The sequence below is a fragment of the Rutidosis leptorrhynchoides genome, chromosome 8 (genome assembly GCF_046630445.1).
Source record: "Rutidosis leptorrhynchoides isolate AG116_Rl617_1_P2 chromosome 8, CSIRO_AGI_Rlap_v1, whole genome shotgun sequence".
Taxonomy (NCBI): Eukaryota; Viridiplantae; Streptophyta; class Magnoliopsida; order Asterales; family Asteraceae; genus Rutidosis; species Rutidosis leptorrhynchoides.
In genome coordinates, this window is record NC_092340.1 from 3,256,320 (window position 1) to 3,328,408 (window position 72,089).

Sequence of the window (72,089 nt, forward strand, 5' to 3'; positions counted from 1 at the left end):
AAACGTTCATATTCTTCACGAACAATATTATCTTGAATGTTATTTTTGTCGATCGTTTTCCCGCCTAAATAATAACATTCATCACGAAGTGTCTCTTCTCTTCTAAATGTTCATATTTTCGTGTGATCTTGATGCCGGAAAAAAAAAATTCCAAAAAAACGGAAAAAAAACAAAAATTTGCTTCCCCCCGCTTCCCCCCGCTTGGTTACTTCCCCATTGATCATGCCCATATATATATATATATATATATATATATATATATATATATATATATATATATATATAGGGCAGGTGCAAACGAGAACCACAAAAAAGCAAGAACTGCGAGAATTTTTTAATTTGATAGTTTTTATGCATTTAAATACGACAAATTACATTCAAATGTCAATTAATCTTCATATCATTAACAAACATATGATCACAAATCACTTGTTAAATTGTTAGTTATATAAATTTGTCCACATGTTCAGAAACAAATATTCACATGCGAACGAGAAACTATATATTTGATTATATATGTAAATTATAAGTTTTTTCAAACTAATTTGTGTTTTTTTCTTACTTTCCAACAACATTTATGAGTGATTCAATTTACTTATATGTGAAAATCTTTATAAATATATATATCTATGTATACATATAAAACGGTTTTCATTTATCCGATTTGTCAATCAACCTATGATTTAAGGGCCACATAGGAGAGAGGTTTATCTCACAAAAAACCTATACATATATACTTTTTGTTGCTATTTTTTATACCTCACACCAAATTTATACATATAATACATACACCACATCAGCCATCCACATGGCTTTAATTTATTTAAATTATTTAAATTGTCTAAGTGCATGGGGAAGGTGTCAAGACTTACTTTTTTTTACAGGATATGTCTATCACCATGTGACCAAAAAACATCATTTAAAGTTAACACATTTACTAAAACCTTTTTAATATCTTTTTATTCAAAAAATCACTCAAGTACACACATCTACCAAGAAATTTCAATGTATAAGTGTAGGATTTTAAAATTTGAAATTTGAAATAAAAGATTCTTAATTCTTTCTCTGTAAATATTTGAAAATCAAATGTTTAGATCTACAAACTCAAAAAACTGCTCAATCTCTTTCTCTCTCCCTCTCTTCCTCATCTTCTTTTTTGCTCTCATTTTTTTGCAATCAACTTTTGACTCGATTCTTTACGAAGGTATGATTTTATCATCAATTGAATTTCAAATTTATTGTTACTACTATTATTTTGCGCCTTAATCTTAGGTTTTGCTTTATAACATCTGAAATCAACTCTAAAGAACAAACGACCTAAATGTTTATACAAGGTAATATCTAATTATTTATTTATTTTATACCATGGCTTAGACGCTAATGTTTCTTCAATATTTTCTTCCTCAAACCAATTAGGGTTACATTAACGGGTTTTATGGTCATCAACAAAGCAAAATTAGGGTTCCTAATTTCGATATTCAATCGACCACAAAATCAGCAGCCATTCAATCTCTACTATGTAAAATAACCATCTGAGAATTTGTTAGCTTAATCCATTTAACTTTTGAGGGTTTCTTCTTCTGATTGTGTTAAATTTTTTAAATTTTAGGGTTTTTTTGTTAACTCTGTTAAACACAGCAAATTTCTCAATAAATTATGCTTTAAAGACACAGATTAAACAAATAGAAGCAAGTATGAGACCTCCAAGAGGTGGCGGTTTCGGTGGTCTTTTTGGTGGAAACAGTTATAACGAAGGTCTACCAAAAATCGTCGTAGGTCATTATTATTCATATTTTATATGTATTAGTTTATACATATTCGTTAATTTACATCTCTGCCAACCATGTAATTTCATTGCTTATTTGTTTAGATTGCATATCTGTTTTCAGTATTACATTCACGTATTTGTTGAGCCTGACTTTCAACTTAAATTGCATATTTATTTAATCTGGAAGAATTTGATTGTAAAAATATACTCCACAATTGTGTAATAAAGTTGAGTGATTAACAGTAACGAAAAGTTGTGCTGCTGCTACAGTTCTACACCAGTAGAATATGCGTGGCCTTATAGTGGAAGTATTTACTTGAGTGATTTTTAATGGGGTAAGAAAATATCATGTGTTACTTTCTGACTACAATAAGTTATTTCTTTAAAACGTAAACGAATAGACAGGGTGTTTATAGTTAATTGCGTATAAGTAGTCCGAAAATTGTCGATGACAGCGGTGAAGGATGTCCTACTTCAGACGAGGACTACCACATGATTATCATCTGGTGAGTTTTTACTTTGATTTCATTTCGTTTGTAGCATACGTGTGTATTTGATTCAATATCCGGGGCTCGCTTAAATCTGGAGGTTCATATGAATGTTAGTTTCCCTATTGATTAATCTGGAAGTAACGATTTTACTGATAATGAGGTAATTTGTTTTGAAACTTCAGTTTATCATTGTCAAGATATGATAACTTTGTGTCCGAAATCTGTTACATTGTATTCCTTTAATTATACATGAAAACAGTTATTCCACGTTATTTATTTAATTATGATAACTTTATGTGTATAATTAGTTACTTCCTAAAACTAGCCCTTTCGTGCTTTTCTGTTAACATATATCATTGATCACATATTTTTGGAAACTGATCATTGATATGCTATGTTATGGTTTTGACAGATGAAGTGCATGTCTTAAAGGTTTTAGAGTGTCAGGGTATGACAATTTTTAAAAGAATGTTGTTATGTATAACTGATTCAAACCATTTCCATGTTCATAACCATTATTGTTGTATCTTCTTCTACAGGTATGTTTTATTAACTTTAAGAAACAGTGCTAACCAACTGTTTAATGAAGTGACTGAGCGTAAATTAGTTAAATACTGATATAATGTTTTAACTAAAGATCAAATTACATTCTACATGTGTAATAAATGGTTCAACGTTTATATGTATACATGTGTGTTCTTAACGGCATTTTGATTTTCTATATAGATTCTTTGTTTGCCATTGAAGCCGCAAATTTGGAGTTTCATATTAGTTAGTGCTCATTACTCATCCGTAGGTTATTTAAGAATGCTTGCAGAAGTTGATTTAGTATAAGATGTGGGCTTGGGAAATGTATAAGCGAAGTAAATCTGCCATATGTATCATAAATTTTGTAACAACGTGTGTTTGATAATCCTATTTTTTTTCCACATATCTAGGGTGAGAAGCAAGAGAAGTCTATGGCCTGACCATAAAGAAATGTGTTAGTTGATTTCAAGATATTGAGAGATATAGTGTTTCAACATCAAATGAGAATCTAAAACTTTGTATTTAAAGGTTAACATTCTCCAAGTACGTTATTGTTTAAATATAAATAGTTTTGTGGTTTTAATCAACTATATTCTTCATAGTTTTGTGGTTTTTATTTGAGGAGTGCAAAGGGCTTCAAAAACGACTGTGAAGTCACTTGATGAATTGCCGATATTAGTACATGTTCAAATGCCTTAACTTTGTTATCTATTTTTAATTTTTTTTTTTTTTTTTGATATGCAGTTCTTGAACAAGTAAAGATTAAATTAACATTTTGTTTAATATAGTCTGAAAGTAGCTTGACCCATTAGGAAAAAAAAAATTCATGTCCATTGCTCACCAATGTACTATATGTAAGATGTAAGATGATGACCTCAAAAGATGGAACTGAATGTTAATTTTAAGGTTCTTTTTTTACTATGAAATATCGAAAGCTACATTGTAATTGTATTAATTTGTAATGTTTACAGTACTAATCATTTCAATACATTTACTTTCATTATAAATGTTATTAATACTTAATAGTTACTTAATTATAAATGTATACTACAGCTACACGGTCTCAAAATAAGCGTTCAGAATGCTATTTTTAGAGCTGTTGTGCTCTTATGTTTTAAACATGTTTTAAACAATTTTTATTTGTATAATATCTATGAACTATAATGTATGTTTAATGTTATTTTTATTAAAAAGTTGAACTATGTTTCATTATTATGAGATCTATCAACTATAATCTCTTTTTTAAATATGTTTCATTCTTATGAGATATATGAACTATAATATATATTTTAATGTTATGTTGTTAATATTATACATACGCAATTTGGGAATAATATTAAAATCATCGTGCAACGCACGGGCTCCATACATAGTATTATATATATATATATATATAAATATATATATATATATATATATATATATATATATATATATATATATATATATATATATATATATATATATATATATATATATATATATATATATATAGATAGGGGAGGTTCAATATAAAACTAAAAAGCTACAGAACTAACTAATTTGTACAGATTTACAATTGTGCACAAAATGATGACTATGTGTATATATATATATATATATATATATATATATATATATATATATATATATATATATATAGGGGCAGGATCAATGGGGAAGTAACCAATCGGGGAAAACCGGGGGGAAGCAAAAATTTTTTTTTTTCGTTTTTTTTGAATTTTTTTTTCCGGCATCAAGATCACACGAAAATATGAACATTTAGAAGAGACAATTAGTGATGAATGTTATTATTTAGGCGAAAAAACGATCGACAAAAATAACATTCAAGATAATATTGTTCGTGAAGAATATGAACGCTTTTTTTCTTCATGTTTTGTGAAGTAAAATTTAGCCCGATTTAGAGTTTAGGGTTTGGTGTTTTGGGTTTATTCCATAAACCCAAAACACCAAACCCTAAACCCTAAACTGTTCGTGTTAAAAACTCAATCTAAATCCTAAATCTAAACCCTAAATCTAAACTCTAAACCCTAAATTTCTAAACTCTAATATCTAAACCCTAATATCTAAACCCTAATATCTAAACCCCAATAGCTAAAACCTCAAAATACGCTCGAAAAACACGATAATTGTTATATATTACTTCTTCGAGCGTTTTTCCGCCAAAATAAAAATATTTATCACAAAGTGTCTCTACTAAATGTTCATATTTTCATCTCATCTATAATGTTCGTGAACAAAGTTTTTTTAAAAAACGAAAAAAAAAGGTTTTGCTTCCCCCCGCTTCCCCTCGAATGGTTACTTCCCTCTTGATCCTACCACTATATATATATATATATATATATATATATATATATATATATATATATATATACTCCACAATTTATTTATAAAAACGTAGAGTAAAGATTTTGTTTTAAATAATTTTGTAAAGTGGTTTTAAAAAGGGAAACAAAGAAAAAAGGAAATGGTAAATTTTTTAGAAAATTTCTAATGACAGCCCTAAGGGCTGTCTTTAAGCCATTCAGACATGCATTAAACAATTGTACACTCAATATAACTACCCACTTCCTGCAGAAAACTACCTCCATATACTACTTATTTATGCATATAATTATTTCTTAATGACAACCCTTAGGGTTGTCATTAGAAAAGAAAAATATAAAATGATGATTTTATATTTGTTAGTGAATAATAGCAACTAGTGTTATATATGGCTTAAACGACAAATCACAAAAGATTATTTTTATAACATCTACAGTATTTTTTTCGTAAGTAATGCTTAATTGTCCCATTTACAAGTTTAGTCGTTTATTAAAGCATGCAAATACAAATTACTTTGAAACTTCCTTCTTCTTTGGTGCTTGTTTACGGGGTTGCTTTAACATTTTCTCATTTGTTGCTTTTCAAATGTTAAATTTACAAACAAATTTCTTTTTGTCCTATACCTTATATATATAAACAAAAAGAAAAAAATATATTGCCAATCTCACTTGTTGAGCAAATCGTAATTATTAATTGAAGTTAATTCAGAACACGTAGGTATTATGTGTTTTTATTAGTTCGTTGATATCCATAATCCGGAAGATAGATTCCATATGTAATGCGATGCTCGTACAATATAAATCAATCATAATTAACTAACCAAACTTTACAGTAGATCAAGATTAATTAGTGACAATAAACCATGATTAGGTAATCAATAAAAGAAGAATGATTAATAGACAACGTTAACTAATGCCCATTTAGCCCATACTTAAACCGAATACAAAGGACAACCACTACGCTATACATACACAATTAGCCACATAAACTTCCCACTATATTAGATTAAAATAGTGAGACTATAATCGAATTAGTGGGAGTCAACTGGTCTGTTCCCCAATAAATAAGTGTTGATTAGAAAAATAAAATAAGCAGAATTAAATTATGGGCAAAATTAAAAAGAATTGATCGAAGCTGATTTTCATGGACCATGTTTTCACCTCTTGCTACTACACTTCTAAGCACGATCCAAGGCTTTTTAATACAGCTTTCTAAGATCTTCACATTACTGTACGGCCGACACCTGTTTTTATACTCCGTATTTATTAGAATATTGCTCCGTATAATAAAATATAAATATAAATATAAATTATACAGTAATATATTGGGAAATGATTAATAGTAGCAGATTAAGTATAATAAATACTAATATTAGTGAATTAGTGAAATAACTCGTGAAACTACGAGTTTGTTTAAACGAAACAGTTTAATAATATGCTTTAGGTATTATGTGAACGTAAATGTTAAAATCATTTAGTTTAATGACTCGTGGAACCACTCCGATTAAAAAACTTGCCGTTTTTACAAACATATTGATATACTTGACTTGTTCAGAATAAATGAACTACATTTATTCTCTCACAACTTTCTTTCAATTTTCATCACAATTATTATTTTTTCTTGTCATAAAATTACAACATTTTATTATGACATGTATTGTGCATATATATGTAACGTAATTAATCTCGTAAAGAAAACCTATATTTGAATAATAATAATATAATAAAAATAAAGTTTGCTTTAAAGTTGAATATTTATATTATTAATAATAATAATTAATAATAACAAATGCCTCTTAATTTTTTTAAACTAAAATACAATTATTATATTAAGGTTGTACAATATGTTTCAAAATTTGTGCATGTGTTCATTGAGTGTTTTATAAAAGATTGTATATATGGTCATGTGGGTGTTTTATCACAAGGTTGTATATAATGTTTCAAATCATGTGGGTGTTTTATCATAAGGTTGTATATAATGTTTCAAATACGGTACATATGATCATGGGGTGTTTTACCATAAGGTTGTATATAATGCTTAAAATATTGTACATATGGTCATATGAAGGTATTTTATCATAAAGTATAATGCTTTATATATTATACAATAACATGTTAATTTTTTTTATTAAAAATAATTAATTATTTTAATGACATCATCATGAGGGGCTTAGAAATTTTTTCTTTATTATCGAATTTTTTTAAGTTTGGATAATCTTTATTTATGACATCATCATTTTAAAGATTTATATGATACTACAGATAACTTGACAGTATCTTTCAAGTATATATATATATATATATATATATATATATATATATATATATATATATATATATATATATTAGTTTTTTAGCCCGTGTGTAAAAAAATCGTGCAAAAATTATAATTTTTAGTTCATATTAATATGTAAATAGCGATACTAAAAAAATAAAAAAAGTATAAAAATTATTTAAGAGCACGTGGTGTTGACATATTTTAAAAATTCTTTTGAGTTTAAGAGCCCGTGGTGATGACATATTTTAAAAATTCTTTTTGTGTTTAAGAGACCGTGGTGTTGACGAATTTTAAAGTTCTTTTGAGTTTAAGAGCCCTTGATGTTGACAAATTTTAAAAGTGGTTTTGGGTGGTGTTAGTAACTTAATGTCTATAATTTTTTTAAATTGTAGACATTGAGTTTAAGAGCTCGTGGTGTTGACGAAGTTTAAAAGTTTTTTTGAGTTTATGACTCCGTGGTGTTAACAAATTTTAGAAGTGGTTTTGGATGGTGTTATTAACTTAATGTCTACAATTTTTTACACCATTAATATCTTTTTAATATATAAATTATATACTGCGTAATTTTAGAGTACATTGAAAATTTGTCATGGAACGTAAGATTAGTAAAGTATAAGTTATATTATTTTAGAATTACAATTATTTTTTGAATAAAAGTGTAACCCGCGAGTTTATATTTTTTTCGAGGAATGAAACCAATAAATTGAATATACGGTATATATAAACTACGAATTATATGAATTTTAGTTATAAACTTAAACATAGTTTATCTTAGTAACACCCTTTTATCCCCACTCTTAATTCATAATTTATATATTATTATGGACTACTTAGTAATTATTTGTTCTGAAAAGCAAAACTTTTATTTATATATTTCTATTTTACAGCAATGGTATAATAAATGATACATCATAGCATGAGACTATGCATAAATGAAGACATGCTATATATAACAGAACCCGAGAACAATTACAATCTCGTCATTATGTATAGTTTAGATTTTATATTTATTTTATATAATAATAATAATAATAATAATAATAATAATAATAATAATAATAATTGTAATATATATATATATATATATATATATATATATATATATATATATATAATTAGCATTTAAGTATTTAATAATAATAATAATAATAATAGTAATAATAATAATAATAATAATAATAATAATAATAATAATAATAATAATAATAATAATAATAATAATAATAATAATAATAATAGAAAAAAGACTCACACTTTGTTAATCTTGAAGTTTAAAATAAAAAAAATTATACTTACAAACAAGCACTTAAAAGATGACATCATATTATAATTTAACTCATCAATTTAATGTATTTTTTCTTTCTTACATCATTTCCTTCACATGTGTGACGCCCCGTACAAAACCATCGTGTACGATTCGTCAACAACAGGATCTTTACACGGTCAAATACTACATGCTGTTTGAAAACCAGTTTTGCATTCATAAAAAGATAGCGTTTACAAAAGATAACGTGCCACAGAGGTCATTACAAAGTCATTATTTGAAAATAACATAAGTTACGAATGCAAGATAAAAGTTTTATGATTGAGACATCTCTAAGTAATGCAGCGGAAATCTAACACAACAGGTCCATAACAGCAAGTCTATAACACCAAGACAGCAAGTCTAACAGCGAAAGCAACATCGTCTAAGCACCTGAGAAATACACGCTTAAAAGTCAACACGAATGTTGGTGAGCTATAGTTTGTAAACAGTAAAGTAATGTAGACCACGAGTTATCGTATTCAAAACAGTATGAAAAGTATATGCTTATCCGTGGGCACCCGGTAACTAACTTAACGTAATAGTAATACCCCCTAAAAAGTACACTTGGCGAGTGCGTATGTCCTCGAAGTATCAAACACCCGTTAAATGTCAGCGCGACTAGCCCGAGTGGGAATGTCAAACCCTATGGATCCATATCTAATATTCGCGTTCATCGGTTCAAAAACCAATGATTAAATGTTACCGTGCTAAGGGGAAAGTTTATGTCGTTATATAACCCACACATATGTAAAGTTTAAGTACTCGTGTCAAGTAAGTAAAACATAAAAAGCGCATGTATTCTCAGTCCCAAAAATAGTTAAAGTAAAAGGGAAGCTATAACTCACAGTGATAAAAGCGGTAAAGTCGATAATGAAAGTATGCAAGTAGTAAGTCGGTCCGAAAGGTCGTCAACCTAAGTCAAAGGTCACTAGGTCAGTATATTTTTCCCAAAGGTTTAAAAGTGAATAAATTAAGTTAAAGTGTCATCATCATATCATCATTATCATCATCATTCATCAATAATAAGGTAAGTTTAACAAGAATAGAGATCGAAACAAAAGGCTGACTTCGGACAGCTGTTACGACCTCTATACAAATCGAAAAGACGCGTAGTCAGTGGCTATGGCTCCGTATGTGAGTCCTCTAACCGCTGACAATTTTTTAGAACCTAAACCGTCTTCATTTGACCGTGGCAATGGTTTAAGTGCGAGTAGGTCAGAAATTTCAGCACAACGTTACAAAGGCGTAGTGACTTTCGGAAGGCCATAAATCCTAAACCGTATATCGGATTAAGATGAGGCCTAAACGAAAAGTCATCTACTCGAAACGAACTATCTGAAAATCAATTTTCCAGAAGTCCAGGAATCTGATCAGATCCCGAAAAACAGTAAACAAGTGCTCCGGTGGGGTTCTTGGTGCTTGATGCTCATCACGGTTCTCATCCTTGATGCTTGTAGCTTCAAGTGTACAACTCATTGATGGGTTAGCATCACCTTGACCAAGATTCAACCATCAACACACAATATGTTAAGATCAAGTAAGAACACAACTCATTTAAGAGTCTTAGATGGATGATGAACCAAGGTTACATCATATCCTTAGTCTTAGCACAAATACAAGTTCTATTTACAACTAAAGCTACAAAATTTACTTCAATCAAACAAGTATGAACACAATCTTAATCAAATAAAGCAATGGAATCCTAAGCTAGAGAGCTTGGATCCTTTTCACACAAGTTATGAGATTACAAAGATAGAAAGCTTGAATCTTTGGTGTCCTTGAAGACCTTGAAGCATAAAGCTTAGATCTTCAAGTTACATGAAGACCACAAACACAAGTTTTGATCTTTATAACATAATAATGAGATCATAAGTTAGAAAACTTAGATCCAACAAAAGAAATGAAGATTCAAAGCTAGAAAGCTTGAATCTTGGTTGTTCTTGAAGATCTTGAAGCATAAAGCTTGGATCTTTAAGTTACATGAAGATTACAAACACAAGTTTGAATCTTTATAACAAAATAACAAGATTAAAGCTAAAAGATTTAGATCTACAAATAGGTGAAGATTCAAAGCTTGAAAGCTTGAATCTTCCGTGTTCTTGAAGGATTTAAATCCATGTTTGAATCTACAAGATGTAATCAAGATCAAAAGCTAAAAAGCTAGACCCTTGATGATGATAATGAATTCGTGAAATAGAAGAGAAGAAGAGGAAGAAAAATCAAATACTTACACTTTTTAGAGAGAGAAAGACTAGAGAAGAATTAGAGAGTAAGTGTGTGTAAAATGCAAATGAGAGCAAGTATAAAATGGATGGAATAAGGCTTGTATTTATAGGTGGTGAGGTGAGGGTGGGGGTGTGGTGGAGGTGGGTTTCAAGGGGGGATAAGGGGGACACTTTTTTGCTTTTTGGTTAATGGTTGTCTAAAGTTGGTGCTTATGTTAGGATCCAATGCAACATTAAGGATAATACTTAACAAAAATGAAATGTCCCGTTCATATCGATTATAAACGTTCCATATTAATTGATTTTGTTGCGAGGTTTTGACCTCTATATGAGACGTTTTTCAAAGACTGCATTCGTTTTTAAAACAAACCATAACCTTTATTTTATCGACAAGGTTAAAAAGACACCACCTAGATTATCCAGAAATGATAATTTAAAAATATCACACTTACACACTACCAATACATATTGGTTTACAATATTAATATGTTATAACAAAATAAATCTCGAATGCAGTTTTAAACAATATTATACAAGCATGCTGACACCAAATCTTGTCCACATATTAGCATGCAACAGCAGAAACTCTTAATAATCACCAGAGAATAAACATGCTTTAAACGTCAACAAAAATGTTGATGAGTTATAGGTTTAACCTATATATTTATCAAATTGTAATAATAGACCACAAGATTTCATATTTCAATATACATCCCATACATAGAGATAAAAATCATTCATATGGTGAACACCTGGTAACCGACATTAACAAGATGCATATAAGAATATCCCCTATCATTTCGAGAAATCCATCGGACATGATAAAACAACATCGAAGTACTAAAGCATCCGCAACCATGGATGGGGTTCGTTAGGCCCAATAGATCTATCTTTAGGATTCGCGTCAATTAGTAGATCGGTTTACTAATTCTTAGGTTACCAAGCAAAAAGGGGCATATTCGGCTTCGATCATTCACCCATATAATGTAGTTTCATTTACTTGTGTCTATTTCATAAAACATTTATAAAACTGCATGTATTCTCATCCCAAAATATTAGATTTTAAAAGTGGGACTATAACTCACTTTCACAGATTTTTACTTCGTCAGGAAGTAAGACTTGGCCACTGGTCGATTCACGAACCTATAACAAATATGTACATATATATCAAAGTATGTTCAAAATATATTTACAATATTTTTAATACGTTTATGTTTTAAGTTTATTAAGTCAGCTGTCCTCGTTAGTAACCTACAACTAGTTGTCCACAATTAGATGTACAGAAATAAATCGATATATATTATCTTGAATCAATCCACGATCCATTGTATACATATCTTAGGCTAGATCACAACTCAAAGTATATATATTTTTGGAATCAACCTCAACCCTGTATAGCTAACTCAAACATTACTGCATATAGAGTGTCTATGGTTGTTCCAAATAATATATATACATGGGTCGATATGATATGTCAAAACATTTGCATACGTGTCTATGATATCCCAAGATTACATAATATATTAGAATACATGTATAATACAATATAAGTTAGCTAGGATATGATTTGTATAGAATTGTTACAATATTTCCCGTAGCTAAAACAATCAAAAAATATCCAATCTTGTTTTACCCATAACTTCTTCGTTTTAAATCCGTTTTGAGTGAATCAAATTGATATGGTTTCATATTGAACTCTATTTTATGAATTTAAACAGAAAAAGTATAGGTTTATAGTCAGAAATATAAGTTACAAGTCGTTTTTGTAAGAGGTAGTCATTTCAGTCGAAAGAACGACGTCTTGATGACCATTTTGAAAAACATACTTCCACTTTGAGTTTAACCATGATTTTTGAATATAGTTTCATGTTCATAAGAAAAATTATTTTCCCAGAAGAACAACTTTTAGATCAAAGTTTATCATAGTTTTTAATTATCAAACCCAAAACAGCCCGCAGTGTTACTACGACGGCGTATATCCGGTTTTACGGTATTTTTTCGTGTTTTCAGGTTTTAAATCATTAAGTTATCATATCATATAGATATAGAACATGTGTTTAGTTGATTTTAAAAGTCAGGTTAGAAAGATTAACTTTTGTTTGCGAACAAGTTTAGAATTAACTAAACTATGTTATAGTGATTACAAGTTTAAACCTTCGAATAAGGTAGTTTTATATATATGAATCGAATGATGTTATGAACATCATTACTACCTTAATTTTAGTAGGTAAACCTACTGGAAATGATGAAAAAATAACTTGTGCTTCAAAGGATCTTTGGATGGCTTGAAAGTTCTTGAAGCAGAATCATGACACGAAAACAAGTTCAAGTAAGATTTCCACTCGAAATAAGATTGTTATAGTTATAGAAATTGAATCAACTTTTGAATATGAGTATTACCTTGTATTAGAAAGATATCTTACTGTAAATAAGAAAGATTTCTTGAGGTTAGATGATCACTTTACAAGATTGGAAGTAAGCTAGCAAACTTGGAAGTATTCTTGATTTTATGAAACTAGAACTTATAGAATTATGAAGAACACTTAAAACTTGAAGATAGAACTTGAGAGAGATCAATTAGATGAAGAAAATTGAAGAATGAAAGTGTTTGTAGGTGTTTTTGGTCGTTGGTATATGGATTAGATATAAAGGATGTGTAATTTTGTTTACATGTAAATAAGTCATGAATGATTACTAATGTTTTTGTAATTTTATGAGATATTTCATGCTAGTTGCCAAATGATGATTCCCACATGTGTTAGGTGACTCACATTGGCTGCTAAGAGCTGATCATTGGAGTGTATATACCAATAGTACATACATCTAAAAGTTGTGTATTGTACGAGTACGAATACGGGTGCATACGAGTAGAATTGTTGATGAAACTGAACGAGGATGTAATTGTAAGCATTTTTGTTAAGTAGAAGTATTTTGATAAGTGTATTGAAGTCTTTCAAAAGTGTATGAATACATATTAAAACACTACATGTATATACATTTTAACTGAGTCGTTAAATCATCGTTAGTCGTTACATGTAAATGTTGTTTTGAAACCTTTAGGTTAACGATCTTGTTAAATGTTGTTAACCTATTGTTTATTATATCTAAAGAGATGTTAAATTATTACATTATCATGATATTATGATATATTAATATATCTTAGTATGATATATATACAGTTAAATGTTGTTACAACGATAATCGTTACATATATGTCTCGTTTCGAAATCATTAAGTTAGTAGTCTTGTTTTTACATATGTAGTTCATTGTTAATACACTTAATGACATGTTTACTTATCATTTATCATGATTAGACATAGTGTATCAATATCTTAATATGATTCATATGTATTTAGTAAGACGTTGTTATATATATCGTTTCGAGTTTCTTAATTCAATAAACTCAATTTTATGTATATAAATCATTGTTAAAATACCTAATGAGATACTTACTTATCATAATATCATGTTAACTATATTTATAATCATATATATGTCATCATATAGTTTTTACAAGTTTTAACGTTCGTGAATCACCCGTCAACTTGGGTGGTCAATTGTCTACATGAAACTCATTTCAAATAATCAAGTCTTAACAAGTTTGATTGCTTAATATATTGGAAACATTTAATCATGCAAATATAGTTTTCAATTAATATATAATCATGGAAAAGTTCGGGTCACTACAGTACCTACCCGTTAAATAAATTTCGTCCCGAAATTAAGCTGTTGACGCATCTTCTGGAAATAGGTGAGGGTATTTCAACTTCATATGATCTTCACGCTCCCAAGTAAATTCGGGTCCTCTACGAGCATTCCATCGAACCTTAACAATTGGTATCTTGTTTTGTTTAAGTCTTTTAACCTCACGATCCATTATTTCGACGGGTTCTTCAATGAATTGTAGTTTTTCGTTAATTGTAATCTCGTCTAATGGAATGGTGAGATCTTCTTTAGCAAAACATTTATTCAAATTCGAGACATGAAAAGTATTATGTACCCCGGCGAGTTGTTGCGGTAAGTCAAGTCGGTAAACTACTGGTCCGACACGATCTATAATCTTGAATGGTCCAATGTACCTTGGATTTAGTTTCCCTCGTTTACCAAATCGAACAATGCCTTTCCAAGGTGAAACCTTAAGCAAGACCATCTCTCCAATCTCAAATTCTATATCTTTTCTTTTAATGTCCGCATAGCTCTTTTGTCGACTTTGGGCAGTTTTCAATCGTTGTTGAATTTGGATGATCTTCTCGGTAGTTTCTTGAATTATCTCCGGACCTGTAATCTGTCGATCCCCCACTTCACTCCAACAAATCGGAGACCTGCACATTCTACCATAAAGTACTTCAAACGGCGCCATCTCAATACTCGAATGGTAACTGTTGTTGTAGGAAAATTCTGCTAACGGTAGGTGTCGATCCCAACTATTTTCGAAATCGATAACACATGCTCGTAGCATGTCTTCAAGGGTCTGTATCGTCCTTTCACTTTGCCTATCAGTTTGTGGATGATAAGCAGTACTTATGTCTAGACGAGTCCCCAATGCTTGTTGCAATGTCTGCCAAAATCTTGAAACAAATCTGCCATCCCTATCTGAGATAATAGAGACTGGTATTCCATGTTTGGAGACAACTTCCTTCAAGTATAATCGCGCCAACTTCTCTATTTTATCATCTTCTCTCATTGGCAGAAAGTGTGCTGACTTGGTAAGACGATCGAGTATTACCCAAATTGTATCATAACCACTTGCAGTCCTTGGCAATTTAGTAATGAAATCCATGGTAATATTTTCCCATTTCCATTCCGGGATTTTAGATTGTTGAAGTAGACCTGATGGTTTCTGATGTTCAGCTTTGACCTTATAACACGTCAAACATTCTCCTACGTATTTAGCAATATCGGCTTTCATACCCGGCCACCAAAAGTGTTTCTTGAGATCTTTGTACGTCTTCCCCGCTCCGGGATGTATTGAATATCTGGTTTTATGTGCTTCCTTAAGTACTTTTTCTCTCACATTTCCAAACTTTGGTACCCAAATTCTTTCAGTCCTATAGCGGGTTCTGTCTTCCCGAATATTAAGATGTTTCTTCGATCCTTTGGGTATTTCATTCTTCAACTTTTCTTCTTTTACAACTCCCTGCTGCGCCTCCTTTATTTGAGTAGTAAGGTTAGTACGAATAATTATATTCATAGCTTTTACTCGAATGGGTTCTCTGTCCTTTCTACTCAAGGCGTCGGCTACCACATTTGCCTTCCCCAGGTGGTAACGAATCTCAAAGTCGTAATCATTCAACAATTCAATCCACCTGCGCTGCCTCATGTTCAGTTATTTCTGATTAAATATGTGTTGAAGACTTTTGTGGTCGGTATATATATAATACTTTTGACCCCATATAAGTAGTGCCTCCAAGTGAAACAACCCAACCCGTACTCCGTACGATAATTTTTTTTTTATAATAATACACATTTACGCGCCACTTAAATATGTAACCCATTCCACACGTTTCGTCAAAACATACTACGAGTTTAATGTTTATAAAGAGGCACAAAGGCCATTAACGAATGTGATACAAGTTTGACCAACTACAAATGATAGTTTATAATCCAAACGACCCCTTGAGCATGGTTTGGGACTAAACTACCCAAAACGTAGGCCAACTTCCAAAAGCTTCAACATAACATCTACAAGGGACACCTAGTGCCCAACAACCCCCTTGCCTTTATCCGCACCTGCATCTAAAAATATGAACAACGGGAGGGGTAAGCTAACGCTTAGTGAGTGCAATAATTATATGTTTACATATACAACCTACTTACTTGCAATCAGCTACACATTCCCGCATACATGCTAGCAATATAATTAATCATACCATCTCATGTATAATACTAAACCTCCAACAACATAAGCTAGCATAACAATAGCATATACTCTAAACAATATAATATGCTATGCCACACGCAACCATGGTTAACCAATCGAACAAGGGAACGGTGTTTAAGGACCGTCAGAGTTCATAACAACCATTAGTGCACTTAACACCTCGTACACTAACCCCACGGGTGGCATCTTAACACTTCGATAATTCACCCCGAGTGGCATCTTAACACCTCGATGCTTCACCCATCTATTCTACGGAGTGGTGTCTTAACACCTCGACACTTCGCCCCTAGGTGGCATCTTAACACCTCGATGCTTCACCCCGAGTGGCATCTTAACACCTCGATGCTTCACCCATCACATGAGAAGTGGTGTCTTAACACCTCGACATTTCACAACTCATACTACACAAATAAATACATCATATATGCACGCACATAATTATCCCACTCACCTTAGCACTTCGGTGGTGATTATGCACTTCCGAGCTTCAAAGCAAAGTACCTAATACATTAAGTACAATTTCAATACACAACTAGTGGAATTAACCACATTACACCTACTTGAGCATTTAATGACCCAATTCGCATTAAATGACTCAAACACACCACAACCGCCCTTAAATGGCCAAGACTCGACTTAGTCACTTAAAGCTAGTGAATTAAAGTCTACTAACTTCAACTAACACCAACTTGGGGTAATTTATACCCATTTCTCCCAAACTAGGTCAACTTGCCCATTTTGGATCCATTTAACACTTTCACTACCAAACTTGTCAAACATGACCCAAATAACATCTCTTTCAACTTTAACAAGCGTGTTAGTGACTAAAAACGTCATTTAACATTTATAACCCCAAATCATAAGACCAAACCCTAGGTTATGGCCATTTGGGTTTACTTTCACCAATCTAACCCAAAACCCACCCCTTAAACCCTCAAATGGGTCATACAAGATCTTCATTAGCAAAACCCTAGCTTACAACCAATTTAAACTCAAAACTTAGAGTTAGAACTTACCGAGACTATCAACGCGTAGCTAGAGACACAAGGAACAACCTTAATTCTTGCTCCAAAGATCAACCCTCAATTCTTCCCTCTCAAATCTCACTTTTAATCTAAATGGGTGTTGAGTTTTTGGGAGAGAAAATGAAAGAAAAGATAAAAGAAAATAAATGAAATGGATGAGTGGTTGGGATTTAATGCTCCCATCAGATTTATACGCAAAATTACCAATTTGCCCCTTGAAGTCATTTAATTTGAGCTAAAACCGGCACCAGTTCAGCAGAACTGTCGCGGCGCGATATTAATCGTCGCGGCGCGACATACAACGGGAAATTCTACCCTCTTTAACTCATGTTCTGATCCTGGTTTGCTTAATATGCCGCGGCGCGGACCATAAGGTCGCGGCGCGGCCTAAGGCACTGTCTGGCCATTTCGACCATCTTAAACGAATTTCGACAATAATTAATTTTGTACGTCCCAAACCCGCTTCCTATTCTCACCTAACCTTCAACCATAGCTTCGCAAGACTTAACGCTACCAAAACCACATATAATCTTGGTTATGCACACATTATCAAGTATACACATACTTGTATATATATCTATGCATATATTCATACATCAACGCGTAAGCTAGCGAGTTATAAATGTACAAATGATTAAGTATGTACCTTTCGATACGTACGAGAAAAACGGGATGTTACAACTCTCCCCCACTTGAATCGGAGCGCGTCCTCGCGATCCAAGCCGCATGACAAGCCGGAAGATAGACCAAGACAAACTCTTCGGATTCCCATGTAAACTCGAAACCCTTTCGATGTCGCCATTGCACCTTGAAAGTTCTAATTTCCTTGTTCCGAAACATCTTAACCTTCTCATCAAGGATTGTAACTGGTTCTTCCGCATACTCTAGCTTGTTATTCAACGTAATCTCATCTAAAGGCACCCAAGTCGAGTCATCCATAAGACACTTACGAAGATGGGAAACATGAAATGTGTTATGAATTCCCGCAAGTTCTTCGGGTAACTCTAGTCAATAAGCAACCTCACCAACACGTACCAACACCTTGAAAGGACCAATAAACCGAGGAGCTAACTTTCCTCGTTTCCGAAACCGGATAACACCCTTCCATGGAGAAACCTTAAGCATCACCATGTCACCTTCTGTGACGATCGTTCCAAATCCGTATGGACAATACGTCATTCATTGATTTCATTGCGAGGTATTTGACCTCTATATGATACGTTTTGTAAACATTGCATTCTTTTGAAAAGGCACACCATAAATGAATATTTAAATCAAAGGTTTTCGACATCTGATGATTTCTACATATAGACAATCACCGTAAATAATAGTTTACAATAGTACTTCCGTTGACAATGCAGTCAAAATAAGATACATGGTGATAATTTGGTGAATGCAACGTTTCCTTGAAAAGTATGTCATGTAAGACTCCATGCACATAGCTTATCTAACATATAAGCAACAGCGGAAGACTTCTAGGAAACCTGAGAATAAACATGCTAACAAGTGTCAACACAAAGGTTGGTGAGTTCATAGTTTTAATGTTTCGCATAATCTGTGTATAAAGGTGGATCACAAGATTTCAGTTGTTTCATCCAGAAACGTTTATCAAAATATTCTACAAGATTGAGCACCCTGGTAACTAAACTTAACGTATATATAATTTGTACCCTTTGTATAATCATCTTAATAATACACGCAAATCAACGTGTACGCTTCTCAAATAGCATACGTTCGTTAAAAGGCTAGTGCTCTAGCTCGGACGGGGATATCAAGCCCTATGGATCCATATACTACTACTCGCGCCCACCAGTTCTTATAAGTGGCAGTTAACAGTTACCAAAGCTAAGGGATTTTCGGTTCAAACTCAGTGTAGAATTTAGTATATACTTGTATCCATTGCGTTTAAAATAAAGTGCATGTATTCTCAGCCCAAAAATATATATTGCAAAAGCAATTAAAAAGGGATCAATGAAACTCACCTTAGCAGCACATAAAGTTGTTCACCAAAACGTGACCGAAACTCGGAATATCAAATAACCGTAGATCTCAACCTAGAGAACATATGTTGGTCAATAAATGTCTATCAAGCTAGGTCAGGTCATAGTGTATAACAATCCTAATGCTCGAGATCGACATACAAAAGTTATCCAAAGTCGTTTCAAAAAGTCAATTTTGACAATAGTTCAACAAAACGAGACATACCTTATATAAGGATTCATTTACTCGGTTGGTAATATTCAAAAATCCAATTTATCAATCTCGTAAACAAGTTGTTTAAATCTTAATTGTAGATTCAAAAGCAATTTCAATTAACGTTAATCATAATTCAGTTGATCATATCTTTTAATCCGTTCATCGAAATTATTCGATATCTAAATGAAAAGTTATTGATTTCTCGCCAGCTTTCCAAAAACATGTATCATATACCTTTTACCAGTAATATATGTATTTACTTCGTGATTCATCATAACTGTTTAACGACAAAATTTAGCATACAAGCATGCATAAATATATATACTCGAGCACTAGACATGGATACACAATTAATGTATAAAAGATAAAATATGAGTGCTTACGTATCAATATTGAGATTCAATATTGTAGGAAAGTACGTAGACACAACAGAGATGATAAACACTAGATTTGATTCACAAATATACCCTCGAACATTACCATAACCTCCTTAACAATAACCCATAATTTTCTTAGCCCTATCCCGCTCAAAAACCCATTTTGAAGGTGACACGCTCATAACCTCGTCGTAGTATTTTAGGTATATATACTACTAATAATAATATTATAATAAGATTAATAATAATAATATTAATCTTAATAATAATAACAATAATATAAAAAAATAATAATACAGAGGAATGAATCGAGCTTTTATAGTATGTGGCCTGCTACAATACCTCATGCGATCGCATGAGTTTTCAGTATTTTTGCCATGCGATCGCATGGCCGCCTTATCCTGTTTTTGTTTGCTAGTTCGTCGACATCAAATAGTATTTACTGTAGCAAATAGTATTTTACTGTAGCAAATAGTGTTTTACTGTAGCAAATAGTGTTTTACTGTAGCAAATAGTGTTTCGCATAATCTGTGTATAAAGGTGGATCACAAGATTTCAGTTATTTCATCCAGAAACGTTTATCAAAATATTCTACAAGATTGAGCACCCTGGTAACTAAACTTAACGTATATATAATTTGTACCCTTTGTATAATCATCTTAATAATACACGCAAACCAACGTGCACGCTTCTCAAATAGCATACGTCCGTTAAAAGGCTAGTGCTCTAGCTCGGACGGGTATATCAAGCCCTATGGATCCATATACTACTACACGCGCCCACCAGTTCTTATAACTGGCAGTTAACAGTTACCAAAGCTAAGGGATTTTCGGTTCAAACTCAGTGTAGAATTTAGTATGTACTTGTATCCATTGCGTTTAAAATAAAGTGCATGTATTCTCAGCCCAAAAATATATATTGCAAAAGCAATTAAAAAGGGATCAATGAAACTCACCTTAGCAGCACATAAAGTTGTTCACCAAAACGTGACCGAAACTCGGAATATCAAATAACCGTAGATCTCAACCTAGAGAACATATGTTGGTCAATAAATGTCTATCAAGCTAGGTCAGGTCATAGTGTATAACAATCCTAATGCTCGAGATCGACATACAAAAGTTATCTAAAGTCGTTTCAAAAAGTCAATTTTGACAATAGTTCAACAAAACGGGACATACCTTATATAAGGATTCATTTACTCGGTTGGTAATATTCAAAAATCCAATTTATCAATCTCGTAAACAAGTTGTTTAAATCTTAATTGTAGATTCAAAAGCAATTTCAATTAACGTTAATCATAATTCAGTTGATCATATCTCTTAATCCGTTCATCGAAATTATTCGATATCTAAATGAAAAGTTATTGATTTCTCGCCAGCTTTCCAAAAACATGTATATCATATACCTTTTACCAGTAATATATGTATTTACTTCGTGATTCATCATAATTGTTTAACGTCAAAATTTAGCATACAAGCATGCATAAATATATATACTCGAGCACTAGACATAGATACACAATTAATGTATAAAAGATAAAATATGAGTGCTTACGTATCAATATTGAGATTCAATATTGTAGGAAAGTACGTAGACGCAACAGAGATGATAAACACTAGATTTGATTCACAAATATACCCTCGAACATTACCATAACCTCCTTAACAATAACCCATAATTATCTTAGCTCTATCCCGCTCAAAAACCCATTTTGAAGGTGACACGCTGATAACCTCGTCGTAGTATTTTAGGTATATATACTACTAATAATAATATTATAATAAGATTAATAATAATAATATTAATCTTAATAATAATAATAATAATAATATAAAAAAATAATAATACAGAGGAATGAATCGAGCTTTTATAGTATGTGGCCTGCTACAGTACCTCATGCGATCGCATGAGTTTCCAGTGTTTTTGCCATGCGATCGCATGACCGCCTTATCCTGTTTTTGTTTGCTAGTTCGTCAACATCAAATAGTGTTACTGTAGCAAATAGTGTTTTACTGTAGCAAACAGTGTTTTACTGTAGCAAATAGTGTTTTACTGTAGCAAATAGTGTTTTACTGTAGCAAATAGTGTTTCGCATAATCTGTGTATAAAGGTGGATCACAAGATTTCAGTTGTTTCATCCAGAAACGTTTATCAAAATATTCTACAAGATTGAGCACCCTGGTAACTAAACTTAACGTATATATAATTTGTACCCTTTGTATAATCATCTTAATAATATACGCAAACCAACGTGTACGCTTCTCAAATAGCATACGTCCGTTAAAAGGCTAGTGCTCTAGCTCGGACGGGGATATCAAGCCCTATGGATCCATATACTACTACTCGCGCCCACCAATTCTTATAACTGGCAGTTAACAGTTACCAAAGCTAAGGGATTTTCGGTTCAAACTCAGTGTAGAATTTAGTATGTACTTGTATCCATTGCGTTTAAAATAAAGTGCATGTATTCTCAGCCCAAAAATATATATTGCAAAAGCAATTAAAAAGGGATCAATGAAACTCACCTTAGCAGCACATAAAGTTGTTCACCAAAACGTCACCGAAACTCGGAATATCAAATAACCGTAGATCTCAACCTAGAGAACATATGTTGGTCAATAAATGTCTATCAAGCTAGGTCAGGTCATAGTGTATAAAAATCCTAATGCTCGAGATCGACATACAAAAGTTATTCAAAGTCGTTTCAAAAAGTCAATTTTGACAATAGTTCAACAAAATGAGACATACCTTATATAAGGATTCATTTACTCGGTTGGTAATATTCAAAAATCCAATTTATCAATCTCGTAAACAAGTTGTTTAAATCTTAATTGTAGATTCAAAAGCAATTTCAATTAACGTTAATCATAATTCAGTTGATCATATCTTTTAATCCGTTCATCGAAATTATTCGATATCTAAATGAAAAGTTATTGATTTCTCGCCAGCTTTCCAAAAACATGTATATCATATACCTTTTACCAGTAATATATGTATTTACTTCGTGATTCATCATAATTGTTTAACGTCAAAATTTAGCATACAAGCATGCATAAATATATATACTCGAGCACTAGACATGGATACACAATTAATGTATAAAAGATAAAATATGAGTGCTTACGTATCAATATTGAGATTCAATATTGTAGGAAAGTACGTAGACGCAACAGAGATGATAAACACTAGATTTGATTCACAAATATACCCTCGAACATTACCATAACCTCCTTAACAATAACCCATAATTATCTTAGCTCTATCCCGCTCAAAAACCCATTTTGAAGGTGACACGCTCATAACCTCGTCGTAGTATTTTAGGTATATATACTACTAATAATAATATTATAATAAGATTAATAATAATAATATTAATCTTAATAATAATAATAATAATAATAATAATAATATAAAAAAATAATAATACAGAGGAATGAATCGAGCTTTTATAGTATGTGGCCTGCTACAGTACCTCATGCGATCGCATGAGTTTTCAGTGTTTTTGCCATGCGATCGCATGGCCACCTTATCCCGTTTTTGTTTGCTAGTTCGTCGACATCAAATAGTGTTTACTGTAGCATATAGTGTTTACTGTAGCAAATAGTGTTTTACTGTAGCAAATAGTGTTTTACTGTAGCAAATAGTGTTTACTGTAGCAAATAGTGTTTTACTGTAGCAAATAGTGTTTCGCATAATCTGTGTATAAAGGTGGATCACAAGATTTCAGTTTTTTCATCCAGAAACGTTTATCAAAATATTCTACAAGATTGAGCACCCTGGTAACTAAACTTAACGTATATATAATTTGTACCCTTTGTATAATCATCTTAATAATACACGCAAACCAACGTGTACGCTTCTCAAATAGCATACGTCCATTAAAAGGCTAAGCCTTATGGATCCATATACTACTACTCGCGCCCACCAGTTCTTATAACTGGCAGTTAACAGTTACCAAAGCTAAGGGATTTTCGGTTCAAACTCAGTGTAGAATTTAGTATGTACTTGTATCCATTGCGTTTAAAATAAAGTGCATGTATTCTCAGCCCAAAAATATATATTGCAAAAGCAATTAAAAAGGGATCAATGAAACTCACCTTAGCAGCACATAAAGTTGTTCACCAAAACGTGACCGAAACTCGGAATATCAAATAACCGTAGATCTCAACCTAGAGAACATATGTTGGTCAATAAATGTCTATCAAGCTAGGTCAGGTCATAGTGTATAACAATCCTAATGCTCGAGATCGACATACAAAAGTTATCCAAAGTCATTTCAAAAAGTCAATTTTGACAATAGTTCAACAAAACGAGACATACCTTATATAAGGATTCATTTACTCGGTTGGTAATATTCAAAAATCCAATTTATCAATCTCGTAAACAAGTTGTTTAAATCTTAATTGTAGATTCAAAAGCAATATCAATTAACGTTAATCATAATTCAGTTGATCATATCTTTTAATCCGTTCATCGAAATTATTCGATATCTAAATGAAAAGTTATTGATTTCTCGCCAGCTTTCCAAAAACATGTATATCATATACCTTTTACCAGTAATATATGTATTCACTTCGTGATTCATCATAACTGTTTAACGACAAAATTTAGCATACAAGCATGCATAAATATATATACTCGAGCACTAGACATGGATACACAATTAATGTATAAAAGATAAAATATGAGTGCTTACGTATCAATATTGAGATTCAATATTGTAGGAAAGTACGTAGACGCAACAGAGATGATAAACACTAGATTTGATTCACAAATATACCCTCGAACATTACCCATAACCTACTTAACAATAACCCATAATTTTCTTAGCTCTATCCCGCTCAAAAACCCATTTCGAAGGTGACACGCTCATAACCTCGTCGTAGTATTTTAGGTATATATACTACTAATAATAATATTATAATAAGATAAATAATAATAATATTAATCTTAATAATAATAATAATAATAATAATATAAAAAAAAATAATACAGAGGAATGAATCGAGCTTTTATAGTATGTGGCCTGCTACAGTACCTCATGCGATCGCATGAGTTTTCAGTGTTTTTGCCATGTGATCGCATGGCCGCCTTATCCTGTTTTTGTTTGCTAGTTCGTCGACATCAAATAGTGTTTACTGTAGCAAATAGTATTTTACTGTAGCAAATAGTGTTTTACTGTAGCAAATAGTGTTTTACTGTAGCAAACATTACTGCATATAGAGTGTCTATGGTTGTTCCAAATAATATATATACATGAGTCGATATGATATGTCAAAACATTTGCATACGTGTCTATGGTATCCCAAGATTACATAATATATTAGAATACATGTATAATACAATATAAGTTAGCTAGGATATGATTTGTATAGAATTGTTACAATATTTCCCGTTGCTAAAACAATAAAAAAATATCCAATCTTGTTTTACCTATAACTTCTTCGTTTTAAATCCGTTTTGAGTGAATAAATTTGCTATGGTTTCATATTGAACTCTATTTTATGAATTTAAACAGAAAAAGTATAGGTTTATAGTCAGAAATATAAGTTACAAGTCGTTTTTGTAAGAGGTAGTCATTTCAGTCGAAAGAACGACGTCTTGATGACCATTTTGAAAAACATACTTCCACTTTGAGTTTAACCATGATTTTTGAATATAGTTTCATGTTCATAAGAAAAATCATTTTCCCAGAAGAACAACTTTTAGATCAAAGTTTATCATAGTTTTTAATTATCAAACCCAAAACAGCCCGCAGTGTTACTACGACGGTGTATATCCGGTTTTACGGTATTTTTTCGTGTTTTCAGGTTTTAAATCATTAAGTTAGCATATCATATAGATATAGAACATGTGTTTAGTTGATTTTAAAAGTCAAATTAGAAAGATTAACTTTTGTTTGCGAACAAGTTTAGAATTAACTAAACTATGTTCTAGTGATTACAAGTTTAAACCTTCGAATAAGGTAGTTTTATATATATGAATCGAATGATGTTATGAACATCATTACTACCTCAATTTTAGTAGGTAAACCTACTGGAAATGATGAAAAAATAACTTGAGCTTCAAAGGATCTTTGGATGGCTTGAAAGTTCTTGAAGCAGAATCATGACACGAAAACAAGTTCAAGTAAGATTTCCACTCGAAATAAGATTGTTATAGTTATAGAAATTGAATCAAATTTTGAATATGAGTATTACCTTGTATTAGAAAGATATCTTACTGTAAATAAGAAAGATTTCTTTAGGTTAGATGATCACTTTACAAGATTGGAAGTAAGCTAGCAAACTTGGAAGTATTCTTGGTTTTATGAAACTAGAACTTATAGAATTATGAAAAACACTTAAAACTTGAAGATAGAACTTGAGAGAGATCAATTAGATGAAGAAAATTGAAGAATGAAAATGTTTGTAGGTGTTTTTGGTCGTTGGTATATGGATTAGATATAAAGGATGTGTAATTTTGTTTACATGTAAATAAGTCATGAATGATTACTAATGTTTTTGTAATTTTATGAGATATTTCATGCTAGTTGCCAAATGATGATTCCCACATGTGTTAGGTGACTCACATGGGCTGCTAAGAGCTGATCATTGGAGTGTATATACCAATAGTACATACATCTAAAAGCTGTGTATTGTATGAGTACGAATACTGGTGCATACGAGTAGAATTGTTGATGAAACTGAACGAGGATGTAATTGTAAGCATTTTTGTTAAGTAGAAGTATTTTGATAAGTGTATTGAAGTCTTTCAAAAGTGTATGAATACATATTAAAACACTACATGTATATACATTTTAACTGAGTCGTTAAATCATCGTTAGTCGTTACATGTAAATGTTGTTTTGAAACCTTTAGGTTAACGATCTTATTAAATGTTGTTAACCTATTGTTTATTATATCTAAAGAGATGTTAAATTATTACATTATCATAATATTATGATATATTAATATATCTTAGTATGATATATATACAGTTAAATGTTGTTACAACGATAATCGTTACATATATGTCTCGTTTCGAAATCATTAAGTTAGTAGTCTTGTTTTTACATATGTAGTTCATTGTTAATACACTTAATGACATGTTTACTTATCATTTATCATGATTAAACATAGTGTATCAATATCTTAATATGATTCATATGTATTTAGTAAGACGTTGTTATAACGATAATCGTTATATATATCGTTTCGAGTTTCTTAATTCAATAAACTCAATTTTATGTATATAACTCATTGTTAAAATACCTAATGAGATACTTACTTATCATAATATCATTTTAACTATATTTATAATCATATATATGTCATCATATAGTTTATACAAGTTTTAACGTTCGTGAATCACCCGTCAACTTGGGTGGTCAATTGTCTACATGAAACTCATTTCAAATAATCAAGTCTTAACAAGTTTGATTGCTTAACATATTAGAAAAATTTAATCATGCAAATATAGTTTTCAATTAATATATAATCATGGAAAAGTTTGGGTCACTACAGTACCTACCCGTTAAATAAATTTCGTCCCGAAATTAAGCTGTTGAAGGTGTTGACGCATCTTCTGGAAATAGGTGAGGGTATTTCAACTTCATCTGATCTTCACGCTCCCAAGTGAATTCGGGTCCTCTACGAGCATTCCATCGAACCTTAACAATTGGTATCTTGTTTTGCTTAAGTCTTTTAACCTCACGATCCATTATTTCGACGTGTTCTTCAATTAATTGTAGTTTTTCATTAATTGTAATCTCGTCTAATGGAATGGTGAGATCTTCTTTAGCAAAACATTTATTCAAATTCGAGACATGAAAAGTATTATGTACCCCGGCGAGTTGTTGCGGTAAGTCAAGTCGGTAAACTACTGGTCCGACACAATCTATAATCTTGAATGGTCCAATGTACCTTGGATTTAGTTTCCCTCGTTTACCAAATCGAACAACGCCTTTCCAAGGTGAAACCTTAAGCAAGACCATCTCTCCAATCTCAAATTCTATATCTTTTCTTTTAATGTTCGCATAGCTCTTTTGTCGACTTTGGGCAGTTTTCAATCGTTGTTGAATTTGGATGATCTTCTCGGTAGTTTCTTGAATTATCTCCAGACCTGTAATCTGTCGATCCCCCACTTCACTCCAACAAATCGGAGACCTGCACATTCTACCATAAAGTGCTTCAAACGGCGCCATCTCAATACTCGAATGGTAACTGTTGTTGCAGGAAAATTCTGCTAACGGTAGGTGTCGATCCCAACTATTTTCGAAATCGATAACACATGCTCGTAGCATGTCTTCAAGGGTCTGTATCGTCCTTTCACTTTGCCTATCAGTTTGTGGATGATAAGCAGTACTTATGTCTAGACGAGTCCCCAATGCTTGTTGCAATGTCTGCCAAAATCTTGAAACAAATCTGCCATCCCTATCTGAGATAATAGAGACTGGTATTCCATGTTTGGAGACAACTTCCTTCAAGTATAATCGTGCCAACTTCTCTATTTTATCATCTTCTCTCATTGGCAGAAAGTGTGCTGACTTGGTAAGACGATCGAGTATTACCCAAATTGTATCATAACCACTTGCAGTCCTTGGCAATTTAGTAATGAAATCCATGGTAATATTTTCCCATTTCCATTCCGGGATTTCAGATTGTTGAAGTAGACCTGATGGTTTCTGATGTTCAGCTTTGACCTTATAACACATCAAACATTCTCCTACGTATTTAGCAATATCGGCTTTCATACCCGGCCACCAAAAGTGTTTCTTGAGATCTTTGTACGTCTTCCCCGCTCCGGGATGTATTGAATATCTGGTTTTATGTGCTTCCTTAAGTACTTTTTCTCTCACATCTCCAAACTTTGGTACCCAAATTCTTTCAGCCCTATACCGGGTTCCGTCTTCCCGAATATTAAGATGTTTCTCCGATCCTTTGGGTATTTCATTCTTCAACTTTTCTTCTTTTACAACTCCCTGCTGTGCCTCCTTTATTTGAGTAGTAAGGTTAGTACGAATAATTATATTCATAGCTTTTACTCCAATGGGTTCTCTGTCCTTTCTGCTCAAGGCGTCGGCTACCACATTTGCCTTCCCCGGGTGGTAACGAATCTCAAAGTCGTAATCATTCAACAATTCAATCCACCTGCGCTGCCTCACGTTTAGTTATTTCTGATTAAATATGTGTTGAAGAGTTTTGTGGTCGGTATATATAATACTTTTGACCCCATATAAGTAGTGCCTCCAAGTGAAACAACCCAACCCGTACTCCGTACGATAATTTTTTTTATTTATAATAATACACATTTACGCGCCACTTAAATATGTAACCCATTCCACACGTTTCGTCAAAACATACTACGAGTTTAATGTTTACAAAGAGGCACAAAGGCCATTAACGAATGTGATACAAGTTTGACCAGCTACAAATGATAGTTTATAATCCAAACGACCCCTTGAGCATGGTTTGGGACTAAACTACCCAAAACGTAGGCCAACTTCCAAAAGCATCAACATAACATCTACAAGGGACACATAGTGCCCAACAACCCCCTTGCCTTTATCCGCACCTGCATCTAAAAATATGAACAACGAGAGGGGTAAGCTAACGCTAAGTGAGTGCAATAATTATATGTTTACATATACAACCTACTTACTTGCAATCACTTACACATTCCCGCATACATGCTAGCAATATAATTAATCATACCATCTCAAGTATAATACTAAACCTCCAACAACATAAGCTAGCATAACAATAGCATATACTCTAAACAATATAATATGCTACGCCACACGCAACCATGGTTAACCAATCGAACAAGGGAACGGTGTTTAAGGACCGTCAGAGTTCATAACAACCATTAGTGCACTTAACACCTCGTACACTAACCCCACGGGTGGCATCTTAACACTTCGATACTTCACCCCGAGTGGCATCTTAACACCTCGATGCTTCACCCATCTATTCTACGGAGTGGTGTCTTAACACCTCGACACTTCGCCCCTAGGTGGCATCTTAACACCTCGATGCTTCACCCCGAGTGACATCTTAACACCTCGATGCTTCACCCATCACACGAGAAGTGGTGTCTTAACACCTCGACATTTCACAACTCATACTACACAAATAAATACATCATATATGCACACACATAATTATCCCACTCACCTTAGCACTTCGGTGGTGATTATGCACTTCCGAGCTTCAAAGCAAAGTACCTAATACATTAAGTACAATTTCAATACACAACTAGTGGAATTAACCACATTACACCTACTTGAGCATTTAATGACCCAATTCGCATTAAATGACTCAATCACACCACAACCGCCCTTAAATGGCCAAGACTCGACTTAGTCACTTAAAGCTAGTGAATTAAAGTCTACTAACTTCAACTAACACCAACTTGGGGTAATTTATACCCATTTCGCCCAAACTAGGTCAACTTGCCCATTTTGGATCCATTTAACACTTTCACTACCAAACTTGTCAAACATGACCCAAATAACATCTCTTTCAACTTTAACAAGCGTGTTAGTGACTAAAAACGCCATTTAACATTTATAACCCCAAATCATAAGACCAAACCCTAGGTTATGGCCATTTGGGTTTACTGATAATGCTAAAAACGAACATATATTTCATAGCATTATTCCTCAAGAAAGACAAGCTTTTAGTTGAAATTGTCCTATTTACAAGTGATATTCGTTTAAATAATAAAAGGTGAAGACAAAAGACAGATTCGACGAATTGAAGACGCAAACGACCAAAAAGCTCAAAAGTACAAAATACAATCAATGAGGTTCCAATTATTGATAAGAAACGTCTCAAAATTACAAGAGTACAAGATTCAAAACGAAAAGTACAAGATATTAAATTGTACGCAAGGACGTTCGAAAATCCGGAACCGGGACCAGAATCAACTCTCAACGCTCGACGCAACGGACTAAAAATTACAAGTCAACTATGCATATGAATATAATATAATATATAATTAATTCTTAAAATTAATATATATATTATATTATATTTAAATAAATGTCGGCAGAAGAAAACAACCAAAAGTGGCTCTCCCCAGCTGGCCATGCGATCGCATGGCCTGGAAGGCATAAATCCATGCGATCGCATAAGCCCCTTTTCCAAATCACAGGCCTATAAAAATCGAGCTTTGGTGCACCATTTTTCAATATATAATATCAATCTCTCTATCTATATACGTAGGATATATTTATATTTATATTTTAATTTTAATTTTAATTTTAATTTTAATTCTAATAATAAGGGTATGTTAGCGAATGTTGTAAGGGTGTAAGTCGAAATTCTGTCCGTGTAACGCTACGCTATTTTTAATCATTGTAAGTTATGTTCAACCTTTTTAATTTAATGTCTAGTAGCTAAGTTATTATTATGCTTATTTAATCTGAAGTAATCATGATGTTGGGCTAAAAATATTAAAATTGGGTAATTGGGCTTTGTACCATAATTGGGGTTTGGACAAAAGAACGACACTTGTGGAAATTAGACTATGGGCTATTAATGACCTTTATATTTGTTTAACTAAATGATAGTTTGTTAATGTTAATATAAAGATTTACAATTGAACGTCCCTATAAATAACCATATACACTCGATCGGACACGATGGGCGGGGTATTTATATGTACGAATAATAGTTCATTTAACCGGACACGGGAATCGATTAATAGCCACTAGAAATATTATAACAGGGGTGAAATTATGTACAAGGACACTTGGCATAATTGATAACAAAGTATTAAAACCTTGGGTTACACTCAGTCAACATCTTGGTGTAATTATTAAACAAAGTATTAAAATCTTGTTACAGTTTAAGTCCCCAATTAGTTGGAATATTTAAACTTCGGGTATAAGGATAATTTGACGAGGACACTCGCACTTTATATTTATGACTGATGGACTGTTATGGACAAAAACCAGACGGACATATTAAATAATCCAGGACAAAGGACAATTAACCCATGGGCATAAAACTAAAATCAACACGTCAAACATCATGATTACGGAAAGTTTAAATAAGCATAATTCTTTTATTTCATATTTAATTTCCTTTATTTTATAGTTAATTGCACTTCTAATTATCGCACTTTTATTTATTGTTATTATATTTAATTGCAATTTTAATTATCGTACTTTTTAATTATCGCAAGTTTATTTTATCGCACTTTTATTTATCGCAATTTCATTATCGTTATTTACTTTACGCTTTAAATTAAGTCTTTTATTTATTTAATATTTTACATTTTGTTTTAACTGCGACTAAAGTTTTAAAATCGACAAACCGGTCATTAAACGGTAAAAACCCCCTTTAAAATAATAATATTACTTATATATATATATATATTCGTATTTTTATAAATTAAACTAATATAGTGTTAAGCTTTGATTAAAAGATTTTCCCTGTGGAACGAACCAGACTTACTAAAAACTATACTACTGTACGATTAGGTACACTGCCTATAAGTGTTGTAGCAAGGTTTAAGTATATCCATTCTATAATAAATATCTTGTGTAAAATTGTATCGTATTTAATAATATTTCATGCTAAAATTTAAGCTATTTTATATACACCTCGCATAACATCAAGTATTTTTGGCGCCGCTGCCGGGGAACCATCTAGCTTAAAAGCCGGAAGCGCAACGCTAATATAAAAAAAAAATTTACGCTTTTGTAAAAATACGTTTTAATATATTCGAAAATATAAAAAGAAAACAAAAATATAAATATTTTTAAGAGTTTGTTAAATATTTAAGTTCTATAAAAGTTTATTTATCTTTATTTTATAAAAATATAAGTTTTATTTAATTTATATAAATATATTACATAAATATATAAAACAGAAAATTCAACACAGCAAAAAAAAAAAATAAAAAATAAAAATAAAAACACTCGAGTCCAGTACTGTAGCAGCCCACACTGTGGCCCTAAGCCCTAGCCCATGCGATCGCATGGCTGGATAACTTAGGACTCATGCGATCGCATGAGCCCGTCTGACACGCCACAGTTGACTGAGTACTGCATTAATTACGGTTTATAATAATTATTATTATATTTAAACCCTAATTAGGTTAGATTAGTTAAATATTTAATTTAGTTATTTATTTAATTTGTATTTTTAAGTTTAATTAGTTTTATAAAATATAAAATTAATAGTTTTATAAAATAAATAATATAAAAATAATATTTTTATAAAAATTGTACTTTTTACAACTTTTAGTATATTTTTATATTTTATCCCTTTTAATTGTTTTAGCGTAACTTTTGTAATTTTTGCTCGTATTTATTTTTAATTCATAGTTTTTGCCATGGTTATTTTTATTTCTAGATTTTTAGGCTTTGCCGTAAAATCCCTTAAGTGCTTTTTCTTTAGACTAAGATTTAAGTGCTTTAGAATTCTGCGACGTTTTTTTTTACGTTTTAATACCTTTTTGAGATATTGCCATTTGGGATATAGTTTTTCCTGTAAGCTTTAATATTTTTAGACACCTTTTACCTATGTATCAATTATCATTCCAATTAGTAATCTCAATTTGCGATTATAATTTTAAGTTAGTGATAGTAATAAGGTTGGGTTAGTCGAGTTTTTTTTTAAGTTTTAGAGTCATTTTTTTTTCTTTCTTATTTTTCGACGCCTTTTATTTTTTGATCTTTTCTTTTTCGACCTTTTTCGACGCGCTCTTTTTCTTTCTTATTTCTCGTCATTCTAGTTTTTAGGACTTAGAATTTTTTCTACTTCTTATCTATACTTCTTAAAATTACGAAAATTTATTTTAAGTGGTTAAATTGATAGACATCAAAATTTTCTGGTTCGTAGTAATAGTTGGATTTGTACGTGGACCGGGTTATTGGAGCCAAACAGTCCTCAATTATATTAAGACCAAACGAATCCTGCCCCTCTGCTGCATCTTTTGGCTCTTCGAAACGTGGGCAAAATCAGAAAAGTCTATTAATTGGATAACTTATATAATTTTTTCGTTCCTTTTAAAAACTAATAGGATATTCAGTGAATGCACCGAGCAAGACGTTCACCACCTTTTGTACGTTCACCACCTGTAACTCGATCAAGACATCTTGCAAATATTATCGCCGTTGATTTTCCTTTAGAATCATCATCCAGTCGACCAAGTACTCCAATTCAAATTTCCGATAATCCATTTTTTGAACCTGACCTCACAATTGAGAATCTGGATAATATTTAGGGACAATTCATAGATCATGAACCATTAAATTTTCCTCCGGAACCACCAATCATTCAAACAGAGATTGTTGAGGAACGAACCATTAAATCAGAATCCTCTAGTGATTCGGATTCAACAAATTCAATCATGGAAAATCTGGAACCTTTAAATATGAAAGACCGAATGAGAGCTAAACGCACTGGCCAAGGTCACGCAATTACTCATCCAGACATTAATGCGCCAGATTATGAAATCAAAGGACAAATTCTACATATGGTGACTAATCAATGCCAATTTAGTGGTGCGCCGAAGGAAGATCCAAATGAACATCTTCGTACCTTTAATAGGATCTGCACACTATTTAAAATAAGAGAAGTTGAGGATGAACAGATATATCTCATGTTATTTCCCTGGACTTTAAAGGGAGAAGCCAAAGATTGATTGGAATCGTTACCTGAAGGGGCGATCGATACATGGGATGTTTTAGTTGAAAAATTTCTTAAACAATTCTTTCCGGCATCTAAAGCCGTAAGACTTCAAGGAGAAATTGTTACGTTCACACAGAAGCCAAATGAAACTCTATATGAGGCGTGGACAAGATTTGGAAAGTTATTAAGAGGATGTCCGCAACATGGTTTAGATACCTGTCAAATAGTACAAATATTCTACCAAGGATGCGACATCACTACAAGGAAAGACATAGATATTGCAGCTGGTGGTTCCATTATGAAGAAAACCGAAACTAATGCTTACAAAATTATTGATAACACTGCTTCCCACTCACATGAGTGGCACCAAGAAAAAGATATCGTTAGATCATCTAAAGCAGCTAGAGCCGATTCTAGCCATGACTTAGATTCCATTTCCGCAAAGATAGATGCTGTCGAGAGACGAATGGAAAAGATGACTAAGGATATCCACTCAATACAAATTAGTTGTGAGCAGTGTGGAGGACCACATTTGAAAAAGGATTGTCTTAGTATTGAATTAACAATGGAACAAAGAGAGAATATTTCATACATAAACCAAAGGCCTGGAAATAATTATCAGAATAATTATCAACCGCCAAGACCGATTTACAATCAAAATCAGAATTATAACCTAAATATTCCAGACAACAACCAACAAGGTCCTAGCAATCAACAAGTATCCAATAATACTTACAACCAGCAAAGACCTAATTTTCAAAACAAACCACCACAAACCGATGATAAAAAGCCGAATTTAGAAGATATGATGACGAAGCTAGTTGAAACTCAAATGCAGTTTTTCACATCTCAGAAACAAACTAATGAACAAAATGCTCAAGCATTTAGAAATCAACAAGCTTCTATTCAAAATTTGAAACAAGAAGTAAGTAACCTAGCAAGGTTAATAGGTGAAAGAAAACCGAAAAGTTTACCTAGTGATACAAATGCTAACCCCCCGGAATGAAACAGCTAAAGCCATTACCACAAGAAGTGGTACAACACTTAAACCACCTGAAATACCTGTAACTTCTGATGAAGCTATTCCTACTCCACAAGAACCACAACCTGAACAAGATAAGGAAAAAGAACCGGTAGTTGAAAAGGTTAATGAAGATAACACAGTTAAGGATAAACCTTATGTTAAACCATACCAACCACCACTTCCTTACCCGAGTAAAATGAAGAAAGAGAAACTTGAAGCCGAGCAATCCAAATTCTTGGATATGATTAAACAGATAAATGTAAATCTTCCTTTCATTGATGTGATTTCAGGAATGCCTAGATATGCTAAATTCTTGAAAGATCTAATCTCAAATAGAAAGAAAATGGAAGAACTCTCGGCTGTTACTATGAATGCTAATTGTTCAGCAGTGCTGTTGAATAAGATACCAGAAAAACTATCTGATCCAGGAAGTTTCACAATTCCATATTTTCTGGGTAGTCTTAGTTCAATAGAAGCATTGACAGACTTAGGTGCTAGTATAAATTTAATGCCGTTTTCACTTTACACTAAACTAGACCTTGGAGAATTGAAACCAACAAGAATAAGCATACAACTAGATGATCGATCAATAAAATATCGTAGAGGGATAATGGAGAATATGCTAGTTAAAGTTGGTACTTTAGTATTTCCAGTAGATTTTGTTGTTCTGGACATGGAAGAAGATTCTCAAGTTCCTCTCATATTAGGAAGACCATTCTTAAACACTGCTAAAGCAATGATAGACGTGTTCGGTAAGAAATTGACCCTAAGTATAGAGGACGAGAGTGTTACCTTTTCAGTTGATAGAGTAATGCAACAACCGCAATCTGCAGATGATACATGTTATTATATTCAAACTATAGATTCATATGCAGAATTGTTAGAAGAATTTCCAGAATTACAAGGAACAGGAGAATGTTCTTTAGAAGAAGGAACTGAACAAATTGATGAAGCTGAAATGTTAGCTACACTTATAGCTAATGGATATGAACCAACAACAGAAGAAATTCAAATGCTAAAAGAAGAAGACAGATATCGATATAAATCATCGATAGAAGAACCTCCGAAATTAGAGTTAAAGCCACTTCCAAACCATTTAGAATACGCTTATTTACATGGTGAATCTGAATTACTTGTAATAATATCGTCTTCTCTTACTGAAAATGAGAAATCACAACTCATTTCTGTGTTGAAAGCTCATAAACCAGCCATTGCATGGAAGATTCATGATATTAAAGGAATAAGTCCTTCGTATTGCACACATAAAATCCTTATGGAAGAAGGTCATAAAACGTATGTGCAACGCCAACGAAGACTAAATCCGAATATGCAAGATGTAGTTAAAAAAGAAATTATTAAACTGCTAGATGCAGGTTTAATTTATCCAATCTCTGATAGTCTATGGGTAAGCCCAGTTCAATGCGTGCCTAAGAAGGGTGGCATGACTGTCATTACAAATGAAAAAATGAGCTTATTCCTACAAGGACTGTAACAGGATGGCGTGTATGTATTGATTATAGAAAATTAAATGACGCCACCAGAAAAGATCACTTTCCCTTACCTTTCATTGATCAAATGTAGGAAAGATTAGCCGGAAATAGTTATTATTGTTTTCTTGATGGATTTTCCGGATACTTTCAAATTCCAATAGCACCCGAAGATCAAGAGAAAACCACATTCACGTGCCCTTATGGTACTTTTGCTTACAAACGCATGCCATTTGGACTTTGCAACGCCCCTTCAACCTTTCAAAGGTGCATGATGGCGATTTTTCACGACATGATAGAAGAATGCATGGAAGTTTTCATGGATGACTTTTCAGTCTTCGGTGATACATTTGAATCATGTCTAGTTAATCTGGAACGAATGCTTATTAGATGCGAACAATCAAATCTAGTACTTAATTGGGAGAAATGCCATTTCATGGTTAAAGAAGGCATCGTTCTTGGACATAAAATTTCAAAAGAAGGAATTGAAGTGGATAGAGCTAAAGTAGATGTAATTGCTAAACTTCCACATCCCACCAATGTTAGAGGAGTTAGGAGTTTTCTAGGGCATGCCGGTTTTTACCGACGTTTCATAAAAGATTTTTCTAAAATTGCCACTCCTATGAATAAACTCCTAGAAAAGGATGCTCCATTCATCTTTTCAGATGAGTGTATCAAATCTTTTAATATTCTTAAAGAGAAACTCACTAATGCGCCGATCATGATAACACCAAATTGGAATCTACCGTTTGAACTAATGTGCGATGCAAGTGATTTTGCAATGGGAGCCGTTTTAGGACAAAGGATTGAAAAACGATTTCAACCTATATATTATGCTAGTAAGACGTTACAAGGAGCACAAACAAATTATACAACTACTGAAAAAGAACTCCTTGCTATTGTCTTTGCTTTTGACAAATTTCGTTCATATCTCGTTCTAGCAAAAACGGTGGTCTATACCGACCATTCTGCTCTTAGATACCTATTTTCGAAACAAGATGCCAAACCAAGATTAATCCGTTAGATCTTACTCTTACAAGAATTCGATATTGAAATCCGAGATAAAAGAGGAGCAGAAAATCTCGCCGCTGATCATCTTTCTCGTCTTGAAAATCTGAATTAGAAGTTCTAAATGAATCGGCCATACAAGACAACTTTCCTGATGAATATCTATTGAAGATAGATTATAATGAAATACCATAGTTTGCAGACTATGCAAACTACTTAGTATGTGGATTCCTTGAAAAAGGATTATCGTACCAAAAACGAAAAAAATTCTTCAGTGATATAAAACACTATTTTTGGGAAGATCCACATCTGTTTAAAAGCTGTTCCGATGGAATAATACGCCGATGTGTAGTCGGAGATGAAGCTAGTAAAATTTTAAACCATTGTCACACATGACCAACAGGAGGGCACTATGGGCCTCAACTAACAGCAAGAAAAGTTTATGATGCTGGATTCTATTGGCCTACAATTTACAAAGACGCACACCTTCTTTGCAAATCCTGTGATGCTTGTCAAAGGGCCGGAAAAATAAGTCAACGTGATGAAATGCCACAAAATGTCATCCAAGTATGTGAAGTATTTGACATTTGGGGTATTGACTTTATGGGTCCATTTCCAAAATCTCATAATAATCTCTATATTCTCGTAGCCATTGATTATGTATCTAAATGGGCGGAAGCACAAGCTCTCCCAACTAACGATGCACGAGTTGTAGTTAACTTTTTAAAACGTCTTTTTGCAAGGTTTGGAACACCGAAAGCTTTAAAAAGTGATCGGGGTACTCATTTCTGTAATAATCAATTTGAGAAAGTTCTCAAAAGATATGGAGTAACTCATAAAATCTCCACTGCTTATCATCCACAAACAAGTGGACAAGTTGAAAATATCAACCGAGCTTTAAAACGTATTCTAGAGAAAACCGTAGGATCAAATCCGAAGGAATGGTCCATTAAGTTGGAGGATGCACTCTGGGCTTTTAGAACAGCCTACAAAACTCCAATTGGAACCACACCTTTTAAACTCGTCTACGGAAAAGCATGTGATCTTCCAGTAGAAATTGAACACAAAGCATTTTGGGCTTTGAAGACATGTAATCTTGATTTACATGAAGCTGGACGTCTACGATTAAGTCAACTAAACGAATTAGAAGAATTAAGACATGAAGCATACGAAAATTCGTTAATCTATAAAGAAAGAACGAACAAATGGCATGATAAAAGAATCAAAAGTTCAAAAGAATTTAAAGAAGGAGACAGAGTTCTTCTTTTAAATTCACGATTCATGCTATTTCCTGGAAAATTGAAATCAAGATGGTCTGGACCATTCATAGTCAAAAGAGTTTTCCCCTACGGAACGATAGAATTAATAAATTCAAATGGAATTGAGTTTAAAGTTAATGGTCACAGAGTTAAACATTACATAGATAGTCTGATGGAAGTCGACAACGAAGTTAATCACAATTTCGATACCACAGCTAACTAAGTGTGAGGAGAATCAAGTCTTTTAAGGATTTTATGTATTTCTGTTAGAGTTAGATTGTCTGTTTTCGTGTAGTTCTCGAAAATGGAACCCGAATGGTCTTTTCCTAGCAGACCCTAAAGAACTAGTCTTCTCCCCCATTCTGAATTTTTATTTTTTTTAGGAAATGAAGATTGCCTGTGAACTAAACCATGGTCTAATGCTACACGCTTTGATCACTAAACGTAATAATGACACACTTCTGAGTGAAATAGTATCAGTAATCAGAGAAAGATTGGACGGAGTAAGAAAAGAATCCAGATGCGAAGATAATAAGTTACAATTTGGTAAAGGAAAATCAAAATCCGCAGCGAAAAGAAGAGCACGACACCTTGAAAGATGTCACAAATGCGGAAAATGGTCACATGGAGGTAAATGTTCAAATAATCAAACCTATTCAAATACCGAATTTGTTACTTTATGCAGAGACGGACAGTTCATATGTTTAGAAGAAAAAACACTGAATGCTCGAGGTTACGCCTATGTAGCTATGGAAAACCAATTAAACCGACTATCTTATGAATGGGATAGATCATATAACTAAGAATACTATCTCACAGGTAAGTCTGTACAGTTTTTATTTTTTTATTTTATTTTTAACCTTTTGATAATAAACGCTAATTTGCTCGCTATAAAGTATTAAACTGGTATTGAATAAAATTAGGTTTGGCGACCGAAATTATTGATATCATACAAAAATTTATTACATCACTGCGAAATTTAACGTTTATTCTTAAGGTATAAATATCTTTAATCAATCAACCCAAAATATTTCAAAAATTCGTCATGAGATAAATTAGGTCATGGAACCGAAATTACTTTACCGAAAAGGGGGGCGCATATTTTTGATAATATTTGATTGATTAAAGTGGGATAAAAGACCAAAAAGATTTTTAATTTTATTTTTACCATGTTTTTAAAATTAATATATAAATCTTAAATTAATATTGTAAACTTTTTATATTAATATATTTAAAATTGTAAATATTTGAAAAATTAATCTTTTTAATATAATTTTGTATGTATAAAAACAAAAATATAATATAAGTTTGGTGTGAATTTATAATATGAATTTTTATTTAAGTTTGGTGTGAATTTTTAATTTTATGCATATTTTAAATTTAAGTTTGGTGTGAATTTAAAAACAAAAATTTACTTTATTTCGCTAAGTTAAAAATATGATTTATAAAATTCGTCGTGAGTTGAAGACTAGGTCGTTGAACCGAAATTGCTTTACCCGAGGGAGGGACGAAAACTTTTATTATCATTATTTTTAATCTTATTGAATTAAAGTATGCCAAAAACATTAAAAATCCAAAAATCTTTACTTTTAAAACCACGCTTTGATTTGACAAATTTTAAAAATTTTGTCGAGGGACAGACTAGGACATCGATCCGAAACGCCCTCATCCTAAAAAGAAATAAATTTTTAAAATTTTATTAATTTTATGTTTTATTAAGAATAAGGTTTTATATAAAAAAAAAAAAACCTGAAAGTACCGTACCCGGAACCCCATGCGATCGCATGGGGTTTACTCTTCAACCTCATGCGATCGCATGAGGCTGGATTCCAGGCCAGTTTGATAAAAAGAACAGCTCGCTGTTCTGCACAAAAAACACACACACAAACACGAACCAACCCCAAAATCACCTCTAAAATTCGCAATTTTCCACCGTAATTCGTCATTTTTCTTGCTCTAATCATGCCTAGATTCTCATTCTTCAGCAAAATGGTAAATATTACACTCCTAAACTCATAAATTTGCTAGTTTTTGTGATAAATTCCAATTTTTTACCTAATGCAATTTTGTTAATTTCTAGTATAATTAGTGTTAAATTGTTAGTATTTTATGCATGTATAACTTAGATTGATGCTATTTAACATGATTTGAAGCCAAAAACTTCAAAATTTTTAGAAATCTAGGGTTTGTGTTCTTGAGCAATTTGGGACTTTTTGATATAAACAAGTTATGGCCAATTTTTGTCATGAATTATTGCTAAATTGAGTAGTGTAACATATTTAGATAGTTAAATGATCCAAACATTGATCCTAAACAGGATTTTTGGAGATTAAAGTGGACTTTTTAAGTCCAAAATTCATGAACTTGATTAATTTGATATATTTGCCATTTGAGACTTGTTTAATTATTAGTAATGAATATTTTGACATGTTATTTGAGTTAAAAGCTTATGAACTTTGTATACATTCTCATATTTGCTTATTTGAAAAGTGTAGAATTGTGAAAAAATTGTGAAAATGTGTATAAGTTTAATTTTGATTTAACATGTTATAGTGATTGTTTTAAGTTGTTATTTTGCTAACACTAATGCATATTTGGATGCACAAATTTTGTGTTTAATGTGTTTTGCAGAAAGCCGATACTGGAGGTTCAGGAGCATCATCATCTAGACGACTAGCACCAGAACCAGAAATGCAACACAAACAAGAACCACAACAGGAACAACAACAACAGCCTGATCAGCACGTACCTTATTATGATCTGGTACAGTTTGTTGATGAATTCATAGTATTCCCAATGAGGCCGCCAGTAGAATTCCCAACGATTCCTGAGCACACTCTGCATCCTAATCTGAGATTTGATAGGAGATGGAGAGATTACGAGACATATCAAAGGAACAAATCCAAATTGGTAACAAAAAATGTAGAGGTGCCAAGGGTAATCGATTGGGCCCCTTTGGAAACGGTCCATCTAGCTGACCGTGTTAGACAGCTTTTAGTTCAAAGGTATGACAGTTCTTCTTTTACAGATTGGGAACGTCTTTTCACTATTCGTAGACCTGTATATAAGGAATGGTGTGTTGAGTTGATGAGTACTGTATCACTTGATACAAATATAGTTAGAATAGATGATAGAAGATTTCTTAGGTTTATCCTTGGCGGTAGGATGTACAGAATGTCCATGCTGGACATGGCCAGGGCCTTACAGATATATACTCCTGGTGAGTTGCTATTACCCGATTGTACAAATTTGATTCATTTTGGTGAAAGGGTAGATAGTAACTTTGACGCTGACGCCATTTGGAGGCGTATGTCACATTTTGATATTTTTACACGAGCAGGAGGACACTCCTATACACATATTGACAGAGCCGAGCTTCGTATTATTCATAGATTTTTGGCTAACTCGATTACACAGAGAGGTCATAAAAAAGAAAAAATTACCTTACATGATTTATTCTACCTAAAGTGTATTCGGGATCCTAGAAGCTTTGTCAATATCCCTGACTGTGTTGCTTTTTATTTATCTAAAATAGTAGAGGGAATGCAGGACGGGAGTATAATAGGAGGAGGTATTTTTGTTACTCTCATTGGAGAGTATTTAGGTGTTGATAGGAACCAAGGGAGTCCATTACAGCTTTGTAGAGAACAGGTTGAGCCCTTAGGATTGAAAGTTTATGTGGGTGCTAAGGTATTGAAAAGTAGACGTAACCAGGCAGTACCCTATGAGGGATCTCATCCTCAGGTAGAGAGAGGCTCAGACGAGGAAATGGAGGAGGCGGAAGACATTAGAGATGTCTTTCGAGATGCTATTCTTGATGTCCACGTTCGTATAGATGAGGAAGCAATGACGAACGCGGCCAGACATAGTATGTATGAGCAGTGGAACTCCGAGCGAGTATACGAGGATTATAGGTGACACCAACATGATAGCTGGTTAGTTCATCAGCACCAAATCATGAGCCAGCTATCATATCAGGTACCAAATAATTACGTACCTACTCGACCTGCTCATTTTCCGCCACACAGCCCCGATATCCGACCACCCTTTAACCGGTATGACTATAATCAAGCCTATCAGAACACCTATAACCAACAATTGAACCCACCTGACGAGATGAACTGGAACCCATATCCAGACTGATTTAGTTCCATTTGGTTATTTATATGATTTTTATGTTTTTATCTTTTTACTTATTCATGTTTAAACTTATGTTATTGAATATACTTATGTAATCTTTATCATTTTTATTATTATTGTGTACTAATATTTCACATTTAGGATTTGAAAGTGGTATATTAAGTCCCATTTCAAATTGCCATGCAATGGTAAATTGTACAAAACAGGGTAAAACAACACATTTTCAAAGACTGGCATTAAGTTCAGCAAAAGCTACTAATTTTGACGACAAGATAAATGTGATGTAACAACAGACGGAATGGACAAATGATATGTACCGTTTATCATTCAGCAAACAAACGCCAATATGTTTGGAAACTTTGGTAAAATTTAATCATTTCTACGCTAATCACCCTCAATAATTTAAATTGTTACTGATTTCTTGCAAATGAGGGCATTGCAAGATCTTAAGTGTGGGAAGGGGTTAAATTCTTTCGGATTTTTTAAATTTTTTACTTTAAACACTTGGTTACCATTAGAAATACTAGTAAAGCAGTAGTTGTATTAGAATCTAGTGCTCTCTGATAATAAAGAACAGCCCTAGTCTTATATACTGACTACCCAATTCTAGTAAAATTTTTCAAAATTTTCAATTAAATGAACTCAAAATCATGTTTATACATATTTATGAACGATAAAACTAGGTGTTAACACCGAAATTATTGTTACCTCGGAAAGGACATAAATTGAGAAACAAATCAAAATGTTAAAATTCATTTAAAATGGAATAGAGGACAATAAAAAGGCAAATAAAAGCCAAGTGTGGGAAATTTTAACCGAGTTATTCAAAATACATATCACATATTTTTGTACAAATAATTGAAAATACTTTTGTTTTGGACGATAATTAACTGTTTTACTCGATGAAAGAAAAGAAGAGATGGATCTACACGATGAATCAATTCCATCGTTAAAAGGAAGTAAAGTCTTCCGAAAAAGAAACGCGCTTCTTGATTTAGGTCAAGAAGTTGTCGTCCAGACCAGCTGTAGGTTGACGAAAAATTTAGAAAAGTCATCTCTAAAATCAGCAGGAAATCCACGGACCTCAGCATCAAACAGGGTCGCCAAGTGGTCAGATTTATCCTAACCATGAGAAGGATTTATCTCGTACAATGGGGGGCACCGTGCAAATTAGCTTGATAAGACTAATAAATCAGATCCCCAGAAAGGATAATCTCCTTAAAAGATCAAAAATTAGCTTTTAAGCCTGATATTACTCAATCCTAGAGATTGACCTTAAAGATTGAGAATTCAAACTCATGGAATTCAATGATATCTAAACTCGAGCATGAACGAGAAAATATTTTGATCAAAATTACAAGCCGATTTGTTTTCTGAAAACCCATTTTCAATGCGTTCATTACCATTGAACGTAAAATCCTAAGAATTCACCTAGAATCCATTAGGTCACCTGAACCAAATCGGGTGTCAACCGTAAGAACGGTGGTTGCATAGCATGGTCGAAGATAGGACCTTGTACCAGACCGAAAAATCATAAGGGTGAACTTTACTATTGCTCCTACAAAGGATAGTAATTGCGTCCGACACGTTATAGACCATAATTAAAAGCATGTCAGGGGACATTGCCTTAACAATTGCTTGTTCAACGCTTTCCTTTATAATCGGACAGTAGTTTACCGAAAGGTAATATACGGAGCAAGTATACTAGATGTGTTGCTTTCCTAATACAAGGTTAGCAAGTGGGTGACACAAAACCACAAGTTTTGAGCTAAAATTTTCAAATCTGAAACCCACCAAGCCCACAAAAATATTTTGCAAACACCGGTGAAGGGTTATTCCGGAAAACTTATCTAGGGTAAAAACTAGATTTAATTTTCAAAAGATCAAATGTTTTCATAAAGATCCAATTTCCTTAATGGATCTAAATTTTATAGTCATGTGGGACTGTAAACCACATCGTTACTACCATTGTTTATACCGCCATAAAGAAATCACTGATGTACAAAGTGTGAAGAATAAAGAAGTGATTCTAGTATTTCAAGACTATATTGCTTGAGGACAAGCAACGCTCAAGTGTGGGAATATTTGATAATGCTAAAAACGAACATATATTTCATAGCATTATTCCTCAAGAAAGACAAGCTTTTAGTTGCAATTGTCCTATTTACAAGTGATATTCGTTTAAATAATAAAAGGTGAAGACAAAAGACAGATTCGACGAATTGAAGACGCAAACGACCAAAAAGCTCAAAAGTACAAAATACAATCAATGAGGTTCCAATTATTGATAAGAAACGTCTCAAAATTACAAGAGTACAAGATTCAAAACGAAAAGTACAAGATATTAAATTGTACGCAAGGACGTTCGAAAATCCGGAACCGGGACCAGAGTCAACTCTCAACGCTCGATGCAACGGACTAAAAATTACAAGTCAACTATGCATATGAATATAATATAATATATAATTAATTCTTAAAATTAATATATATATTATATTATATTTAAATAAACATCGGCAGAAGAAAACAACCAAAAGTGGCTCTCCCCAGCTGGCCATGCGATCGCATGGCCTGGAAGGCATAAATCCATGCGATCGCATGAGCCCCTTTTCCAGATCACAGGCCTATAAAAATCGAGCTTTGGTGCACCATTTTTCAATATATAATATCAATCTCTCTATCTATATACGTAGTATATATTTATATTTATATTTTAATTTTAATTCTAATAATAAAGGTATGTTAGCGAATGTTGTAAGGGTGTAAGTCGAAATTCTGTCCGTGTAACGCTACGCTATTTTTAATCATTGTAAGTTATGTTCAACCTTTTTAATTTAATGTCTCGTAGCTAAGTTATTATTATGCTTATTTAATCCGAAGTAATCATGATGTTGGGCTAAAAATATTAAAATTGGGTAATTGGGCTTTGTACCATAATTGGGGTTTGGACAAAAGAACGACACTTGTGAAAATTAGACTATGGGCTATTAATGGGCTTTATATTTGTTTAACTAAATGATAGTTTGTTAATTTTAATATAAAGATTTACAATTGGACGTCCCTATAAATAACCATATACACTCGATCGGACACGATGGGCGGGGTATTTATATGTACGAATAATCGTTCATTTAACTGGATACGGGAATGGATTAATAGCCACTAGAAATATTAAAACAGGGGTGAAATTATGTACAAGGACACTTGGCATAATTGATAACAAAGTATTAAAACCTTGGGTTACACTCAGTCAACATCTTGGTGTAATTATTAAACAAAGTATTAAAATCTTGTTACAGTTTAAGTCCCCAATTAGTTGGAATATTTAAACTTCGGGTATAAGGATAATTTGACGAGGACACTCGCACTTTATATTTATGACTAATGGACTGTTATGGACAAAAACCAGACGGACATATTAAATAATTCAGGACAAAGGACAATTAACCCATGGGCATAAAACTAAAATCAACACGTCAAACATCATGATTACGGAAAGTTTAAATAAGCATAATTCTTTTATTTCATATTTAATTTCCTTTATTTTATAGTTAATTTCACTTCTAATTATCGCACTTTTATTTATTGTTATTATATTTAATTGCAATTTTAATTATCGTACTTTTTAATTATCGCAAGTTTATTTTATCGCACTTTTATTTATCGCAATTTCATTATCGTATTTACTTTACGCTTTAAATTAAGTCTTTTATTTATTTAATATTTTACATTTTGTTTTAACTGCGACTAAAGTTTTAAAATCGACAAACCGGTCATTAAACGGTAAAACCCCCCCTTTAAAATAATAATATTACTTATATATATATATTCGTATTTTTATAAATTAAACTAATATAGCGTTAAGCTTTGATTAAAAGATTTTCCCTGTGGAACGAATCGGACTTACTAAAAACTACACTACTGTACGATTAGGTACACTACCTATAAGTGTTGTAGCAAGGTTTAAGTATATCCATTCTATAAATAAATAAATATCTTGTGTAAAATTGTATCGTATTTAATAATATTTCCTGCTAAAATTTAAGCTATTTTATATACACCTCGCATAACATCATTTACTTTCACCAATCTAACCCAAAACCCACCCCTTAAACCCTCAAATGGGTCATACAAGATCTTCATTAGCAAAACCCTAGCTTACAACCAATTAAAACTCAAAACTTAGAGTTAGAACTTACCGAGACTATCAACGCGTAGCTAGAGACACAAGGAACAACCTTAAATCTTGCTCCAAAGATCAACCCTAATTCTTGCTCCAAAGATCAACCCTCAATTCTTCCCTCTCAAATCTCACTTTTAATCTAAATGGGTATTGAGTTTTTGGGAGAGAAAATGAAAGAAAAGATAAAAGAAATGAAATGAAATGGATGAGTGGTTAGGATTTAATGCTCCCATCAGATTTATACACGAAATTACCAATTTGCTCCTTGAAGTCATTTAATTTGAGCTAAAACCGGCACCAGTTCAGCAGAACTGTCGCAGTGCGACATTAATCGTCGCGGCGCGACATACAACGGGAAATTCTACCCTCTTTAACTCATGTTCTGATCCTGGTTTGCTTAATATGCCGCGGCGCGGACCATAAGGTCGCAGCGCGGCCTAAGGCACTGTCTGGCCATTTCGACCATCTTAAACGAATTTCGACAATAATTAATTTTGTACGTCCCAAACCCGCTTCCTATTCTCACCTAACCTTCAACTATAGCTTCGTAAGACTTAACGCTACCAAAACCACATATAATCTTGCTTATGCGCACATTATCAAGTATACACATACTTGTATATATATCTATGCATATATTCATACATCAACGCGTAAGCTAGCGATTTATAAACGTACAAATGATTAAGTATGTACCTTTCGATACGTACGAGAAAAACGGGATGTTACACCATGTCTTTAATGCAAAAACAACCGCGCCTAATTTCAAATCATGCGTCGTATAATTCTGCTCGTGAATCTTCAATTGTCTAGACGTATAAGCAATTACTTTCGTTCGTTGCATTAATACACAACCGAGACCTTGCTTTGAGGCGTCACAATATATCACAAAATCATCATTCCCTTCAGGTAATGACAATATAGGTACCGTAGTTAACTTTTTCTTCAATAATTGAAACGCTTTCTCTTGTTCATCCTTCCATTCAAATTTCTTCCCTTTATGCGTTAATGCACTCAAGGTTTTGCTATTTTGGAAAAATCTTGGATGAATCTCCTGTAATAACCAGCCAGTCCTAAAAATTGGCGTATATGCTTCGGAGTTTTCGGGGTTTCCTACTTTTTAACGGTTTCAATCTTTGCCGGATCCACTTGAATACCTTCTTTGTTCATTATGTAACCGAAGAATTGAACTTCTTCCAACCAAAATGCACACTTTGAAAACTTAGCGTACAATTTTTCTTTCCTCAATAACTCTAGCACTTTTCTCAAATGTTCTTCATGCTTTTGATCATTCTTTGAGTAAATAAGTATGTCATCGATGAAAACAATGACAAACTTGTCAAGGTATGGTCCACACACTCGATTCATGAGGTCCATGAACACAGCTGGTGTGTTAGTCAACCCAAACGACATAACCATAAACTCGTAATGACCGTAATGCGTCCTGAAAGCAGTCTTCGGAATATCATCCTCCTTCACCCGCATTTAATGATACCCGGAACGTAAATCGATCTTCGAATAAACCGACGAGCCTTGTAGTTGATCAAATAAGTCGTCGATTCTCTGTAGTGGGTAACAATTCTTGATGAAAAGTTTGATCAACTCTCGGTAGTCGATACACAACCTGAATGTACCATCATTCTTTTTGACAAACAAAACAGGAGCTCCCCATGGTGATGTACTTGGTCGTATAAAACCACGCTCTAAAAGTTCTTGTAATTGTCTTTGGAGTTCCTTCATTTCACTGGGTGCAAGTCTGTATGGCGCACGAGCAATTGGTGCAGCTCCTGGTACGAGATCTATTTGAAATTCAACAGATCGGTGTGGAGGCAGTCCCGATAATTCTTTCGGAAATACATCGGAAAATTCTTTTGCGACGGGAACATCATTGAAAGGACCCGTTCATATACATTATAAATGATTCACATTAGTTGATTACATCGCGAGGTATTTGACCTCTATATGATACATTTTACAAACATTGCATTCGTTTTTAAAAGACAAACTTTCTTTACATCAAAAATTGACGGCATGCATACCATTTCATATTACATCTGTAACGACCCGGATTTTTTCAATCGTTTTATACTTATGAGATTAATATTTACATAAATTAAACCTTACCAACATGATAAGCAATCCAAATTGTTGAGACTTGTGTTTTTGAAAAGAGTTTTACACAACGTTTGACCGTCCAATTTGACCGATGATATCACAAACTATATAACATACGATAATTATACGTTTGTGTATATATATGTATTTATATATATTTAACATGATCTAAGGATGGTTTAACATCTCATTGTGTACTAATGACAATGAGTTATAAGTATATTTTGAAACTACTAACTTAAGTTTTCAAAACGATAACTATACGTAACATTCTTTGATATATATACTTATAACCTATAATGCTGATACATGTATCGTATATATAATATATTTAATCACTTTTTAAGGACTTAAATACATAAAACAATATAAGTATATTCGCAAAAGATGGCTATATTTGAATTCCCATTCCGTTTCCTCAAGATTTCTATACGTATATCTAGGGTATATGTACCCGTATCATACCCAGCTTCTATATGTATTTACTATTGGTATATACACATCAAATCAACATTCTAATCAACATTATTACTGCCCTAGATATGAGGTAACTATGAGGTAACTAGGATTACTGCCCATAATTTCCTTAGCTCTATCCCGTTTGAAAACTTATTTTGAAATCGTCTGAATATAACTCCGTCGTAGTATTTTATGTATACTAATAATATCTTGAAATAATACTAAGTAAATATATATATGTAATTCGATTGAGAGAGTTTAGAGAAATATATTTTCAAGTTTCTATGAAATAATGAAACCTATTGAATTCTATTTATAATAGATTTTGGAATTATTAAAGTGAATTATTAAAGTATGAATTATTAAAGTGAATTATTAAAGTGAATTATTAAAGTATGAATTATTAAAATGAATTATTAAAGTATGAATTATTAAAGTGAATTATTAAAGTGAATTATTAAAGTATGAATTATTAAAGTGAATTATTAAAGTATGAATTATTAAAGTTAAAGTAAAGTAAAAGTAAAGTAAAGGTAAAGTTAAAGTATAGTAAAAGTATAAAACTATATACGTATAATACGCGTATAAATATGTATAATAATAATTTAAATCGTTATATATGTTTAATAAAATAAAATATAATTATCGTTATCTTTATCATACTGGTTAAGTAATGAGTTATCAAAAGTGGTTTGATGTGGGAGCAGAGTAGTATATAAAATAGCTTATATTTTTACAGGAAATACTATTAAATACGATACAATTTTACACAAGATATTTATTTATTTAGAGAATGGATATACTTAAACCTTGCTACAACACTTATAGGCAGTGTACCTAATCGTACAGTAGTGTAGTTTTTAGTAAGTCCGGTTCGTTCCACAGGGAATCTTTTTAAACAAAGCTTAACGCTATATTAGTTTACTTTTATTAAAATACAAATATATATATATATAAGTAATATTATTATTATAAAGGGGGGTTTTTACCGTTTAATGACCGGTTTGTCGATTTTAAAACTTTAGTCGCAGTTAAAACCAAATGTAAAATATTAAAAATAAATACAAGACTTAAATTAAAGCGTAAAGTAAATAACGATAATGAAATTGCGAATAATAAAAGTGCGATAAAATAAACTTGCGATAATTAAAAAGTACGATAATTAAAAGTGCAATTAAATACAATAATAATAAAAATGCGATAATTAGAAGTGCAATTAAATATAAAATAAAGGAAATTAAATATGAAATAAAAGAATTATGCTTATTTAAACTTCCGTAATCATGATGTTTGACGTGTTGATTTTAGTTTTATGCCCATGGGTTAATTGTCCTTTGTCCTGGATTATTTAATATGTCCGTTTGGTTTTTGTCCATAACAGTCCATCAGTCATAAATATAAAGTGCGAGTGTCCTCGTCAAATTATCCTTATACCCGAAGTTAAATATTCCAACTAATTGGGGACTTAAACTGTAACAAGATTTTAATACTTTGTTTAATAATTACACCAGGATGTCGACTGAGTGTAACCCAAGGTTTTAATATTTTATTATCAATTATACCAAGTGTCCTTGTACATAATTTCACCCCTATTTTAATTATTCTAGTGGCTATTAATCCATTCCCGTGTCCGGTTAAATGAATGATTATTCGTACATATAAATACCCCGCCCATCGTGTCCGATCGAGTGTATATGGTAATTTATAGGGACGCCCAATTGTAAATCTTTATATTAACATTAACAAACTATCATTTAGTTAAACAAATATAAAGCCCATTAATAGCCCATAGTCTAATTTCCATAAGTGTCGTTCTTTTATCCAAACCCCAATTATGGTACAAAGCCCAATTACCCAATTTTAGTAATTAGCCCAACATCATGATTACTTCGGATTAAATAAGCATAATAATAACTTAGCTACGAGACATTAAATTAAAAAGGTTGAACATAACTTACAATGATTAAAAATAGCATAGCGTTACACGGACAGAATTTCGACTTACACCCTTACAACATTCGCTAACATACCCTTATTATTAGGATTTAAAATTAAAATTAAAATTAAAATATAAATTATATATATATATTTACATATATGAGAGAAGAGAAAGATAGATTATGTGGTGCACCAAAGCTCGATTTTTATAGGCATGTGGGTTGGAACTGGGGCTCATGCGATCGCATGGATTTATGCCTTCCAGGCCATGCGATCGCATGGCCAGCTGGGGAGGCTCATATTTGGTTGTTTTCTTCTGCCGACGGTTTTATAAATAAATATAATATATTAAATAATTATAAGAATTATTTAAATATTATATTATATTTATGTGCATAGTTGACTTGTAATTTTTAGTCCGGTGCGTCGAGCGTTGAGAGTTGACTCTGGTCCCGGTTCCGGATTTTCGAACGTCCTTGCGTACAATTTAATATCTTGTACTTTGCGTTTTGAATCTTGCACTCTTGTAATTTCGAGACGTTTCTTATCAATAATTGGAACCTCTTGGATTGTATTTTGTACTTTTCAGCTTTTTGGTCGTTTGCTTCTTCAATTCGTCGAATCTGTCTTTTGTCTTCACCTTTTATTATTTAAACGAATATCACTTGTAAATAGAACAATTGTAACTAAAAGCTTGTCATTCTTGAGGAATAATGCTATGAAATATATGTTTGTTTTTAGCATTATCAAATATTCCCACACTTGAGCATTGCTTGTCCTCAAGCAATATCGTCTTGAAATACTAGAATCACTTCTTTATTCTTCACACTTTGTATATCAGTGATTTCTATATGGCGGTATAAACAATGGTAGTAACGATATGGTTTACAGTCCCACATGACTATAAAAATTTAGATCCATTAAGGAAATTGGATCTTTATGAAAACATTTGATCATTTGAAAATTAAATCTAGTTTTTACCCTAGATAAATTTTCCGGAATAACCCTTCACCGGTGTTTGCAAAATATTTTTGTGGGTTTGGTGGGTTTCAGATTTGAAAATTTTAGCTCAAAACTTGCGGTTTTGTGTCACCCACTTGCTAACCTTGTATTAGGAAAGCAACACGTCCAGTTTACTTGTCCCATATATTACCTTTCGATAAACTACCGTCCGGTTGTAAAAGAAAGCGTTGAACAAGCAACTGCTAAGGCAATGTGCCCTGACATGCTTTTAATTATGGTCTATAACGCGTCGGACGCAATTACTATCCTTGGTAGGAGCAATAGTAAAGCTCACCCTTATGATTTTTCGGTCTGGTACAAGGTCCTTTCTTTGACCACTATGCAACCACCGTTCTTACGGTTGACACCCGATTTAGTTCAGGTGACCTAATGAATTCCAGGTGAATTCCTAGGATTTTACGTTCAATGGTAATGAACGCATTGAAAATAGGGTTTTCAGAAAACAAATAAGTTTGTAATTTTGATCAAAATATTTTCTCGTTCAAGCTCGAGTTTAGATATCATTGAATTCCATGAGTTTGTAATTCTCAATCTTTAAGGTCAATCTCAAGGATTGAGTAATATCAGGCTTAAAAGCTGATTTTTGATCTTTTAAGGAGATTATCCTTTCTGGGGATCTGATTCATTAGTCTTATCAAGCTAATTTGCATGGTGCCCCCCATTGTACGAGATAAATCCTTCTCATGGTTAGGATAAATCTGACCACTTGGCGACCCTGTTTAATGCTGAGGTCCGTGGATTTCCTGCTGATTTTAGTGATGATTTTTCTAGATTTTTCGTCAACCTACAGCTGGTCTGGACGACAACTTCTTGACCTAAATCAAGAAGCGCGTGTCTTTTTCGGAAGACTTTACTTCCTTTTAATGATGGAATTGATTCATCATGTAGATCCATCTCTTCTTTTCTTTCATCGGGTAAAATAGTTTAGTTTAGTCCAAAGCAAAAGTATTTTCAGTTTATTTGTTACAGAAATATGTGACATATGTTTAAGATAACTTGGTAAATTTTCCCACACTTGGCTTTTATTTTCCTTTTTATTGTCCTCTATTCCATTTTAAATGGATTTTAACATTTTGGTTTGTTTCTCAATTTATGTCCTTTCCTAGGTTACAATAATTTCGGTGTTAAAACCTAGTTTTATCGTTCATAAATATGTATAAACATGATTTTGAGTTCATTTAATTGAAAATTTTGAAAAATTTTACTAGAATTGGGTAGTCAGTATATAAGACTAGGGTTGTTCTTTATTATCAGAGAGCACTAGATTCTAATACAACTACTACGCTACTAGTTTTTTTAATGGTAACCAAGTGTATAAAGATAAAAATTTTAAAAATCCGAAAGAATTTAACCCCTTCCCACACTTAAGATCTTGCAATGCCCTCATTTGCAAGAAATCAGTACAATTTAAATTATTGAGGGTGATTAGCGTAGAAATGATTAAATTTTACCAAAGTTTCCAAACATATTGGCGGTTGTTTGCTGAATGATAAATGGTGCATATCATTTGTTCATTTCGTCTTTTGTTACATCACATTTATTTGTCATCTTGTCGTCAATATTAGTAGCTTTTGCTGAACTTAATGCCAGTCTTTGAAAATGCGCTGTTTTACCCTGTTTTGTACAATCGACAATATACATACATACAAATATAATCATGCATGGCAATTTGAAATGGGACTTAATATCCCACTTTCAAATTCTAAATATGAAATATTAGTACACAATAATAATAAAATAATAAAAATTACACAAATATATCCAATAACATAAGTTTAAACATGAAAAAGTCAAAAGATAAAAACATAAAAATCATAAAAATAACCAAATAGAACTAAATTAGTCTGGATAGGGGTTCCAGTTCATCTCATCGGGTGGGTTCCATTGTTGGTTATAGGTGTTCTGATAGGCTTGGTTATAGTCATACCGGTTAAAGGGTGGTCGGATATCGGGGCTATGTGGCGGAAAATGAGTAGGTCGAGTAGGTACATAGTTATTTGGAACCTGATATGATAGCTGGCTCATGATTTGGTGCTGATGAACTAACCAGCTATCGTGTTGGCGTCGTCTATAATCCTCGTATACTCGCTCGGAGTTCCACTGCTCATACATACTATGTCTTGCCGCGTTCGTCATTGCTTCCTCATCTATACGAACGTGGACGTCAAGAATAGCATCTCGAAAGACATCCCTAATGTCTTCCGCCTCCTCCATTTCCTCGTCTGAGCCTCTCTCTACCTGAGGATGAGATCCCTCATAGGGTACTGCCTGGTTACGTCTACTTTTCAATACCTTAGCACCCACATAAACTTTCAATCCTAAGGGCTCAACCTGTTCTCTACAAATCTGTAATGGATCCCCTTGGTTCCTATCAACACCTAAATACTCTCCAATGAGAGTAACAAAAATACCTCTTCCTATTATACTCCCGTCCTGCATTCCCTCTACCATTTTAGATAAATAAAAAGCAACACAGTAAGGGATATTGACAAAGCTTCTAGGATCCCGAATACACTTTAGGTAGAATAAATCATATAAGGTAATTTTTTCTTTATTATGACCTCTTTGTGTAATCGAGTTAGCCAAAAATCTATGAATAATACGAAGCTCGGCTCTGTCAATATGTGTATAGGAGTGTCCTCCTGCCTGTGTAAAAACATCAAAATGTGACATACGCCTCCAAATGGCGTCAGCGTCAAAGTTACTATCTACCCGGTCACCATAATGAATCAAGTTTGTACAATCGGATAATAGTAACTCACCAGGAGTATATATCTGTAAGGCCCTGGCCATGTCCAGCATGGACATTCTGTACATCCTACCGCCAAGGATAAACCTAAGAAATCTTCTATCATCTATTCTAACTATATTTGTATCAAGTGATACAGTACTCATCAACTCAATACACCATTCCTTATATACAGGTCTACGAATGGTGAAAAGACGTTCCCAATCTGTAAAAGAAGAACTGCCATACCTTTGAACTAAAAGCTGTCTAACACGGTCAGCTAGATGGACCGTTTCCAAAGGGGCCCAATCGATTACCCTTGGCAAATCTACATTTTTTGTTACCAATTTGAATTTGTTCCTTTGATATGTCTCGTAATCTCTCCATCTTCTATCAAATCTCAGATTAGGATGTAGAGTGTGCTCAGGAATCGTTGGGAATTCTACTGGCGGCCTCATTGGGAATACTATGAATTCATCAAAAAACTGTACCGGATCATAATAAGGTATGTGCTGATCAGGCTGTTGTTGTTGTTCCTGTTGTGGTTCTTGTTCGTGTTGCATTTCTGGTTCTGGTTCTGGTGCTGGTGTTGGTCGTCTAGATGATGATGCTCCTGAACCTCCAGTATCGGCTCTCTGTAAAACACATTAAACACAAAATTTGTGCATCCAAATATGCATTAGTGTTAGCAAAATAACAACTTAAAACAATCACTATAACATGTTAAATCAAAATTAAACTTATACACATTTTCACAATTTTTCACAATTCTACACTTTTCAAATAAGCACATATGAAAATGTATACAAAATTCATAAGCATTTAACTCAAATAACATGTCAAAATATTCATTACTAATAATTAAACAAGTCTCAAATGGCAAATATATCAAATTAATCAAGTTCATGAATTTTGGACTTAAAAAGTCCACTTTAATCTCCAAAAATCATGTTTAGGATCATTGTTTGGATCATTTAACTATCTAAACATGTTACACTACTCAATTTAGCAATAATTCATGAAAAAAATCGGCCATAACCTGTTTATATCAAAAAGCCCCAAATTGCTCAAGAACACAAACCCTAGATTTCTAAAAATTTTGAAGTTTTTGGCTTCAAATCATGTTAAATAGCATCAATCTAGGTTATACATGCATAAAATACTAACAATTTAACACTAATTACACTAGAAATTAACAAAATTGCATTAGGTAAAAAATTGGTAATTATCACAAAAACTAGGAATTTATAGAGTTTAGGGGTGTAATTTTTACCAATTTGCTGAAGAATGAGAATCTAGGCATGATTAGAGCAAGAAATTTGATGAATTACGGTGGAAAAATGGCGAAAATTGGTGAATTTTTGAGAGTTTTTTCGGGTGTATGTGTGTGTTTTGTGTGAAGAACAGACCCGCTGGACTTCTTGTATCTGGCCTGGATTTCAGCTCCATGCGATCGCATGGAGTTGAAGTGTAAAACCCATGCTATCGCATGGGGGTCCGGGTACAGTGTTTTCACCTTTTTTTTTTTTTTTTTTTTTTTAACTTATAAAACAATTAAGTGATTAATTTTAAAATTTTGTTTCCCTTTTTCTTAGGATGAGGTCGTTTCGGATCGATGTCCTAGTCCGTCCTTCGACAAAATTTTAAAATTTGTCTTTTTCAAGCGATTGTTTTAAAAGCTTAGATTTTTGGGTTTTTTAATTTTTTTTTGGCATACTTTAATTCAATAAGATTAAAAATAATGATAATAAAAGTTCTCGTCCCTCCCTCGAGTAAAGCAATTTCGGTTCAAAGACCTAGTCTTCAACTTACGACGAATTTTAAAAATCATATTTTTAACTTAATGAGATAAAGTAAATTTTTGTTTTTAAATTCACAAAACTTAAATATAAAATTCAAAATTAATATTAAAAATTCACACCAAACTTAAAATTTGAAATGCATAAAATTAAAAATTCATATTTTAAAAATTAAAAATTCACACCAAACTTAATTTAAAAATTTATATTATAAATTCACACCAAACTTATATTAATTTTTTCAAATATTTACAATTTTAAATATATTGATTTTACAAAGTTTACAATATTAATTTAAGATTTAAATATTAATTTTAAAAAACATGGTAAAAATAAAATTAAAAATCTTTTTGGCTTTTTATCCCACTTTAATCAATCAAATATTATCAAAAATATACGCCCCTCTTTTCGGTAAAGTAATTTCGGTTCCAAGACCTAATTTAACTCATGATGAAGTTTTGAAATATTTTGGGTTGATTGTTTAAAGATATTTATACCTTAAGAATAAACGTTAAATTTCGCAGTGATGTAATAAATTTTTGAATGATATCAATAATTTCGGTCGCCAAACCTAATTTTATTCAATACCAATTTAATACTTTATAGCGAACAAATTAGCGTTTATTATCAAAAAGTTTAAAAATAAAAATAAATAAAAAATAAAAACTGTACAGACTTACCTGTGAGATAGTATTCTTAGTTATATGATCTATCCCATTCATAAGATAGTCGGTTTAATTGGTTTTCCATAGCTACATAGGCGTAACCTCGAGCATTCAATGTTTTTTTCTTCTAAACATATGAACGGTCCGTCTCTGCATAAAGTAACAAATTCGGTATTTGAATAGGTTTGATTATTTGAACATTTACCTCCATGTGATCATTTTTCCGCATTTGTGACATCGTTCTAGGTGTCGTGCTCTTCTTTTCGCTGTGGATTTTGATTTTCCTTTACCAAATTGTAACTTATTATCTTCGCATCTGGATTCTTTTCTAACTCCGCCCATTCTTTCTCTGATTACTGATACTATTTCACTCGGTAGTGTGTCATTATTACGTTTAGTGATCAAAGCGTGTAGCATTAGACCATGGTTTAGTTCACATGCAGTCTTCATTTCCTAAAAAAAATAAAAATTCAGAATGGGGAGAGAAGACTAGTTCTTTAGGGTCTGCTAGGGAAAGACCATTCGGGTTCCATTTTCGAGAACTACACGAAAATAGACAATCTAACTCTAACAGAAATACATATTATCCTTTAAAGACTTGATTCTCCCCACACTTAGTTAGCTGTGGTGTCAAAATTGTGATTAACTTCGTTGTCGACTTCCATCGGACTATCTATGTAGTGTTTAACTCTGTGACCATTAACTTTAAATTCAATCCCATTTGAATTTATCAATTCTACTGTTCCGTATGGGAAAACTCTTTTAACTATGAATGGTCCAGACCATCTTGATTTCATTTTTCCAGGAAATAGCTTGAATCGGGAATTGAAAAGAAGAACTCTGTCTCCTTCTTTAAAATCTTTTGAACTTCTGATTCTTTTATCATGCCATTTCTTCGTTCTTTCTTTATAGATTAACGAATTATCGTATGCTTCATGTCTTAATTCTTCTAATTCGTTTAGTTGACTTAATCGTAGACGTCCAGCTTCATGTATATCAAGATTACATGTCTTCAAAGCCCAAAATGCTTTGTGTTCAATTTCTACTGGAAGATGACATGCTTTTCCATAAACAAGTCTAAAAGGTGTGATTTCAATTGGAGTTTTGTAGGCTGTTCTAAAAGCCCAGAGTGCATCCTCCAATTTAATGGACCATTCCTTCGGATTTGATCCTACGGTTTTCTCTAGAATACGTTTTAAAGCTCGGTTGGTATTTTCAACTTGTCCACTTGTTTGTGGATGATATGCGGTGGAGATTTTATGAGTTACTCCATATCTTTTAAGAACTTTCTCAAGTTGATTATTACAGAAATGAGTACCCCGATCACTTATTAAAGCTTTCGGTGTTCCAAACCTTGCAAAAAGACGTTTTAAAAAGTTGACTACAACTCGTGCATCGTTAGTTGGGAGAGCTTGTGCTTCCGCCCATTTAGATACATAATCAATGGCTACGAGTATATATAGATTATTATGAGATTTTAGAAATGGACCCATAAAGTCAATACCCCAAATGTCAAATACTTCACATACTTGGATGACATTTTTGTGGCATTTCATCACGTTGACTTATTTTTCTGGCCCTTTGACAAGCATCACAGGATTTGCAAAGAAGGTGTGCGTCTTTGTAAATTGTAGGCCAATAGAATCCAGCATCATAAACTTTTCTTGCTGTTAGTTGAGGCCCATAATGCCCTCCTGTTGGTCCTGTGTGACAATGGTTTAATATTTTACTAGCTTCATCTCCAAATACACATCGGCGTATTATTCCATCGGGACAACTTTTAAACAAATGTGGATCTTCCCAAAAATAGTGTTTTATATCACTGAAGAATTTCTTTCGTCTTTGGTACGATAATCCTTTTTCAAGGAATCCACAAACTAAGTAGTTTGCATAGTCTGCAAACCATGGGATTTCTTTATAATCTATCTTCAATAGATATTCATCAGAAAAGTTGTCTTGTATGGCCGATTCATTTAGAACTTCTAATTCGGGATTTTCAAGACGAGAAAGATGATCAGCGGCGAGATTTTCTGCTCCTCTTTTATCTCGGATTTCAATATCAAACTCTTGTAAGAGTAAGATTCAACGGATTAATCTTGGTTTAGCATCTTGTTTTGAAAATAGGTATCTAAGAGCAGAATGGTCGGTATAGACCACCGTTTTTGCTAGAACGAGATATGATCGAAATTTGTCAAAAGCAAAGACAATAGTAAGGAGTTCTTTTTCAGTAGTTGTATAGTTCGTTTGTGCTCCTTGTAACGTCTTACTAGCATAATATATAGGTTGAAATCGTTTTTCAATCCTTTGTCCTAAAACGGCTCCCATTGCAAAATCACTTGCATCGCACATTAGTTCAAATGGTAGATTCCAATTTGGTGTTATCATTATCGGTGCATTAGTGAGTTTTTCTTTAAGAATATTAAAAGATTTGATACATTCATCTGAAAAGATGAATGGAGCATCTTTTTCTAGGAGTTTATTCATAGGAGTGACAATTTTAGAAAAATCTTTTATGAAACGTCGGTAAAAACCGGCATGCCCTAGAAAACTCCTAACTCCTCTAACATTGGTGGGATGTGGAAGTTTAGCAATTACATCTACCTTAGCTCTATCCACTTCTGAAATGTCCCGTTCTTATTGATTAAAAACGTTCCATATTAATTGATTTCGTTGCGAGGTTTTGACCTCTATATGAGACGTTTTTCAAAGACTGCATTCATTTTAAAACAAACCATAACCTTTATTTCATCAATAAAGGTTTAAAAAGCTTTACGTAGATTATCAAATAATGATAATCTAAAATATCCTGTTTACACATGACCATTACATAATGGTTTACAATACAAATATGTTACAACAAAATAAGTTTCTTGAATGCAGTTTTTACACAATATCATACAAGCATGGACTCCAAATCTCGTCCTTATTTAAGTATGCGACAGCGGAAGCTCTTAATAATCACCTGAGAATAAACATGCTTAAAACGTCAACAAAAATGTTGGTGAGTTATAGGTTTAACCTATATATATCAAATCATAATAATAGACCACAAGATTTCATATTTCAATACACATCCCATACATAGAGATAAAAATCATTCATATGGTGAACACCTGGTAACCGACATTAACAAGATGCATATATAAGAATATCCCCATCATTCCGGGACACCCTTCGGATATGATATAAATTTCGAAGTACTAAAGCATCCGGTACTTTGGATGGGGTTTGTTAGGCCCAATAGATCTATCTTTAGGATTCGCGTCAATTAGGGTGTCTGTTCCCTAATTCTTAGATTACCAGACTTAATAAAAAGGGGCATATTCGATTTCGATAATTCAACCATAGAATGTAGTTTCACATACTTGTGTCTATTTTGTAAATCATTTATAAAACCTGCATGTATTCTCATCCCAAAAATATTAGATTTTAAAAGTGGGACTATAACTCACTTTCACAGATTTTTACTTCGTCGGGAAGTAAGACTTGGCCACTGGTTGATTCACGAACCTATAACAATATATACATATATATCAAAGTATGTTCAAAATATATTTACAACAGTTTTAATATATTTTGATGTTTTAAGTTTATTAAGTCAGCTGTCCTCGTTAGTAACCTACAACTAGTTGTCCACAGTTAGATGTACAGAAATAAATCGATAAATATTATCTTGAATCAATCCACGACCCAGTGTATACGTATCTCAGTATTGATCACAACTCAAACTATATATATTTTGGAATCAACCTCATCCCTGTATAGCTAACTCCAACATTCACATATAGAGTGTCTATGGTTGTTCCGAAATATATATAGATGTATCGACATGATAGGTCAAAACATTGTATACGTGTCTATGGTATATCAAGATTACATAATATACAATACAAGTTGATTAAGTTATGGTTGGAATAGATTTGTTACCAATTTTCACGTAGCTAAAATGAGAAAAATTATCCAATCTTGTTTTACCCATAACTTCTTCATTTTAAATCCGTTTTGAGTGAATCAAATTGCTATGGTTTTATATTGAGCTCTATTTTATGAATCTAAACAGAAAAAGTATAGGTTTATAGTCGGAAAAATAAGTTACAAGTCGTTTTTGTAAAGGTAGTCATTTCAGTCGAAAGAACGACGTCTAGATGACCATTTTAGAAAACATACTTCCACTTTGAGTTTAACCATAATTTTTGGATATAGTTTCATGTTCATAATAAAAATCATTTTCTCAGAATAACAACTTTTAAATCAAAGTTTATCATAGTTTTTAATTAACTAACCCAAAACAGACCGCGGTGTTACTACGACGGCGTAAATCCGGTTTTACGGTGTTTTTCGTGTCTCCAGGTTTTAAATCATTAAGTTAGCATATCATATAGATATAGAACATGTGTTTAGTTGATTTTAAGAGTCAAGTTAGAAGGATTAACTTTTGTTTGAGAACAAGTTTAGAATTAACTAAACTATGTTCTAGTGATTACAAGTTTAAACCTTCGAATAAGATAGCTTTATATGTATGAATCGAATGATGTTATGAACATCATTACTACCTTAAGTTCCTTGGATAAACCTACCGGAAAAGAGAAAAATGGATCTAGCTTCAACAGATCCTTGGATGGCTCGAAGTTCTTGAAGCAGAATCATGACACGAAAACAAGTTCAAGTAAGATCATCACTTGAATTAAGATTGTTATAGTTATAGAAATTGAACCAAAGTTTGAATATGATTATTACCTTGTATTAGAATGATAACCTACTGTAAGAAACAAAGATTTCTTGAGGTTGGATGATCACCTTACTAGATTGGAAGTGAGCTAGCAAACTTGAAAGTATTCTTGATTTTATGTAACTAGAACTTGTAGAATATATGAAGAACACTTAGAACTTGAAGATAGAACTTGAGGGAGATCAATTAGATGAAGAAAATTGAAGAATGAAAGTGTTTGTAGGTGTTTTTGGTCGTTGGTGTATGGATTAGATATAAAGGATATGTAATTTTGTTTTCATGTAAATAAGTCATGAATGATTACTCATATTTTTGTAATTTTATGAGATATTTCATGCTAGTTGCCAAATGATAGTTCCCACATGTGTTAGGTGACTCACATGGGCTACTAAGATCTGATCATTGGAGTGTATATACCAATAGTACATACAACTAAAAGCTGTGTATTGTACGAGTACGAATACGGGTGCATACGAGTAGAATTGTTGATGAAACTGAACGAGGATGTAATTGTAAGCATTTTTGTTAAGTAGAAGTATTTTGATAAGTGTATTGAAGTCTTTCAAAAGTGTATAAATATATATTAAAACACTACATGTATATACATTTTAACTGAGTCGTTAAGTCATCGTTAGTCGTTACATGTAAGTGTTGTTTTGAAACCTTTAGGTTAACAATTTTGTTAAATGTTGTTAACCCAATGTTTATAATATCCAATGAGATTTTAAATTATTATATTATCATGATATTATCATGTATGAATATCTCTTAATATGATATATATATACATTAAATGTCTTTACAACGATAATCGTTACATATATGTCTCGTTTAAAAATCATTAAGTTAGTAGTCTTGTTTTTACATATGTAGTTCATTGTTAATATACTTAATGATATGTTTACTTATCATAGTATCATGTTAACTATATATATCCATATATATGTCATCATATAGTTTTTACAAGTTTTAACGTTCGTGAATCACCGGTCAACTTGGGTGGTCAATTGTCTATATGAAACATATTTCAATTAGTCAAGTCTTAACAAGTTTGATTGATTAACATGTTGGAAACATTTAATCATGTAAATATCAATCTCAATTAATATATATAAACATGGAAAAGTTCGGGTCACTACAGTACCTACCCGTTAAATAAATTTCGTCCCAAAATTTTAAGTTGTTGAAGGTGTTGACGAATCTTCTGGAAATAGATGCGGGTATTTCTTCTTCATCTGATCTTCATGCTCCCAGGTGAACTCGGGTCCTCTACGAGCATTCCATCGAACCTTAACAATTGGTATCTTGTTTTGCTTAAGTCTTTTAACCTCACGATCCATTATTTCGACGGGTTCTTCGATGAATTGAAGTTTTTCGTTGATTTGGATTTCATCTAACGGAATAGTGAGATCTTCTTTAGCAAAACATTTCTTCAAATTCGAGACGTGGAAAGTGTTATGTACAGCCGCGAGTTGTTAAGGTAACTCAAGTCGGTAAGCTACTGGTCCGACACGATCAATAATCTTGAATGGTCCAATATACCTTGGATTTAATTTCCCTCGTTTACCAAATCGAACAACGCCTTTCCAAGGTGCAACTTTAAGCATGACCATCTCTCCAATTTCAAATTCTATATCTTTTCTTTTAATGTCAGCATAGCTCTTTTGTCGACTTTGGGCGGTTTTCAACCGTTGTTGAATTTGGATGATCTTCTCGGTAGTTTCTTGTATAATCTCCGGACCCGTAATCTGTCTATCCCCCACTTCACTCCAACAAATCGGAGGCCTGCACTTTCTACCATAAAGTGCTTCAAACGGCGCCATCTCAATGCTTGAATGGTAGCTGTTGTTGTAGGAAAATTCTGCTAACGGTAGATGTCGATCCCAACTGTTTCCGAAATCAATAACACATGCTCGTAGCATGTCTTCAAGCGTTTGTATCGTCCTTTCACTCTGCCCATCAGTTTGTGGATGATAGGCAGTACTCATGTCTAGACGAGTTCCTAATGCTTGCTGTAATGTCTGCCAGAATCTTGAAATAAATCTGCCATCCCTATCAGAGATAATAGAGATTGGTATTCCATGTCTGGAGACGACTTCCTTCAAATACAGTCGTGCTAACTTCTCCATCTTGTCATCTTCTCTTATTGGCAGGAAGTGTGCTGATTTGGTGAGACGATCAACTATTACCCAAATAGTATCAAAACCACTTGCAGTCCTTGGCAATTTAGTGATGAAATCCATGGTAATGTTTTCCCATTTCCATTCCGGGATTTCGGGTTGTTGAAGTAGACCTGATGGTTTCTGATGCTCAGCTTTGACCTTAGAACACGTTAAACATTCTCCTACGTATTTAGCAACATCGGCTTTCATACTCGGCCACCAAAAATGTTTCTTGAGATCCTTGTACATCTTCCCCGTTCCAGGATGTATTGAGTATCTAGTTTTATGAGCTTCTCTAAGTACCATTTCTCTCATATCTCCAAATTTTGGTACCCAAATCCTTTCAGCCCTATACCGGGTTCCGTCTTCCCGAATATTAAGATGCTTCTCCGATCCTTTGGGTATTTGATCCTTTAAATTTCCCTCTTTTAAAACTCCTTGTTGCGCCTCCTTTATTTGAGTAGTAAGGTTATTATGAATCATTATATTCATAGATTTTACTCGAATGGGTTCTCTGTCCTTCCTGCTCAAGGCATCGGCTACCACATTTGCCTTCCCCGGGTGGTAACGAATCTCAAAGTCGTAATCATTCAACAATTCAATCCACCTACGCTGCCTCATATTCAGTTGTTTCTGATTAAATATGTGTTGAAGACTTTTGTGGTCGGTATATATAATACTTTTGACCCCATATAAGTAGTGCCTCCAAGTCTTTAATGCAAAAACAACCGCGCCTAATTCCAAATCATGCGTCGTATAATTTTGTTCGTGAATCTTCAATTGTCTAGACGCATAAGCAATCACCTTCGTTCGTTGCATTAATACACAACCGAGACCTTGCTTTGATGCGTCACAATAAATCACAAAATCATCATTCCCTTCAGGCAATGACAATATAGGTGCCGTAGTTAGCTTTTTCTTCAATAACTGAAACGCTTTCTCTTGTTCATCATTCCATTTAAATTTCTTCCCTTTATGCGTTAATGCAGTTAAGGGTTTTGCTATTCTGAAAAAGTCTTGGATGAACCTTCTGTAGTAACCAGCTAGTCCTAAAAACTGGCGTATGTGTTTCGGAGTTTTCGGGGTTTCCTACTTTTCAACAGTTTCTATCTTTGCCGGATCCACCTTAATACCTTCTTTATTCACTATGTGACCGAGGAATTGAACTTCTTCCAACCAAAATGCACACTTTGAAAACTTAGCGTACAATTCTTCCTTCCTCAATACTTCTAACACCTTTCTCAAATGTTCACCGTGTTCTTGGTCATTCTTTGAGTAAATAAGTATGTCATCAATGAAAACAATGACAAACTTGTCAAGGTATGGTCCACACACTCGGTTCATAAGGTCCATGAACACAGCTGGTGCATTAGTTAAACCAAACGGCATGACCATAAACTCGTAATGACCGTAACATGTTCTGAAAGCAGTCTTTGGAATAACATCTTCTTTCACCCGCATTTGATGATACCCGGAACGTAAGTCAATCTTTGAATAAACAACGAGCCTTGTAGTTGATCAAATAAGTCGTCGATTCTCGGTAGTGGGTAGCGGTTCTTGATGGTAAGTTTGTTCAACTCTCGGTAGTCGATACACAACCTAAATGTACCATCTTTCTTCTTGACAAACAAAACAGGAGCTCCCCACGGTGATGTGCTTGGTCGAATGAAACTACGCTCTAAAAGTTCTTGTAATTGGCTTTGCAGTTCTTTCATCTCGCTGGGTGCGAGTCTGTAAGGAGCACGAGCTATTGGTGCAGCTCCTGGTACAAGATCTATTTGAAATTCAACGGATCGATGTGGGGGTAATCCTGGTAATTCTTTCGGAAATACATCGGGAAATTCTTTTGCAATGGGAACATCATTGATGCTCTTTTCTTCAGTTTGTACTTTCTCGACGTGTGCTAGAACAGCATAGCAACCTTTTCTTATTAGTTTTTGTGCCTTCAAATTACTAATAAGATGTAGCTTCGTGTTTCCCTTTTCTCCGTACACCATTAAGGGTTTTCCTTTTTCTCGTATAATGCGAATTGCATTTTTGTAACAAATGATCTCTGCTTTCACTTCTTTCAACCAGTCCATACCGATTATCACGTCAAAACTCCCTAACTCTACTGGTATCAAATCAATCTTAAATGTTTCGCTAACCAGTTTAATTTCTCGATTCCGACATATATTATCTACTGAAATGAATTTACCATTTGCTAATTCGAGTAAAAATTTACTATCCAAAGGCGTCAATGGACAACTTAATTTAGCACAAAAATCTCTACTCATATAGCTTCTATCCGCACCCGAATCAAATAAAACGTAAGCAGATTTATTGTCAATAAGAAACGTACCCGTAACAAGCTCCGGGTCTTCCTGTGCCTCTGCCGCATTAATATTGAAAACTCTTCCGCAGCCTTGTCCATTCGTGTTCTCCTGGTTCGGGCAATTTCTAATAATGTGGCCCGGTTTTCCACATTTATAACAAACTACATTGGCATAACTTGCTCCGACACTACTTGCTCCGCCATTACTCGTTCCGACACCATTTGTTCCTTTCATTCTATTAACCCTTGGTCCGTAGACCTCACACTTCGCCGCGCTATGACCATTTCTTTTACACTTGTTGCAAAATTTGGTGCAGAACCCCGAGTGATACTTTTCACACCTTTGGCATAGCTGCTTCTGATTGTTGTTGTTGTTGTTGCGGTTATTATTGTTATTGAGATGATTGTTGTAGTTGCTGTTGTTGTTGTTGTTGTTGTTGTTGTTGTTGTTGGGCCGTTTGTTGTAGTTGCGATTGATGTTGCGATTGTTGGGATAATTGTTGCGATTATTGTTGTAATTGCTGTTGTTGTTGTATTGGTGATTCTTATCACCGTTTTCCTCCCACTTTCTTTTGACTTGCTTCACATTGGCCTCTTCAGCAGTCTGTTCTTTAATTCTTTCTTCAATCTGGTTCACTAGTTTGTGAGCCATTCTACATGCCTGTTGTATGGAGGCGGGCTCGTGTGAACTTATATCTTCTTGGATTCTTTCCGGTAATCCTTTCACAAACGCGTCGATCTTCTCTTCCTCATCTTCGAATGCTCCCGGACACAATAGGCACAATTCTGTGAATCGTCTTTCGTACGTGGTAATATCAAATCCTTGGGTTCGTAACCCTCTAAGTTCTGTCTTGAGCTTATTGACCTCGGTTCTGGGACGGTACTTCTCGTTCATCAAGTGCTTGAATGCTGACCACGATAGTGCGTACGCATCGTCTTGTCCCACTTGCTCTAGATAGGTATTCCACCATGTTAACGCAGAACCTGTGAAGGTATGTGTAGCGTACTTCACTTTGTCCTCTTCAGTACACTTACTTATGGCAAACACCGATTCGACCTTCTCGGTCCACCGTTTCAATCCGATCGGTCCTTCGGTTCCATCAAATTCCAAAGGTTTGCAGGCAGTGAATTCTTTATAGGTGCATCCTACACGATTTCCTGTACTGCTAGATCCAAGGTTATTGTTGGTATGTAGCGTAGCCTGTACTGCGGCTATGTTTGAAGCTAGAAAAGTACGGAATTCCTCTTCATTCATATTCACGGTGTGTCGAGTAGTCGGTGCCATTTCCTTCAAAATAGTCAAATAGAACAAGTTAATCATTCATAATATTAAGAGTAGTTAATAGTATTTCGTAGCATAATATGAACTCATTTATAAAAGCTTTTTCTTCATATTAGCGTTTTATAAGTTTAAATTCGGGTAGTACCTACCCGTTAAGTTCATACTTAGTAGCTAATATACAATTCAACTACTACAATTCTATATGAAAAACTGATTATAATAATATTTCGCGTTCAAACTTTTACACAATATTTTACAAACTTACAATACCGCTTATTTTACATATAGCATGAAATATAGCACACAATAAATTTGATACAAGATGGTTGTGAAGATAATTCTAGCTAGTACACAAGTCGTTCAGCAAAGGCAATAAAGACACGTAATTCATACGTCCAGAAACAAGTCATGCATTCTGGTTTTACTAGGACTACTTCCCATCCTTGGTCTTGTGGAACATAACCGTTATGGCCGTTGATAAGACAGCGTGTTGTAACGTCGTCAAAGGGACGAGGGTTACGTAATGTCCAACAGTCCCGTAACAATCTAAAAACCTCATTTCTTACCCCAATTACCGACTCCGTCACTTGTGGGAACGTTTTGTTTAATAGTTGTAGCCCGATGTTCTTGTTCTCACTTTGGTGAGAAGCGAACATTACTAATCCGTAAACATAACATGCTTCTTTATGTTGCATGTTAGCCGTTTTTTCTAAATCATGAATTCCAATATTCGGATATATTGAGTCAAAATAATTTCTTAACCCATTGCGTAAAATAGCATTTGGGTTCCCCGCAATATATGCGTCAAAGTAAACACATCGTAACTTATGGATTTCCCAATGTGATATCCCCCATCTTTCGAACGAAAGCCTTTTATAAACCAAGGCATTCTTGAAACGTTCTTCGAATGTCTTACAAACTGATCTCGCCTTAAATAGTTGTGCCGAAGAATTCTGACCGACTCTAGACAAGATTTCATCAATCATGTCTCCGGGTAGGTCTCTTAAAATATTGGGTTGTCTATCCATTTTGTGTTTTTATACTGTAAAATAGACAAGAGTTAGATTCATAAAAAAAATACTTATTAATACAAGCAATTTTTACATATATCATAAAGCATAAGCACACTATATTACATATATTACACCACACGAATACAACTATCTTATTCCGACTCGCTTATTTCTTCTTCTTCGGTTTTGGTTCGTTTTGCCAAGTTTCTAGGGCTATATGATGTTCCCCTAATACGAGCCGTCGTTTTCCACATTGGTTTAGAAAAACCTGGTGGTTTAGAGGTTCCCGGGTCATTGTTACAACTTAAGGACTTCGGGGGTTGACGATACATATAAAGTTCATCGGGGTTGGAATTAGATTTCTCTATTTTTATGCCCTTTCCCTTATTATTTTCTTTTGCCTTTTTAAATTCAGTTGGGGTAATTTCTATAACATCATCGGAATTCTCATCGGAATCCGATTCATCGGAGAATTGGTAATCCTCCCAATATTTTGCTTCCTTGGCGGAAACACCATTGGCCATAATTAACCTTGGTCGGTTGGTTGAGAATTTTCTTTTACTTAACCGTTTTATTATTTCCCCCACCGGTTCTATTTCTTCATCCGGTTCCGATTCTTCTTCCGGTTCCGGTTCTTCTTCCGGTTCCGACTCTTCTTCCGGTTCCTTTTCGGGAACTTGTGAATCAGTCCATGAATCATTCCAATTTACATTTGACTCTTCATTATTATTAGGTGAGTCAATGGGACTTGTTCTAGAGGTAGACATCTATCACATAATATCAAACGCGTTAAGAGATTAATATATCACATAATATTCACATGTTAAAAATATATAGTTTCCAACAAAATTTGTTAAGCAATCATTTTTCAAGTAAACACGGTCGAAGTCCAGACTCACTAATGCATCCTAACAAACTCGATAAGACACACTAATGCAAAATTCTGGTTCTCTAAGACCAACGCTCGGATACCAACTGAAATGTCCCGTTCTTATTGATTAAAAACGTTCAATATTAATAGATTTCGTTGCGAGGTTTTGACCTCTATATGAGACGTTTTTCAAAGACTGCATTCATTTTAAAACAAACCATAACCTTTATTTCATCAATAAAGGTTTAAAAAGCTTTACGTAGATTATCAAATAATGATAATCTAAAATATCCTGTTTACACACGACAATTACATAATGGTTTACAATACAAATATGTTACAACAAAATAAGTTTCTTGAATGCAGTTTTTACACAATATCATACAAGCATGGACTCCAAATCTCGTCCTTATTTAAGTATGCGACAGCGGAAGCTCTTAATAATCACCTGAGAATAAATATGCTTAAAACGTCAACAAAAATGTTGGTGAGTTATAGGTTTAACCTATATATATCAAATCATAATAATAGACCACAAGATTTCATATTTCAATACACATCCCATACATAGAGATAAAAATCATTCATATGGTGAACACCTGGTAACCGACATTAACAAGATGCATATATAAGAATATCCCCATCATTCCGGGACACCCTTCGGATATGATATAAATTTCGAAGTACTAAAGCATCCGGTACTTTGGATGGGGTTTGTTAGGCCCAATAGATCTATCTTTAGGATTCGCGTCAATTAGGGTGTCTGTTCCCTAATTCTTAGATTACCAGACTTAATAAAAAGGGGCATATTCGATTTCAATAATTCAACCATAGAATGTAGTTTCACATACTTGTGTCTA